The following is a 72,089-nucleotide window of genomic DNA, read 5'->3' on the forward strand; positions in this document are numbered from 1 at the left end:
GTTAGTTGAAAGCATTTATAATTTACAATTCCTTTCTGAAGAAATGTCCACGCTTTCCTTTTGAGAAATGAAAATGTCCCTCCAGCCACTGTGGACAGAAAAGCCAAATCACCTGTTCAAGTTTCCAGTCCTTTTGGAGTATGGAGTCTCTATCTGTAGTTATTGGCAGTTTAAAAAAAAAAACGAAGGAAGACTCCAAAGCTTGAGTTTCCTCAAAGTTCCATTTTATTAGAGATGTCATATTGACACATCTGGAAAAACCCAAATCTGAAAGTTTCCAGGTTTCCAATCCCTGCCCAGAACCCATATGTCCATCACATGATCCAATCAGGCACCATCCAAAACTGGAGATACCTTCCATTTATACAATCACAGCTGCAGGGCAAGACGGCCTTGACTCTCGGAGAAAAGAATGTTATTTTGACTACATATCTCCCATACTCCATATAATCCCCTCTCCCGTTTCCACACAGTAGAAAATAGGGGAGGCCTGAGGCCCAATATAAAATATGGCTTCCAGGTCTGACAGTAGACTCTGGTGAGCTCTGCTAGCCTGCAGGTGCCTGAGACTCCCCTCCTGAGGGGGTTTCTGGCTGACCATGTGTGCTGCATTGTGCTGACAACAGAAGGGGTGCTTTGACATGGAACCTCCATTGCACGAAGTCCCAATTTTTGAGGTGTATTGCTGTTCTCCACCTTTGTCATGTGCTAGGAGACTCCTTCCTCAGAGAAACCTTTTCCAACCATGCCTGAGGCTTACTGAGCCAGATCAAGTAGGGAGGTCCATCTGCCCTCCTCTTTTCCAGCATGTCCTCCCTTCCCTTGACAGGAAGGGACATCCACCTCTTGCATCCTACCTGGCCTTCTGGGCCTTCTACTTTATCAACCTCCCTGCATCCTTCATGAGTATTTGAAATTCATGGTCAAAATTCATGGAGCTTTCCTGCTGCTTCTACACAGACCAACCTGTGTAGGTCTTAACAAGTTGCTGTCCATTTGGGTGGTTTTGCAAAACTGAAGCCAGATTCAGAAAGACCACAGTCTCAGCCAGCTGTGTATGAAAATTATCAGAAAGGCCATAGATAACAAGGTTTTCCAGCATTGGTTTGCTATTGCTTCTTTTCTAGTGCACTCAGAGTTTGGATGGCCCAGGTTCGCCCATCTGGCTTTGTGCCCAAGGCACATATAGGCTTCCATTAGATAGGGCAGGTAGCATCGTGGACAGGAGAAGCCATGTTACACATCCACCTGGCATTCAAACTCAAAGCTGGAACCTGGAGCCACCAAAGATCTGGTAGCCAGACACTAAGAGTGAAAGCTGAAGACCATAGAGGGGGACAACTTTCAAATAATAGACCTGGGATATTGGTCATCCTATGCTCCTCATTGTGAGGATGGACCTGCCCATCCCATCAGCTTCCCCTCTCAGTCAAACTCCCAGTCCTCCCTTCTAGGCCAAGTTGTAGATATTAACATTCCCCCCTCTAATTAAGAAACATAGTCCATTAATGATCAACCAAGATAAGTCAAAATACAGGGACTCTGAAGTAGTCCTTGGAAGCATTTGTAGGTCATCTGGGGTGGAGTTTCAAACAAAGCCTCCAAGATGGGAATGTTACAGGAGTTTTACCACACCAAGTGCATCTGTACATCCAAAGGAACTGCCACCGGTTCACCCACAAAAGGGCGAACGACAAAAGTGCGCCTGACTAAACCGCGGTGACAAAACCGCGAGTTCTAAAGCGCGCCGACAAATGAGCGCTGAAGCATGCCGACAACAGCACGTCGACAGAAGCGTGCTGTAACCCTAAACCTAACCCTAACCCTAACCCTAACCCTAACCCTAAACCTAAACCTAAACCTAAACCTAAACCTAACCCTTACCTTAACTTAAATCGCGCTGTTGTCGGCGCGCTGTTGTCGGGATGCTGTTGTCGGCGTGTTGATGACATCACGGTTTTAGCGCCGCGGTTTTGTCGGCGCGCTTTTGTCATGGGCGCATTTGTCAGGTCACGACTGCCACCAGGTCCCCTAAATCAATTTCTGGTAGTTATGGCGAGAAATCAGACCACACCATCCACCATAGTGTGGGCGCTGCCATCATCCCAGCTGCAGATCTCACATCACACTGTATTTTAAGAAAACAAGAAACTTCAACATTTAAAGGCTCTCAGTGTTTTTATCAGAATGGAAAGATAACAGGAAGCTTCAAGGAAACTAAACCAAAATAGACCGCAACCTACTTCTTGGTAAGCTAGTAAAAATTTGGAATAGACATCATCACCAATGGATGGACTGGACAGCAATTTGTATGAAATGGTATAATCTTATGCTTGAGCAAGGAGTTGGAATAGAAGACCTTAAAGGTCCCTTCCAACTCTGTTATTCTAACCTTTAGGCTGGGTTCAAGGATGATGATTGCTTCCATGGCATTGGAGCAGAGGCATCACTAAAATTAACTGTCACCAACCTTGAGTGGCACCAAACTTCATAGCTTTGGGTGACCTTTCCTAGGAGTCTCTGGAGGCAAGAGGCCCCTTGAACAGAAATTACTTCTCTGGCTGTTGAAGTATATTGCTCCAGCACCACCTTCTGGCGTGTCCTAGCAGGAAGGGCTAAAGGACAGTGCTTTTTCACTAACATGCTTTTATCCGCCTCCCTTCCTTACATGGAAGAAGTTCAGGATCCCAAGAGGAGAGGTCCCGTCTCACTGCAATTATCACCATCCCTGTCTCTGAAACCTCTTCTCCTCCTTCTCCAGTGACTTTCATGTAAACATCAGACTGAAGCAGCATGGAAGGGATCTTGCATCAAAAAAGGATAAATACAATAGGTTATAAACTTTGTGGCTCAAATTAAAGGACAGGGAGGTGCTGTGATCTTGAATGTACTTTCTCTCTCTTCCAAGTTAATCTTGGTTTGTCTCTGTGTGAATCGGGAAAGCCATTGGATATTCCCTCCTGTGTGACTGCTTCTAATTCTTCTTTAGAAACGGGAAGGAGATTGATTCAACCCCATGAATTATGGACCTCCTGCTTCTGCTTCTGATGCTGCTGGTGCCCCAGCCAGTCTCTGGAAAGCTGAGAAAGAAATGCCCACTGAATTTGGACCACCAGGATGGAGAAAAGCCATGGAGCTATTATAAGCCAGGAGATTTTCTCATTGGTATATTTGTCTCTGCATCAACAATTGCACATAAATTATTACCTTTCAGCATAGCTCCTTCTAAGATTCAGTTGTAAGTCATTCTTTGTGATGGAGTTTCAGTCCCTCCATTTGCAGGTCTAAGACTTTTCTTTTTTCTTCTTATTTTACTTACTCCTATATTGCAGGACCTGACTTATTTCTGGAATCCTTTTAATTTCTAGAGCTTCTCTCTTTTGTGTTATTTTCTGGGAGAGGCTCAAATGAAAACATGAGGCAAACAAAACCTGCAAAAAGTCCACATTATTTATGTTTCCCTGTTCAATTCTCAATGCATGATTTGAATAGTGAGTTTTGTTGAAAGTAGTGATTGTTGTAGTTTCCCCCACCTAGCTCATTTCCATATTTTTATAACCACTGATTGATATTCTAGGCCTGATTTTTATAAGAATAGAAGATGACTTATTTTTACAACAGCTTTTCCTGGCTGCTTATCAAAAATCCTCTTCCTTTTAGGATTGTTCTACTTAGTGACTGAATTATTCTGCAGCCTGTTTACTGGGCTGATGAAAATTAGTACCGCTACAAAAAGTGGTGTATTTCTGGTTTTAATCCTTTTGTAGGACTATGTCCATTCTATCTTCTCCACACCCACAAACATTAAAGGGTGATGATGGGTGACTATCATTTGCCTCTGGTTTTGGATCAATAATAGCTTAAGACTTGGCTTGCGAAGAAAAAGTGAATTAAATAGAGAAAAAATATTTTATTGTTGCTGATGATGATGCTAATACTAATATGAGCATGGTTTTACACTAGTTTATCTTATCAGAAAAAATGTATACCACATGTGATTTTCAATATTGAAATGGTTAATAAAAAGCACCAGCCCCTGCACAATCTCACCATGGGCTACAACATCCATGACAACTTTATGAACACCCTTGGGACTTCAGATGCCTTGATGGACGTGCTCTCTACTGGAGAAGCCAATGTTCCCAACTACATCTGTGGAAGGAAGGAAAACCTTTTTGCACTTGTTGATGGAGCTGACATGGAGATCTCTATTCAGATGTCAACCTTGGCCAGCACCTACAACATTGCACAGGTTTGTGTTTGTATTCCCCTATCTGGCAAAGTAAATGAGGTGGTAGTGTTTGATGGTAGACCATATCTTTTTCTATAGAATTCAAGAGCTGCTTTTCACTAGAGCCATTGTAGGTTTCATGGCTGGGAATTGAGGTTTCTGGTGGGGGTTGGGAGCAAGGATTAAAATAAAAACATCTACTCCTGATAAGAGCCGAGGTGGCGCAGTGGTTAAATGCAGCACTGCAGGCTACTGCTAGATCAGCAGTTCAGCGGTTCAAATCTCACCGGCTCAGGGTTGACTCAGCCTTCCATCCTTCCGAGGTGGGTAAAATGAGGACCCGGATTGTTGGGGGCAATATGCTAACTCTCTGTAAACCGCTTAGAGAGGGCTGAAAGCCCTATGAAGCGGTATATAAGTCTAACTACTATTGCTATTGCTAATGTTTTGCTTTGAGGGCTTCTGCTGAAGACCTGTGATGGTAAAGAGAAACTAAGTGTCAAATCATATTAAACCTACAAATACATTATCCAACATTATAACTATTTTATGTCCTAAAATGCTTATGATAAATTCATTACACAATGTGTGCAGAACAATATTAATCCAGATGATGATGATTTTCTTTCAGATGAACAATTTAAGAAATATTCCAGCTGGTGAGACCCTCTATTGGCAGGTTTACTTACAAGCATAAATAATACCTGCTGAACCCATTTGGGTTTAAGATGACAATTGTAGTTTCCAACTACAATTCTATTCCAACAGATTCTATCAATTCCAGATCCATTTGTCTAACAGACATTGTGACTTAAATATATGCCGTTTTTTCTTTGAATAGAGTTGGGAATGGTAGATGAAACAAACATTCCTTGTAGAAGGCCAGCAGTCTCTAGGCAGATGTGATCCATTATTGACAATTGTTTTGTCTTGAACCATCTAACTACAAAAATATCAGTCAGAGGAAATAATGGTTTACTGCCTTTATAGCACTCGAGACAGAAAACAAAAAAAATACAATGGAATAAATTGATTGCCATTAAAATAGAACTCAGAATGTTGATGCTACTCAAAGCCCTTTCTACAAGCACTGACAGTGGGAAAAATTAATGAAGTTGTGGGTGCTCCATTAATGGAGACTTTTAAAAAGAGACTGGACATTCATTTTGTCTGGATTGATATAGGATCTCTTTCTGTGGGCAGGGGGTCGGACTAGCAAACTTCCAAGGGTTTTCCTTCCATCCCAATGATTTTTGTTCATTTGTTTGAGAGTGTGTTTGGAGCTCAATGGAGCCATGAGAAATAGGATTGATATTTGCCAACAGATAAGATAACCGTAAGGACCTGCCGCAGCTACCTTCTCAAGAAAATAAAACTCTTGAAGCAGTTTGCATTTCAAAGGGAACTTTTACTGAGAGACAGTGATTGCAGAAAAGTCAGGCAGAATCTGAAATTGTGCATTTGGGCTAACTTTTCCCCCTCAACCCTATGCCTGGTGTTCATTGGCAGCCAATAAAATGCCACAAAGGTCTCTTGAAAACTCTAAGACATGGTGGTGAGAAGAGGTTGTGTTTGGGGCACCAGGACCTTGAATGCCAGGCTGGAAGCACCTGAGAAAGAACCGGCACAGATGGCTTATGTCATCCCCTCCCCCCACACAGCTCCCAAGAAGTTACATCAAAAGCGAACACATACAAAATATTCCCCCCTGAAGCCTCCTCTTCTCCCCCACCCCTTCACAATTCTGACAGGGACCTGACAATAATGGTGTTGCTGATATCACATTTGGGTTGTTTGTGCTGTTAAGAGGTCTTGGCTCCTCCTCTAATAAGGATTAACTGATTATGGATACGTCAAAGTCAAAAGTTTTGGTCTTTGGAAAATGACAGCATTGCCATATAGGGCTACTTGATGATGAATTAACAGAGCCAGTGCACACCTTTCTTTATCTGGGGTATTTATCTTGGCTCCATGAACATCAAAAGAGCTAAAAGTTTTTGGATTGAACAACTAAAAAATATTTTATAATCTATGGTCTTCCGGTTTTTCTTACAACTGTAGAAAAAGCTAAAAATTGCTGCACAAAGAATCCAATATTTTCAAAACAGAGAAAGCCAATAGCCATCCTCAGTAAAGTTGGCACAGTGAACTGCATTAGCTGCTTCCAAATTGACAAGTATTGAGTTGAATCTTCCAAATCCTTTACAATGAATATACTTGTTTTTGTGGAACTCCAGAGATAGAAGATGTAATATATCTATTATTTTTAATGTAAATTATATAAAAAAGAGGGAGGTTAATATCTTGGACTGCACTTTAGAGAAACAATCTATTGGGATTCTAATATTAAAACAACATATTTCATGTGTCGTCAGAATTCAGAAATTATATATAATATAACTCTTTTTGGTGGAAATTAATTTAGCTGAAATCTTCTTATGTGGTTTGATGGCAATAAATTCTGGGGATGATATGAAATACTATTTTTTATTCTTTAAGCTTATTCTATTCTACTTAATGTTTTAAATTCTATTTTTATATACGAGCTTGTTAATGTTCTGTGTTTTATATTCTGTATCTTGATATGGCCTACTGACTAATCAACAAGGAACTGCTCTAATAGGTGCATGAGAAAAAAGATGAGTTTATTAAAAGCTAATCATTTGGACTTGATAAAACCCAAATATAACCTTGAATTCTTCATTGCTTTTTCAGATCAGTCAGAGAAGTTCTTCAGAGACTCTGAGTGATAAAAATCATTTCCCTTTTTTCCATCCGATGCTCCCCACAAAAGGGTTTCAGTACCCAGCAATTGTCCAACTGCTCCTCCATTTTGAATGGACCCTGATTGGTCTTTTTGCTCCAGACACAGAGAAGGGAGAGCATTTCTTAAGGACTTTTATTCCTATGCTTGTCATGAATAGAATTTGTGTTGTTATATCACAACATTTCTCAGTGACTGGAAACATAGCAACCCTCAGGGATGCACTCTCTAAGTGGAGACAAGTCAATGTCCTTGTTCACTTCGTGGAATTTGAGGACCCCATTGACAGAATTCTTCCCTTCCATTCAACATTTGAAAGTTTGCCAGGACCCATTGAAGGGAAAGTCTGGATCATGACAATGGTTGGAGTATATTCAATGGGAAAGGACTGGCGTCTCAAGTACGTCCATAGTATTTGGACCTTTCCTCTTCAATGGAAAAAGAATTGGCACAAAGATGATGGCTATAAACGATATTTCTTTGTGGAATCTGAATTTCAAGCTGAGTATTTTCACTGTTCTTTTTTAAAACACGTCTTTTCTGTCAAAGGCCGAAGAAGATGCACCCAGAAAGCACCAGTGGGGGCCCAAAAGAAAAAGAATAAGATGCGGATCACAAATACAGGTGGTGTTTACAGTGCCATTAAGATCGTGGCTCATGCCTTAAATGCTGCATCCCAATCCCAGAGGAGAAGGGAGAAGGGAGAAGAGAGGTTGTGGGCTCAGCCATGGAAGGTAAGGTATCCCAACAGGGATCCATCAAACTGTAAATTCTGTTCAGGGTCTTTGGGGCTCTCTGAGCTTAGTTGTTCAAGATCTTAAACTCCTGTATAAAATCTTATTGTACTTATTGTAAGAGAGCCGTGTTTTTCCTTCTACAATCAAGATATATTCTATATTTGAAAAATTGTTCCCAAACTCCTTCTGATTTTAAGCTCCTGTTAACCAGCATGGCTCTTCTCCTTGTTCTTTTTCCTCAAGACTAAAAACTGATCTCTTCCTCCCCTTCTTTGTCCTTGCCTAAAGCTGATGAAAATTTTGTGCATTGTCTTCTCCAAGTTGTTTAGATGTTTAGATGTTTATTAACATTTGTAGGCCGCCCTTTTCCCTGAGGGGACTCAGGGCGGCTCACATAAAATCAGGAAGGGGGAATACAAACAATGACGTAGACACATATAATAAAAGTAATAAGCAACATACATTCATCATTCGGGAGGGGCGGCTATCCTTGTCCCCAGGCCTGACGGGCTAGCCAGTTCTTAAGGGCTGTGCGGAAGGCCTGGACGGTGGAGAGGGTACGAATCTCCACGGGGAGCTCGTTCCAAAGGGTCGGGGCTACTACTGAGAAGGCCCTCCTCCTTGTAGTTGCCAGCCGGCACTGGCTGGCCGATGGAATACGGAGGAGGCCCAATCTATGAGATCTAATTGGTCGCAGGGAGGTAATTGGCAGAAGGCGGTCTCTCAAGTATCCAGATCCACTACCATGCAGGGCTTTATGGGTGACTAATAGCACCTTGAAGCGCATCCGGAGATCGACAGGTAGCCAGCGCAGCTCGCGGAGGATAGGTGTTATGTGGGTGAACCGAGGTGCACCCACAATCGCTCGCGCGGCCGCGTTCTGCACTAGCTGAAGTCGCCGGATGCTCTTCAAGGGCAGCCCCATGTAGAGCACATTGCAGTATTCCAGCCTAGAGGTCACAAGGGCCCGAGTGACTGTTGTGAGAGCCTCCCGATTCAGGTAGGGTCACAACTGGCGCACCAGGCGAACCTGGGCGAATGCCCCCCTGGTCACAGCCGTCAGGTGGTGGTCAAACGATAGCTGTGGATCCAGGAGGACTCCCAAGTTGCGAACCCTCTCTGAGGGGTATAGAATTTGACCCCCCAGCCTGAGTGATGGAATATTGGTCGAATCTTTGGGAGGGAAGCACAACAGCCACTCGGTCTTTTCTGGGTTGAGCACAAGCTTGTTAACCCTCATCCAGTCCATAACGGCCTCAAGGCCTCGGTTCATCACGTCTGCCGCTTCATTGAGTTGGCACGGGGCGGACAGATACAGCTGGGTATCATCCGCATATTGATGGTATCCGTGCCTGCGGATGATCTCTCCCAGCAGTTTCATGTAGATGTTGAATAGTAGGGGGGATAAGACCGAGCCCTGAGGCACCCCATATGTTAGGGGCCTAGGGGACGATCTCTGCCCCCCCACTAACACCGATTGCGACCTGTCCGAGAGGTAGGAGGAGAACCACCGCAACACGGTGCCTCCCACTCCCACCTCCCGCAGTCGTCGCAGAAGGATACCATGGTCGATGGTATCGAAAGCCGCTGAGAGGTCAAGGAGGACCAGGATGGAGGAATGTCCTCCATCTCTGGCTCTCCAGAGATCATCGGTCAATGCGACCAAAGCGGTTTCTGTGCTGTATGGTGTGGTGCCTGTTTGGGGACCTGGTATGAATCCACTGTGTGATTTATGACATTATCAAATTAGTAATATGATTATTATCAAATCATTAAAACATTACTATTACTTTATTATAATCAGCAATCACTCTACATATAGAATAATATTAGAAAAACTACTAATGAAATCTTAAAGAAAGATATAGATTTTGGCTGCCATTCATTTGTATTAAACAAAATGCAATGATATATCAAGTCCTGGGTGCTCAAAATTAGTTTCGAACTGGATTTTTCATATGCACCTCTATCTGAAAATCATATTTTTATTTTCTAGAAGCTGGGAATTTTTAAAGGAGATCAAAATAACTTTGTCACAGCATTATTATAATTTCTGCATCATAAAATCATGATTTGTCTACTTCCCTTTTTAATGAAAATATCAAAGAAGTAATGCCCAATGTCTAATTGTTTTTCATAACTCCCAAATTTTATCACTAAGATTAAAATGCATTTGAGTACAAGTTTAAAGACAGTTGTATCCACTTAATTAACATGCCATCGAGTGTACAATTAAGAAGATCCCCACTCAGCAAATCAGGAAGGATTTTGTTGATTGCTAAAATCAAGTTATACCACCAGCATTCACACAGTATAATAAGAAAGTGTGATGATATGTGGGAATGAATGTGGAGGACAAGAGAAAGAGATGCTGCATAGGGAAGGATTGAATATGGTGTGGGGGAGGAAACCATCAGCTGTATAACAGGCAGGGAAAGAAACTCAGATAAGATCTGTCAAAAGAGTTCATTAAAAGATTTGGACCATCCCATTGTTAATAAAGTCTTACAATGAAGTAGAATTTGTTCATCTGGTTATCCCCCCGCCCCCTGCACTACTTGAATAAGGATTAGCCTTTCAACTATCTGCTTAACAAATCCTTGCTTTCTGCTAATCACCCTGTTGTTTTGAATGAGTTTATGAATACTCTACTTATTTGTGTTTTTTCTTCAATTGATTTATGACCTTTCCTCAACTGTACCCTATAATTGACCATTTTTGTCAATTATATTGTCAGTGTTACCAGTAATGCACCCATTGAATGTAGAACTCCGAGCAGGTAGATTTCTCAAAGAACCATTTATTGGATACATCATATTGACACAATAGCGAAAGCTGACTCTGAAAGGTCCCATGATTTTCACCTAATTAAAAAATGAAAGTCCCCCTTCTCCTCCAAGTCATCAGTCACATTGTCTAATAAAGGTGCTGGCAGGTTACTTGGTTACTCCACTCCTCCTCTCTAAACCACCTGTTGGAATGACCTTCGTTCCCATAGGAAAACTTTTTCTTTTGATAGCAAAATCCCAGCTATCTAATTTCCCCCCTCCCTGTCCCCTCCTCTGCCTTGGGGCGACCATGAATCCAGAAAGATGGCCTCATCCAGGTTTGCTTCAAGGTTGACATGTGTCTTCTTACTATACTTTTGGTCAATAATACTAAGTGTTTGAGAATTATTACTGAAACTTTGTTCCTGAGTTTTGAAAATAGTGGCAACACTTGTTCTCCCAACTGACATTGTTTAGAAGTTAAACAACCACAGAAGAAAGATTCAAATGTAAAAAGATAATATGAGATTTTAAAAAACCCAAGGTTTCTACTTTTAAAATTCCTGAATGTTTCCATTCTAGTTTCATACATTTCTAAAGAAGAAGGAATTGCACAATCTTTCCCTGTTTAAAGTGTACTTGGATCAAAATGGAGAATTAGCAGCAGATCTGTGGATTGTTAGTAGGGTGATTCTTCCCAAGAAGGATCCCACTGACAAGTATTTGGGAAGTTTTGAAAGACACAGACTTATAATCAACCAAGATGCTTTGTCACAGCTAAAATTGCTCAACAAGGTGGGGAAAATATCGATGTCTTTTCTTCATTTTCTTCTTTTTTCCAAAGAATCAGGACCCTTTTCAAGGGGGATAAACCTAGTCAAAAAATGGATATCCTGCATTGAGAATTGAATGTGCAGAGTAAAACATCTATACTTATATTAGATAGATAGAGGGGCTTCAATTCTTTTTATTATTTTTTTTCCCTTCTACAATACATTTCAGTCAGTATATCAACATTATTATGTCATCATACCTGTACATGTAAATATTACAATCTTCACAAAGGAGGGGATGAATTGCCTGTAGAAGTTTGTGAACCTTAGGAAGCTTTGTAGCTGTCTGCAGGTACAAGGGAGTTGCCAGCCTAGGACAGCTTGTACTTTGGCTGGGTCCATCTCTATTCCTTCATTTGATTCTTGGTAACCCAGGTAGTCTAACCATGCACAGTGGAACTCGCATTTTGATACCTTGATGTACAGGTTGGCTGCCAGAAGTTTTTCCAGTACTTGGTGGATCAACCTGTATTGAGAATTGAATGTGGGGAGTAAAACATCTATTATATAAAATAGATAGAGGGGCCTTCAGTTCTATTCACTGAAGCTGTTATAAGCTGATTCAGCCATATCTAAAATGAGATTTGGGGTGATTATTATTTAGGACACAAATCATTGCCAATTAATGTCTCTTTTGCAATTTATCTCCCTAAAACTGGTGAGTGAGGGCCTCATATGCTGAGGGACTTCACTTTAATAGCTTCAGGTTTACTTGTTCCTTGTCTTCAAATATTAGAGATGAAGGTAATTCTGTTAACCAGAGCCTGACTTCAGTTTGGATTGAATCCAATGAAATGGAATCAAGATTGGATGGAAGTTCTGTTGGTCCAATTGGGAAATAACAGAATAAAAGAGTTGGAAGAGACCTTGTAGGTCATCTAGTCCAACCCCCCTCTAAAGCAGGAGACCCTCCACCATTTCTGACAGATGGCAGTCCAGTCTCTTCTTGAAAGCTTCCAGTGATGAAGCTCCCACAACTTCTGAAGGAAAATTCTGTTCCATTGGTTGATTGTTCTCACTGTCAGAAAATTTCTCCTTATTTCCAGGATGAATCTCTCCTTGTTCAGTTTCCATCCATTGTTCCTTGTCTGGCCTTCAGGTATTTTGGAAAATAGCTTGACCCTCTCCTCTCTGTGCAGCCACTCAAATATGGTCCTTTTCTTCACTAGACTAGTCATGCCCAGTTCCTGCAACCATTCATCCTATGTTTTAGTCTCCATTCCCATAATCATCTTGGTTGCTCTTCTCTGCCCTCTTTCTAGAGTCTCAACAACATTTTTACAGTGCGGTGAGCAAAACTGGATGCAGTATTCTAGGTGTGGTCTTACTAAGGCTTTATAGAGTGGTATTAGTACTTCACAGGCTCTTGATTGAATCCTTCATTGCCTGGTTGGTGTCAGGGACTCCTAAAATTACAGACCCATAATCTGTGATATTTTTTAATCAGCTGAGACTATAGTTATGCAAGTCTCTCTTTAACACCACTGGGATAGTGAAATTTAGGAACGAGGTCCAAGGCTTTCAGTTCACATTAAATAATAAAGACTGGTCTGATGTGAGCTTATTTATCCATTGATTGATTAAATTTATTAGCTGCCATGATAATGGTTTGGAAACTGAAGTACTCAAGCCTGACTTGGGTGAAAAAGAATCCTGATATCAGAAGTAATAAGGGACTGTTACAAGGGAAACATTATTTAATTTGAGCTTTGCCTTTGAAGAGTGCACTAAAGTTTTAGAAACTAGTCAGTAAGTTTTAGTTTTAGTTCACCAGCATGGTAGCCGCATGAATTGAACAAATAAATATACAAATAAATAGGATATCCTTTAAGGTTGTCAGCCCTTGTTTCTAAGGAATTTTCCTCTTTATCTTAAGTGGGGGGTAGTTTTGGATTGCTTTCAAAGGGAAGCAACTTTGCAATGTTTTATGTACTCCAGAAAAGAACCTTTTCAGATCCTACTGGTCAGATGTTTCTTCATTACAGTTTTATTTTAATAAATCTAATGGAATAAATGTTCAATAAACATTTTACAGTAAAGTTTACTTTAAAATGAGATATCTTATTTCAAAATCATTCTTATATGAAGAATAGAGGAATGCATGTTAATTCCACTGTTAGGCGGAACCCCCTGGTTGTAACTTGATGTTTAAATCTTTTCTCATCCCTCCAGACTTTGCTAAGTAGAAAGGTACATTTTTTGCTATCTGATATGTCCCAAGAAAAAAAAGGAGGAACTAAATGAGGCATCTGCCTACAATTGTATCTCCTGCAACCATTTGGGAGTATCCAAAGATTTCATATTGGCCTAAGTGAAGGCCAAAGACTACTTGGGTAATGTTCATGTCTAATGCTCCAACTTACATGAATGATGAATCTCAACATAGTTTCTTTGGCATTTCTTCTTTCTCTTCTCAGACTCTGCCTCAATCCAAATGTGTAGATAAATGTCAGCCTGGATTTATCAGGAAGGCTCGAGAAGGAGAGCCAGTTTGCTGCTATGACTGCGTTCCTTGTCCAGAAGGGACCATCTCCACTCAGGAAGGTGGGTGACACCATTGCAGGGGTAGGTTCCTGCCAGTTCTAATCTCTTCTAATGAAGAGGTTTCACAAATCTACAGTGCCATTTAGAACCGGTTCCAGCTCCCTCCCCGCGCCTGTCCGCACATCATCAAGATGAAGCGTGAGAGGAGGAATTCTGGTAGTTGAAGTTCACAAGTGTTAAAGCTGTCAAGTTTGGACAAGGGTCTTGTAACTTGACAGCTTTAAGACTTGCACACTTCAATGTCAGAGTTCCTGAGCCAACATGACTGGAGGAGGAATTCTGGGAATTGAAGTCCACGAGTCTTAAAGCTGTCAAGTTTGGACACCCCTGGGTTTTTTTTTCTAAAGGGTTAGGGGTGCAAGGCTCTTATAACTTGACAGCTTTAAGACTTGTGTGTTTCAAATGCCAGACTTTCTGAGCCAACATTTTGGTTGCTAAGCAAGAGCATTGTTAAGTGAGTTTCACTACATTTTACAAGTTGGCCATGCCCACTCAGTCACATGGCCAGCAATCCACTCCCAGAAAGCAGGCCACACCTAAAGAAGAGGTTGTAAAAAAATTTGAAACCCACCACTGCACCATAAGGAAACCTACTGGATTCAGCAAGAGCGTTTTTCATGTGGAGTAATTAAAATGCTACACAAGCAATCATTGTGCAGAAGCCATATGGTTAAAGAATGTAAAATACAATAGGAAATGCATCACAGGAAAAATAAAGATGAATCCTAGAGTACCAATGTGATATAGGAAACAATTACACTAGGGAGGAAGATAAAGCTGCATATAAGGTAGACATAACACCTTTGATCAGGGCGCTTTCATCAATACACATTTTAAAGGGAAATGTAAGTTGGATGGTTTTGTTCTTAATTTTCATGGTGTCCAATTGCTTCCATAATGGGAGAGATAAGAAAAAGATCTTGAAGGATGAGGTAGGAAGGAGGATTGGGTAAGAAATCTTTCATTTATTTGCCAATTTGGTGTGTCCTTCCATATTTATCTTTTTTAGGAACATCTGAATTCTTTGTAACTTGAGGAATGGTTTTAGTTCAAAGGGCTTTGCTCACCCAAACCAACTTTACATTACAGGCCAAAAGATTCATCGATCATACATTTAATCAGTTAATCTTTATTAAAATCATAAATCCTAATAAGCTGAAATATATAATTGGGAGGAACAATTGAGGGAGAGGGTTGGGTTGAAGGAACAATGAAAACCAAACAGATGTCTCATCATAAAACCATCAAGTGGATATTTTCTTTCCACCTATTCTTATCTTTCCAATTTTCCTTGTTGTTCAATATTGAGATATAAACAATTATAACACCAACAAAATAGGAATATAGTCCTGGTTTTGATTGGGGAAAAAACCCTAAAAGCTGGGTGAGGATTAAAAGGAACAGAAAGTGTGTGTGGGGGAGAGAACTAATAAAAGATCAATCTACTTAATATCCATTGATATCAATATTTAATCCATTCTCTATTTAAAATTGTTGCCAAATCTAGAGAGAATAAAATATATTGCTTGAATGCTCAAACAGGAAGTGGGGTAGGAGGTTGGAATAGAAGACCTTCAAGATCCCTTCCAACTCTGTTATTCTATTCTATTCTATTCTATTCTATTCTATTCTATTCTATTCTATTCTATTCTATTCTATTCTATTCTATTCTATTCTATTCTATTCTATTCTATTCCATTCCATTCCATTCCATTCCTTTCCTTTCCTTTCCTTTCCTTTCCTTTCTTTCCTTTCCATTCCATTCCATTCAAAGTGACTCTTGTTGGCATACAATTAAAGCAATAATTAAAAATTAAAACTATGAGAAATAAACACTAAGAAAGCAAGAAAGGAATGCATGAAGATGCTACCAACTATGCAACCAGCAGGCAGGACTCTGTTACCAGGTGATTCCCAGGGCTCTTGACAGAATCACATTTTCAGGGATTTCTAGAAGGCTTTACTCCCTAATCCAGGGTAGTTAATGTTTTTTAACTGGAAGGGGCTGTACAATCTCCCCTGAAATTGGCAATGTTGCAACCCTTCTCAAGAGGGTCTCCATGGTTCCAACCATGTGAGAAAATGTTTACCTCTTGTCCAGGATTTTTAGAGCAATTGATTGAGAGCACAGTTGGTTTGTCAATCATCAATAACCAAGTTTAAATATTCTTGGGAGAAACATATATGTAGTTCTGTCAAAATTTAAAATTAAAACAAACAAGTAAAGTCAGTGAAAGATAAGAATCTGGTGGACTACCTCAGAGAAGGGAGTTTATGGCACCAGATATTTTTTCTTTTAATTTTATTTTGTTGTCGTTCTTATTTTTGTACACTTGTATATATTGGAGATTTTTTGCTGGAATGTAGGTATATACCATTTACTGAAGCTTTCTTGTCCCTCAGTATCAAATCTCATCTAAAGGATTTTTTGAAATTTGAAAGACTATGAAAGAAATATTACTTTGGTAATATTACTTTGTTTCCTCAGATACTGAAAAATGCACCAAATGCCCAGATGAACACTATCCAAACAAGAATCAAGTCAAATGTATCCCCAAAAGAATCATCTTCCTGTCCTATGAAGAACATCTGGGGATCATCCTCATCTCCTTTGCCCTACTCTTGTTCCTAACCACAGTGTTCATTTTAATCCTATTCCTTCAATCCTTAGAAACTCCAATTGTCAAATCCAACAACCGGGACCTCTCCTTCATCCTCCTGATCTCCCTCCTGCTTTGCTCTTTGTCCCCCTTTTTCTTCATTGGGCAACCAAGGAAAGCCACCTGTCTTCTCCGACAAACAATGTTCAGCATTGTCTTCTCAGTAGCTGTGTCTTCTGTGTTGGCCAAAACTGTCTTGGTGGTGCTGGCCTTCCTGGCCTCAAAACCAGGAAACAGGATGAGAAGATGGTTAGGAAAGAGCTTGGCCAACTCCATCATCCTTTCTTGTTCTGGTGTCCAAATTTTCATTTGTGCCATGTGGCTGGGATTTTCTCCCCCATTCCCTGACTCTGACCTGCACTCCCAGCCTGAAGAGATCATCCTTCAATGCAATGAAGGTTCTGTCACCATGTTTTATATTGTCCTTGGCTACATGGGTTTCTTAGCTTCTGTTTCCTTCATGATGGCTTTCTTGGCTAGGAACCTGCCTGGGGCCTTCAATGAAGCTAAGCTGATCACCTTTAGCATGCTGGTCTTTTGTAGCGTATGGATCTCTTTCCTGCCCACCTACCTGAGCACCAAAGGAAAGTCCATGGTGGCCGTGCAGGTCTTCTCCATCTTGGTCTCCAGTGCTGGACTGCTGGGCTGCATCTTTTTCCCCAAGTGCTACATTATCCTCCTGAGACCAGATCTAAACACAAAGGAACATCTAATGATAAAACTAGGGAACTGATAATGAAATTGTTTCTAAGGCTCATGACAGTTATTGTTTGAAATGTGTTGTTGGTTTATATGTTTCATTTGCCTCTGTTTGACATGGAACATTTAACAATGGAGTTGGAAGGAACCTTGGAGGTCTTCTAGTCCAACCCCCTGCTGAAGCAAGAGATCCTATACCATTTCAAACAAATGATTGTCCAGTAACCTTTTAAAAGCCTCTAGTGCTGGATCACCCACAACCTCTGGAGGCAAACTATTCCATTGGTTTTGTGAGGTCCTCCATCATTGGCTTGGCACCTCACATGCATCCTGCCATCAAAGGATCAGGAGAAGGAGAGGGGAAGTTGGGTGTTAAACCTATATACTTCTATGGTGGGAATATGCGAGGTGGGAGGATGACAGTTGAACGGGTGCAAAGCCATTTGGAACCAGTTTGTCCCAGGTATCTTCATGGTTATTCAGCCTGAGTGTGGATTTTCACCAGACCAAACACCTCGGCAATTCCCAAAATATCTCAGTGATGGCGGATTGGCTAAAGATGGACTGGATATCGGGGAGGGATGGGGAACTGAGGGTTTGTTTTTTGTATTGCTACATGGGAATTTCAGAATCCCCCTGACTTTACTGCAGCTAGCATGTTTAAATAAAAGTTCTTTTCACTTCAGACAAAGGGAGTTGAGAGTTTTACTTTCTGAAGGGATGAGACTGGGCCAGGTCTGACATTAGGTGGAATCTGATATTGTGGTCAACCCAAAGAGGACATCATCTCTACCATGGGGACCATGCACATGATATCGACACAAAGGAGAAATCAGGGGAGATTTAATGTTGGGGGAGGCTCTGAATGGAGAGGAGAGGTGGAAAGTTGTGGCTATCTGCTGAGGTCCAGGTAGTCTCTGGGCATTGGGCAAAAGGAGGAATGGGAGGGGAAGCCTATGGGGATGACTTTGACTCATAGAAACTATGGCAGTTGCTGGTAGAAACAGTGAATGGAGCTGGAGGAGGAAGAAGAGGGTGAAGAATTCAACAAAGCTGACTCTATAATGGAGCAAACCATAAAGTTCATGTGGGGGGGGGGAGGCTTTCAAGAACCGAAAGGTGTGTAAATACCATGCCTAGGCCATGAAACCTGATGACCTCCAGCCACAACAGGAGCCTAAGCAACAACATCCACCACCACAGCCAGCACCTCAGCCAGCCCAATGAGAGCAGCAGCCACTGCTGGTCCAGCATCAGGAGCTGCCACCTGCATCACCCCCTCTGCAGGGATAGCCCCAAGAAGGAGGACCACCTGCAAGGCACAGCAGCTGGGTGTGAATTTTAATAGGGACCCCAAGCAATTGGAGTTCCTCCTGGACCAGTTTGGATCTACATGCAGGAGTATGGTCTGGAGAGAACCACTGAAGGTGCCAAGGTCAGATGGATCACAATGGACCTAGAAGGGATTGCAGTGCAGTGGATGATCACCCTCCACAATCACGACACTTGAGCCGAGAAATTTCATCTGCTTCCTGGCAGCACTCCATAAATGTTTGGAGGACTCCCTGGCCAATTGCAAATCTAGAGATTGCATCAAAACCATGAGCCAGGGTTGGAGGGGAGTGGCTAAGTACACAGAAGAACGTCAATGCCTAGTGTCATGAGTCTGACTAATGCCCTAATTAAATCATGAGCCTCGAGCCAAGCTTCCAAAGAAATCCAGTTATTTATTAGGGGCTTCATTTCAGCACATTCCAAGTGAAGCCAACCCTGACTTCACTTATTAAATATTTTGTGCAATGTCTTCAACAAGTGGGTTTGATTCCTGGTTTGATTCCCCTGGATTATCAATGGCCTTATCATCAAATTAATAATATGGTTATCGTATCACTAAAATATTACTACTGCTTTATTTTAATCAGTAATTATTTTGCATATGGAATAATGTGAGAACAACTACAAATGAAATATTAAAGAAAGATATAGGTTGTTTCTGCCATTCCTTTGGTGTTATACAAGATACAATCACGTATCAAGTCTAAGATGCTAAAAATTGATTGTTTCCAACTGGATTTTACTTATGCACCTCTCTCTATCACAAAATCATATTTTTATCTTCTGCAAACTCAGAATTTTGTTAGAGGAGATCAAAATGATTTTGTCCAACAGTTATAATTTTTGCATCACAAAACCAAGATTTATCTACTTCCTTTATTAATGAAAATATAGGAGAATCAATGAACAAGATCTAACTGTTTTTCATAATTCCCAAATTGTATCAGTAAGATTAAAATTTATTTAAGTAAAATTTTAAGAAAATTGGATCCACTTAATTATCATGCCATTGAGTGCTCAATTAACTAGACCCCCATTCATCACACCATGAAGCATTTTGTGAATTCTTTGCAAAAGCCAGTTATACCACTAGCATTCACACAATCTATTAAGGAAGTGTAATGTTATATGGGAATGAGTTTGGAGACCAAAGAAAGATATTCGATTCGATATTCGTATCCGATAATACATAAAAAGGAACAAACAGTTAGATATATAGAATTACTGAATACAGAGGGTGAGCTCAAATCTAGTCAAGAGTTGAAGCAAGAAGGGATGGAAATGAACTGGTATTCATATGTACAGATACAATCTAGATATAATGAAGATAGAAAAACTAAAGGTCTCTATAATAAAATGACTGAGCTAGACAAAATTCTAACAGGTACCGATGAAAAAGTAATTAAAAAACTATATGGATATTTATTGGAGTTTAAATTGCATGAAGAACAAGTTAAAGAAACTATGATTGCTTGGGGGAAAAATTTTAAATATGGGATTGATTTAGAGAATTGGCAGAAATTGTGGTCTCAAAATTACAAAATGACAATGTCTACTGCATATAGAGAAAACTTGTATAAGATGTTTTACAGGTGGCACCTACCCCTGACCAGAATCGCAAGAATGTTCAAGAATAAATCAGAAAAGTGTTGGAAATGTCACCAGATACCTGGCTCATACTACCACATGTGGTGGACTTGCACTGAAGCCAAAAGATACTGGACTAAAATCCACATGTGGTTGGAGAAAATGATACACAAACAAATAGACTTTAAACCAGAGGTCTTTTTATTGGGAATCTTACCAGAAATCTACAACAAAGACTTAAAATATTTGATTGTAAATGTGTTAACAGCAGCCAGAATTGTATTTGCAAAAAACTGGAAAAATGAAACAATACCAAAAGAGGAAGAAATCATTCGAAAAATAATGGACTGTGCCAAAATGAGTAAATTGACATTTGAAATTAGAGAGCAAGAGGATGAACAATTTTATAAGATATGGGACTTGTTTTATCAATGGCTAAGGGAAAAAAAACAAAATTTTGGAAATGAAAAATGATACACTTATGTCTTAATTGGAAAAAGTAAATGATGATATAATTATGCTGTGAAATAATTCAACAATGATATAAGGAAGTACTAATATAAGGTCTGGTGATATAATGTATAAGGCTAAGAACTTACTATAATGATATTTCGCTGCTGATAAGGCAATTCTAATAGGGGAACAAATGAAAACTGGTATATATAGGCAGTGATGCCTTGTTGAATAATGAAGGAATAAGATCTCTGTTTGAAGGTATGAAATGCAAGACTAACAATGAATAGAAGTATATTCTCTGGGGGAAAATAATGCTAATGTTAACTGAATATATATTGTAGAAGGAAAATGAGACCTTTAGTTACATTAGAGGAAATATCTGAGATGGTAAACATTATTTGAAGATGTAGATGTTAAAACAACCGTAATCAAACGACATGTTGCATGTGATGATGTTTTTTTTTTCCTCTTTTCTTTTCCATTCCTTTTTGGACCTTTTTTTGCCCTTTTTGGCCTCCCCCTCCTCCCCCTACCCCTTTTTTCCTTTTTTTTTCTTCTCTCTCTCCCTTGTTTTATTTTGTTGTTTTTTGTTTCTTAAACCCTAGCTTATTGTGGTGCTTATCAAATATACAATAGAGAGATACGGGAAGTATAAACTTAGTAGGGATGCACCTGTGATTAAACGACATATTATATGTGAAGATGGGTTTCCCCTCCCCCCCCTTTTTTCTTTTTTTTTCTTTTCCATCCTCTCCCTTTCCCATTGTTGTCTGTGTAATAAAAAATAAAAATAATTAAAAAAAAAAAGAAAGATATTCAAGGAAGGATCAGATAAGATGGGGAGTGGAGGAAGGAACCCGTAGCTGCATAATAGGCAGGACTTAATCAGCTTATCTTTGATTGTCAGTGGTGTTATCCATGATATTGCTAATAAAATTTCTCTCTTTAAGTCCATAAATTCTTTTGTTTTTTCCTCTTCTGTATCTTGCCATCTGGGATAAATTTCCCCTCCATTTAGTTCCTCTTTCAGTATTCCACTCTTTCCATTTTCAGAGACAAACCAGTCACCATAAATATCAGCAAATTTAATTTCTTTATATTCATTTTCCACTTCAATTTTTTGGGTTTTAACCACCACGTTTTCCATTTGATAAACATCCTCAATTTCATCATATTTTGCTGTTAGATGCTCTAACTCTTCCAGCTTCTTCTCTATCCTCTCATATGTATTTCTGAGAATATCTTTTGCAGACTTAAGATTCCTTTCTGCTGTTGAAATTGTGCCATTATCTCCCACTAACAATCACAGCTGCTCTGGCTTGGAAGGTTAATAAAACTAAGCATAGATTCACAATAATGTTTTGTTTTCACTTTTTTTCTGTTAAAGATATACTTCAAAGGGACATCTGTATGCTTTCCTTCTTATCACTGTCTATAACCAAGCAGTGAGACCTTGTAGTGCCAAGCCAAAATAATCAGTGAGAGAAAAAAGTATGTTTTGTTTCCAATACACAACCTTCCAGCCTCTGAGTAGCAGTATTATGTTGTAATTTTTCTTGTTACTTTTTGTATCTTTTTTGTATTTCAAGTTTTTTAAAAAGTCCAATTCTTAAATGAGTTAGGAGAACACCCATAGTAATTAAAGAGGAAAATTTTAGTCCATGGGTTACAGAGAAGAATAAAACAAAAAAAGTAGTAGAAGAAAACTTAATTCATTTGTTTTAAAAGGCTTGCATAAATCCCATCCATGAAGATAGCATTTAAAAATTAAGATAATCTCCTGTCCAAAACCATTCCAAATTTAATTCCGCTGCTTATTTCTTCTGTTCTTCAATGTAAATTAATTTTAAGTTTTTTAATAGGCAGTCTCTTTTTAAAACAGTAAAAGTTCCTCACCAGCTGGAAACACTTTCCCTTTCTATATCCTTCCATTTTGGAGCCGCCCCGACTTCGTCAGCCTTGGCTGGATTTTTTGTCACTGGCTTGAAGAACTTCTCTTGCATTGATCAGGGACTTTGTGATGTCCCTGAATTCAGCAAGACATATTCTTCCTGTTCACCATCTCTTTGAGATGGTTTCTGCTATGTTCTGAAGTCTCGAGAAAGACTTGTCAATCAATGGGGTAAAAAGGAAGCCGTTGAAGCTGGTGCGTGTGCAGGCTCGAGCAAGGTGGGGAAGCTTCCTATTGGTTAACAGTTTGACAGCCGCATATAAAAGGCTGTCAGTTAAGTTTGTTACTTTGTTCGTTGTCAGCTACATTAATAAATGGTTATTGGGATTAGATTGGTTTGAGGCATTGGGGTTCTCTATTGCAGAAATTCACAGTAGTCTACTTTGTCGAATGCCTTGCTGAAGTCTAAGTATATTATGTCGACAGTATTTCGCTGGTTTCTACTTTAGTCTAATTTAATCTAATTTAGATCTCAGGAACTGTATATGTCTAGTCTAACAGAGATAGACCAGGGATGGCATGATAACAATCTTCCAATATTTGAGGGACTGTCACAGAGAAAAGGGGGACAACCTATTCTGAAAAGCAGCTGAAGGCAGGACAAGAAGTAAAGGTGGAATTTTATCAACGGGTGATTCAACTAGAATTAAGGAGAAATTTCTTAACAATGAGGACAATTAATCAGTGGAGGGGGTTGCCTCCAGAAGTTGTGAGTGCTCCAACACTGGAATCTTTTAAGAAGGGACTGCTCTTTAGAAGGCCAGATCCTGAAGATGAATCTCAAATACTTTGGCCACCTAATGAGAAGGAAGGACTCGCTGGAGAAGAGCCTAACACTGGGAACGATTGAGGGCAAAAGAAGAAGGGGATGACAGAGAATGAGGTGGCTGGATGGAGTCACTGAAGCAGTAGATGGGAGCTTAAATGGACTCCAGAGGATGGTAGAGGACAGGAAGGCCTGGAGGAATGTTGTCCATGGGATCGCAATGGATCAGACATGACTTCACAACTAACAACAACAATAGAAATTTCTCTTTATTTTTGAGTATCATGGTTTCTTCAACTTCAGTTTTATTAAAATAAAATATATACAGAAATGTTAGTGACACATTCCATCCCGGTTGGACATTGTTTTGGAAAAATACGAAACCCTTATTCATAGTTGGGAAGGGAAAGCCCAGGAACTTTAGTAGTGGCTTTTCACCAGTTCGTGCCAAGATGGTGTATCTAAATATGTTTGATCTTTGAGGAAAGGAAATGCCTTGGAGTTTGATTTGTGAGAGATGCATTACTTGGAAACTGACAGAAGCTTCTCGAATGAGAAGCAAAATGTCTTCAAAAAAAGAAAACAAGAAAGTCCAGTTGCATCCTGAAAAAGCACCTTTGGGACAACTATGACCTGGATGACTGAGAATCTCCATAGAGTTTAAATTAGGCTTATATCTTGAGTCCACACTCACTATTTGTAAGGGGTATAAGAGAAATGAGCTTTTATACCATCCCTAACCATGTAAGAATAAATAAAATATTTCTTCTAGAAACACCTGCATTATTGGTCACTTTTGCAAGGCTACAACTCATCACCATGCTTAGCCCTATCTGAAAAAAAAAGGCTGGTACAAGCCAGACTCCATCTTGGATGCAGGTGCTGAGGGGTTTCAGGTAGGCCAAATCACACCTGGACCCTGAGCCTCAATTCCATCTGCTCTTTGGATGAAGAACAAGAGACACAAACATATTTTCCCCCTTCTGGTGCATGAAGGAAATTGCTAAGTGGGTAGGATGTTACACTTCCTTGCAATTATCAGAAGTATAGTAATTCTTAATGAATACCACATAGATTTTTACACACAGAAGTCTTCCAAGATAAAACTTGCTTAAAAGAAATAATGTCTGAACTCTCCCAAGGGGATCTGGAAATGTCACCTTAGGTTGTTTTGCAAACAAGTCATTTCTTTCGATCCATGAAACTGAACTGGGCTCAGTTTTGTCTTCAGTGACAACTCAGAGTAGGTAAGAGAAAGCAAACTTGCTATTAATTTGCCTCAAGTCCACCATGTGGCACAGTCTGCTTCTTCTCTGCTAAAACCTTAGTGGGATTTTGTGGGAGCCATTTGCTCCCACTTGCTTCAGCTTATCAAAAATTTGATATGTGATTTAGGAAGGAAGGTGAGAATTATGAATGGGCTGCCTCTCCTGCTGCTTCTCCTTTGGCTCCTGCCTTCAGCAACTCATAAAATAACGCAAACCGTATGTGTAGCCAAGAACCCTCTGCAAATTGTAAAGGACTACTACAAGTCTGGGGATCTCATTATTGGGGGGAATTTGCTCCTGGAAAAGTTTGCTCTCTTTGAAATGATAGAGTTTGACCGTGAGCCATTAAAGACAAGAATTACAAGTAGGTAAGTTTCACTTGGAAGGTAATGAATTAGAAAAAATTCTGCTTTGTTTGGGATTCAGGAAACTCCTTTCATAAATTAATATTCTAATTATCCTTTCAGGTTCAGAAGCCTGGTACTTTCCTGAATAAAGAAGCATTATTCTAAAATAGTATAGAATGTACCAGTTTCATCAGGAAAATGATAAACAGAATAATTGAGGAAGGGTATACATGTCAGAAACTGCACTGGGTTAGTGAGAAAAGTCATTTATTATTTATTAGGTCAAAAAAGTCATGTTGGAAAACTCCAAAAAAAAAGGCAAATCCAGTTACAATGGATAGCTGATCTATCTTGTGTCCTTCAGTGGAGTATTGTGAACAGAGTGATTCCAGAGCTGAAACACCCTTCAAAGGGTTAATCAAACTACCAAATGTATTAAAGATATTTCCCATGTGGAGCAGTCATGGCTGTTTAGGGTTGTAAAGGTGTAAACTTCTCAGCCGCTCTCTAATGGACCATGGTTTCAAGTGGATGGTCCATCCACTAAATCTTCTTAATCCCATTTTCTTATCCAAAGAATCACAACAAATATATTCACCACCTCAAAGACTGGGAGACACACACGCAAACACACTTAAGGAAAGACAACCTCCCTTAGCTCAGAAAGGCTTCTCTCTAATATTTCCCAATGCTTTCTCATTATAGCGTTGAATTTAAGAATTATCAGCTATTTCTAGCGGTGGTACATGCAGTCACAAAAATCAACAAGGATTTGATTCTGCTTCCCAACATCACCCTCGGCTTCCATATTTATGACAATAAAGAGACCATTAGGAGGATTTCCTGGAACAGCCTTTCTCTTCTGTCTACACGAGGTCAAATGGTTCCAGGTTACAAATGTGACAAGCAGGATGCATTGCTCTCTGTTGTTGGAGATGTCAACTCCCAATATTCAAGGCAGATGGCCTCCATCTTCAGCATCTTCAAGGTTCCACAGGTAAAGAGGTTAAGTGAGGTACCAGTATAGAGCAGGCAGAAAACATAAGCACACACAGAAATAAAAAAAAATGAAGCCAAAGTTACTTGAGGAAAATCCGGACTCCGAGATTTGAGGAATTACAAGATGCCACAGTTGAATTCATGTTGGATATTTTGTGTGTCAGGATAAATTTCTTTATACCCACATTGCAAGCAGATAAGAAAATATTTCTGAAATGCTTTCCTGGATGAATTTTTTCCTAATGCAATGTAAATGTAACCATGCTTCAGTCTGGTTTATTGTGTGAATCACATTGATGGTTTATTTCCTTGGCTTCTCATATATCAGAGCCAGGCAAACTATGTCAGTTATACTCTTTACAAGGTTTATCCTTGTCTTAGGAAAGACCCACGTCTGCTCTTGTGAGTTTTCCTTCCTTATGGATTGGGTTTCTTGACATTTTAAGAGAGCAAAGGACCATACCTGTATTGCAGGGAGGAAAGCAAAAGGAATGGGTGGAAGAGAGAAAGGCGGCTGAGGTGGAAAACTGAACAAACCAGATGTGATTCAAGCACAGTTTGATGGAAGGAGCAAGGGGACTCTGTAGCTCTCCAAGTTGAGGGTGTAGCAGAGACTTACAGAGCCACAAGTTTTCCAATGTCAGACCTGCCCCAAGTAGCTCCCTTAGGAAAGTAAGACCCTCAACTCCATTTAGTTGAAGTGTTAGTTTCTCCTACTGAAGGTTATTGGCTTCCATAAAGTGATCCTAGAACAATGTTTCTGGCATGAAAAAGATACAAAATGTTTTCCCTCATCCCTGCATTCCCCATGACCAGTTTGTCTTCAGCCAATGAAGATTTCCCTAGGTGATTTGAGAGCGCCAAGTTGTTTGGGGAAATCCAAATTCTTCCTCGTGGTGCCTGGCCTTGAGGGCTGGCACAAACTGGTTCTGAGCTTCTCTGTCCGTCAAACTGTCATTCCCCCTTCCACAGTTCTCATCAATTACTCACATGAGTTTATTGCCCATTTGTTTCCCCATGCACACCAGTCTACCCCACAGCCATTGATGGCAGGATGCCTGTGAGGCGCCAGGCTGAAGATGGCAGACCTGAAATCCAAAGATGCACACCATCTACAACCATCTGGTCACAGGGAGTTCAGCTCAGTTAAAGGAAGTGATAGATAGAAAGAAAAAATATATTTACTAAATTATATTCATCTATCACTATTACTAGTCCTTAAGTGAAGTACACTTGGAGAATAAACCAAATTTGTTGATACATAGCAAAGAAAAAGCATTCGGCTGCATGATCTTCACACACCTGTTGAAATCTGAATTTGTCATTGTAACTGGAAGCCTTTCACTCTATTCAAAATGAATCAATCAAACTGGCAGGGCAAAAAGCTTCTGATACTGACCCTTAACATCAGTATAAAATATTGTCCTAAAAATTATGACAAGCATATCCTTTTCTGCAGTTCGGTTTTCACTTCCTCAAGTTCACTCAAGGAGACAAAACTGTTTTTCCTTCCTTTTTCCGGATCAGCCCCAATGAATTTGCACAGTATGTGGGTTTAGTCCGGCTGCTCCTGTATTTCCAGTGGAACTGGATTGGGCTGGTGGCCCCTGAAAATGACAATGGAGAACTTTTCCTCTCTACTCTGATGCCAATGCTAAAGGAGAAGGAGATCTGCCTGGCCTTCACTCACCTGTTGGAATCTGTATCTGCTTATTTAGCAGCAGAAAAATGTATTTCTTTAATCCCAACCTGGGATAAAGCTGAGGTGATTATTGTATTTGGAGAATCCAAATGTATTAAAACTATATATATCTCTCTCTATTATTTGGAAACTGAGAGTAATTTTACACTTAGAGTTGTCTGGATCCTGACTTCCCATTGGGAAATAAGCTCATCTCACACAATGCTGAAATATCTAAAGCCTTTCCATGGTACTTTCCATTTCAGGGAACAAAGCCCTGATATCCCAGAATTCAGGCATTTCCTTCTTTCTTTAGACCCCTTGAATCCCCAAGGAGATGTCTTTCTCCCTCTATGGTGGGAAAGGATTTTTGGCTGCAAGATCCATAAACCAGGATTGATTCTTAAAAAGGGGGAAAAACACTGTACAGGAAAGGAGAATTTTCAGAATGTGCCATCTTACATGTTTGAAACAAGCATGACAGGTGAAAGTTACAACATCTACAATGCCATTCATGCTGTGGCACATGCACTGCATACAATGCATGGATCAGGAGCACAACCAGCCATAATGAAGCTTGGAAAAAGAATCACAAATGTTCAGTCATGGCAGGTAATTTCTCTGAATTTTATTCAGTTCACAGATCCTTAGAAATTGACATTGACATTGGTTAATTTATTAAATAGGTCAATATCACACTTTTACTTACATCTGAAAACAAAGTAAATTATTAAATAGCAAACAGCAAGCAAAAAGCAATTATTAAAACCTGGGGGTAGAACAAGAAGCAATGGGTTGAAGCTAATAAAGGGGAGAAGCAACTTAGAACTGAGGAGAAATTTCCTGACAGTGAGAACAATAATTAAGCAGTGGATCAACTTGCCTCCAGAATTTGTGAATGTTCCATCACTGGAAGTTTTTTAGGAAAATGTTGGATAACCATTTTTTTAAGTAGTGTAGGGTTTCCTGCCTAGGCAAGGGGTTGGGGAAAAAACCCTAGAAAAGCTCCAAGGTCCCTTCCAACACTGTTATTCTATTCTATTCTAAAATATGATAAAATAAGTTAATGATTTGATTAAAAATGAAAGCATATGAATTTCAGCAGCTATAGAATTGCATCTGGAGCAGGGCATTAAAATATTTATAGGTAATCATTATTCTATTAAAAGTGAAGTTGAAGAATCCAGAAAACACACCCGATAATGGAGTATTTTTGAAGTGTTGGGGTCAATCTCGAATTCTCCAATACAAGATTCCTATGGGTTCATGCTGCACCCCCAAGCTAACATTAAAGATCTATAATTATATCCTAAAATGATGGTCAGCAGAGAGTGATAGAATCCATGATGTCTCATTTTTTGTTACTCCACTTTCCAAGGGTCTCTTTTCTTTCAGCTTCTTGCCTATTTGAAGAATATCAGGTTCAATAAAAGTGATGGAAATGAAGTCTCCTTTTTAGCAAATGGACCAATGTCTGTTCCTTACGATCTTCTCAACTGGATTTTCCTCCCCAATCAATCTTTTGTCTACATGAAAGTTGGGCAAATGGATCCCAGGGTTTCCCAAGGCCAGGATTTCACCATCAACTCCAATGCAATCATCTGGGCCAAAAAGGTGGGCTGGAAGGAAATTCAGAAAAAGGTTCATTTGTTCCAGGACATGCATAAAGCTTTCTTCCCAAGGTCACTCATGGTGATTTACTTCTGGGGAAATAGCCTCATGTGGACAAGAGCTTCCTCTCAAATAGCCTGGCATAGCTCACTTCATCATGATCAATATCAGGATCGCATGAAGTGTTAATACCACTTTATAAGGCCTTAGTAAGGCCACACTTGGAATACGGCATCCAGTTTTGGTCACCATGATGTAGAAAAGATGTGGAGACTCTGGAAAGAGTGCAGAGAAGAGCAACAAAGAGGATTGGGGGACGGGAGACTAAAACAAATAAAGAACGGTTGCAGGAACTGGATATGTCTAGTTTAATATAAAGTAGGACTAGGGGAGACATGATAGCAGTGTTCCAATATCTCAGGGGCTGCCCAAAGAAGAGGGAGTCAAACTATTCTCCAAGGCACCTGAGGGTTGAACAAGAAACAATGGGTGCAAACTCATCAAGGAGAGAAGCAACTTAGAACTGAGGAGGAATTTCCTGACAGTTAGAACAATTAATCAGTGGAAAAGCTTGCCTCCAGAAGTTGTGAATACCCCAACACTGGAAATCTTTAAGAAGATTTTGGATAGCCATTTGTCTGAAATGGTACAGGGTTTCCTGCCTAGGCAGGGGGTTGGACTAGAATTCTTCCAAGATTCCTTCCAACTCTGCTATTGTATTATATGATCAAAAATATGGTGAAGGTCAGCTGAGGGAGCAGAGAATTGCAGGAATGTAGACTGCAGGGTGATGGTGGTGGCTGCAGTTGGGTCTTTGCACTATGACTTTGGCCAGAATGACTGGGGCAGAGGTGGGTTCCTACCAGTTTGCACCTATTCGGTAGAACCTGTTCGTCAAATCTACCGAACCGGTTAGAAGAGGTTCCACCAGTGGACCCAGAAAGCAGGCCACACCTACAGAAGAGGTCCCAAAAAAAAATTGAAACCCACCACTGCTACACACAAACACACAGATACACACACACACAGACACACTGACAGAGAGAGAGAGAGAGAAAGAAAGAGAAAGAAAGGAAGAAATAAATAAATAAATAAATAAAAAGAAAAAAGAAAGAAAAAGAGAGAGATGAAAGAAAAAACCCACACCCATAGAAGGGGGAGTCATCAAATTTGCAAATGACACTATGCTGGCAGGAATAACCAACATCCCAGAAGACAAGCTCGGGATTCAAAAAGATCTTGAGAGACTTGAACAATGGGCCCTATCCAACAACACGAAATGTAATGTAGAAAAAAGCAAGATTTTACACATAGGAAGGAAAAAACAAAGGTACAAGTACAGATGATGTGAAACCTGGCTCAAAAAAACAGTAACTGTGAGAAAGACCTTGCAGCCCTACTGGGCGATCACTTAACCCTGAGCCAACAGTGAGAGGCAGCAGACAAAAAGAAGCTAATACAATCCTTGTTTGTATAAACAGAAGTATAGAATCAAAATCACATGAAATATTAGTACCACTTTATAAAGCCTTTGTAAGATCACAGCTGGAATACGGTGTCAGGGTTCCAAGTAACACCCCTAACAAAAGAAGACCCCAAGGCTGGCAATTCCTTAAAGTTCCGTTTTATTAGAGATGTCATGTTGGCACATCTGGGAAAACCTGAATCGGAGAGTTCCAGGTTTTCCCCACCCAAAAGAAAGTCAATGTCACCCACATGTCCATCACATGGCCCAATCACTTCTTCACTCTAACCAGAGACAATCCCCAGTCACTCCCATCCAGGCGCAGGGCAGCTGTCCTTGACTCCCAGGGAGAGGAATATTGTTGTGGCTAATCTTCCACTTCTCCTTGTAATCCCTCCTCTTGCTTTCCAAGGTTGTAAATGTGGCAGCCCTGAAGCTCCAAAGAAAAACATGGCTCCCGGGGCTGGTAGCTACATCCAGTTTTGGTCACCACATTACAAAAAATATGTTTAGACTTTGGAAAAAGTGCAGAGAAAAGCTGAGCCCTGGATACTAAAACATATCAAAAATGGTTGCAGGAATTGGATATGGCTAGTCTAGGGAAAAAAAGGTTTAGAGGTGACATGTTAGCTGTATTCCAGTTTCAGAGCCAAGGTGGCGCAGTGGTTAAATGCAGCACTGCAGGCTACTGCTAGATCAGCAGGTCAGCGGTTCAAATCTCACCGGCTCAGGGTTGACTCAGCCTTCCATCCTTCCGAGGTGGGTAAAATGAGGACCCAGATTGTTGGGGGCAATATGCTGACTCTCTGTAAACCGCTTAGAGAGGCCTGAAAGGCCTATGAAGCGGTATATAAGTCTACTGCTATTGCTATTGCTATTGCTATTCAAGGTCCAGTATCAAGGTTGACTCAGCCTTCCATTCTTCTGAGGTGGGTAAAATGAGGACCCAGATTGTTGGGGACAAAAGGCTGACTCTGCCACTTAGAGAGAGCTGTAAAGCACTATGAAGTGGTATATACAGTAAGTCTAAGTTCTATTGCTAAGTGCTATTGCTATCTGAAGGGCTGCCATAAAGAATGGGGTCAACTTATTTTCCAAAGCACAAGAAGGCAAGACAAGAAACAATGGATGGAAACTAATCAAAGGGAGAAGCAAACTGCAATTAAGGGGAAACCTCCTAACAGTGAGAAAAATTAACTTAACTTCAGAAGATGTAGGTGCTTCATCACTGGAGATTTTTAAGGAAAGATTGGAGAGCCACCTATCTGAAATGGTATAGGGTTTCCTACTTGAGCAGGGGGTTGGACTAGAAGACCTCCAAGGTCCCTTCCAGTCCTATTTGGGTTCTTGATGTAGTTGGCAATGATATAGTCTCAATTCCCCAGGAGCTCTTTCTAGTTGATGTGGATGGTAAAGCACTTTGGAAGATGGAGATCTTAATGTGTAAATTAAATTATGCATGATCATTCAATAGACCATCTCAAACATTTCTCTTTTAGAAGGTGCCCTTTGCCAGGTGTGGCAGGAAGAGATGCCAGGCAGGTGAGAAGAGAACCGTTCCAGAGGGTGAGCAGGTTTGCTGCTACAAATGTGACCCTTGTCCAGAAGGCACCATTTCTAATCAGACAGGTAGAGCAACCTTCAAATGGAGATCTTCCAGGATCAAGGAAGCCATTCAATATATTAAAATATTAAGAGACTTTTTTATGATTTGTGATAGAATTGACATGCTTTACAATACAGAAACAAGTTGTTGTGACTCCCATCTCCCCACCGGTCTAATTTCCCATGTCTGAGAAACTAGAATTGGCAAGATTGCTCTCCTCACCAAATTTACCACAAGGTGCATTCAAGACAAACATTTGCAGATTTCTTGCTGTCTTCTCCATTCCTCTTATCTCATCCCAATGGGAAAACCAACTATTGATCATTTTCCTAAATGAATAATACACCCTGGTTTGGTATTCATACTTTCTATTACTCTTAGTGTGCTGCTTCTGTCAAGATTATCAGTCTCCATTGAAATTTATAGGCATGTCAGAGAAATCAACCAATCTATCATGGATTGAAGCTAGGCTCTCTCTACAACAAAAACCCTGATTGAATGATGGGAGATGCTGGTTTCAAACCCAGAAATTCACTCCCCCACATCCCATTACACATGAATGTTTCTATGTGTGAGTTGGTGTGCATTTGTGTGTCACCTTATTGTTTTATAAAACTCCAAATTATGACAAAACTAAGCAGTAAAAAGCAGATTTCTTGATTGAGAGAGCGGTCAATCTTCTTAGATTTCCAATACAAAGTAAAAAAATGCAAGTGCCAACCCTTCTCCCCCTCTTGGAAAAATATGCAAAATTTGGTGCAGGTGCCTGGTGGTTACAGAGGCAGAGATCTCAATCTCTCAGCTACTGATCCTCCAGGCTCAGTTTGAACAAAAACCACCTTGAATTTTACACGACACAAAAAGTTTACCATCCCTTTCTTATGGAATTGACTGATGTGAAAATGAGTCACAACTGAGATATGAGGCAGGAGGTATAATTCTTACTATGATTGCTACTGAAATATTTAGACAAAGATTCTTCATTTCAGATGCAGCTCGCTGTGACCCCTGCCCAGAAGACCAATATCCCAACAAGTACAAGGATCACTGCATTGCCAAGAAGATCCACTTCCTTTCCTATAAAGATACCCTAGGATACACTTTAGCCTCTCTTACTATCTCTCTCTCTTTTATCACATTGTCAGTCCTAGCAATTTTCCATAAGCATCGTGACACACCGATCGTTAAGGCCAACAACCGAGATCTCACCTACATCCTCCTGGTCTCTCTCCTGCTCTGCTTCCTTTGCTCCTTCCTCTTCATTGGACGACCTGGGAACTTCACTTGTCTCTTACGACAAACTTCCTTTGCCATTCTCTTTTCCCTTGCAGTTTCTTCTGTGTTGGCAAAAACTGTCATGGTGGTTCTGGCCTTCATGGCCACCAAGCCAGGGAACAAGTCAAGGAAACTCTTAGGAAAACCACTCACCAACTCCATTGTCATAGCCTGTCCCCTGATCCAAACCCTTCTTTGTGCCACCTGGTTGGCAACCTTTCCCCCATTTGTCAACATGGACTTCCACTCCTTGGTTGGAGAGACCATCTTGGAATGTAATGAAGGTTCAGATTCAATGTTTTATGCTGTCCTTGCCTATCTAGCTTTTTTGGCCCTCATCAGTTTTACAGTTGCATTTCTAGCTAGGAAATTGCCTGACAGCTTTAATGAAGCCAAGTTCATTACTTTTAGCATGCTAATATTTTGCAGTGTTTGGATCACCTTCCTCCCTACCTACTTGAGTACCAAAGGGAAGTCCATGGTGGCCGTGGAGATCTTCTCCATTTTGGCCTCTGGAGCTGCTGTCTTGGCTTGTATTTTTTTCCCAAAATGTTACATTATCCTACTGAGGCCCGATCTGAATTGTAGAGAAAATATGATAAGAAACAAAAATCTTTAATTCATGCAGTAATGGGGAACATTCATATGTATCTTGGTGACATGTTTACTACCTGGTGACATGTTGAATACATGATAACAGAGGAGGAATATTCTCAATAAATAATATTTATCAAATGCGATAACTGGTTACAGTAAGCCTCTTTGTTGAGTTTTGCAGATAATGGATGGATGTTCCTACTCTGTTTAATTACTAAATTGGAAATTGATCTTTTCCCATAGAATAGTGGAAGACATACCTCTGCAAATAAGGAGACAATGAGATGCATTCATATTTTATACATTTCAAAAATTAAGAGAAAATGATATAAGGAAGGAGAGAAAACTGACTACGATAAATAAAATGGTCTTTGGTTTTTCTAGGATTCAACCTGATACTGTTCCTTCACTTCCAAGAGTTTTCAGGCACTATCAGACACAAAACTTTGAGCACATTGAGCACTTTGACTGCTTGTACACGTGAATATCATTAGCATAGAGATGATATCTGTGTGGAAAACACATTCTTGGTTGAGTAACTGCATGTTAGTAAGTCACATACAAAGAATCATAGGACTGGAAGGGACCTTAGAGGTCTTCTAGTCCAACGCCCTGCCCATCCAAGAGATATTATACCATTCCAGAAAATTGTCCCTTCCCATCTCTTCTTGGAAACCTCCAGTGATTGGACACTCCCAACTTCTGGAGGAAAGCCATTTCAATGATTAGAATCACAGGTCTGGAGGGAACTTTGGAGATCACCTACTCCAACTCCCTGCCCAAGACAGGAATCCTTATACAATCCTGGATAAATTGTTGCCCAGCCTTTTTTTATAGTTACCAGCCATTGAGCACCCACATGTCCAGGAGGAAAGATGTTCCATTCATTAATCATTCTTATTGATCTTACCATATTATGTTAATTTATTTGATTCTTTTTATTAGTTTTATTGTTTTAAATGAGGTTTTATATGCTGTAAGGTACCTTGAGTCACCATGTGCGAATAGGTGGCAATATAAATTCAATAAATAAATAAACAATAAATACTGTCAGGAAATTCTTACTCATTTCCAGGTTGAATCTCCCTCTGATATGACCCTACACATTACTTCTTGTCCTTCCCTCAGCTACTATGGAGATTAAATTGATGCTTTCTTCCCTGTGACAGTCCTTCAAGTACCGGAGGACTGCTATCATATCACCGCTAATCCTTCTCTTCATTATGCTAGGCATACCCAATTCCTTCAATTGTTCGTCATATGGTTCAGACCCTTTATCTGAAAAAAAAAAAATCCATCTTGTGAATGGGGATCAGGTAGTCACTGTGAAAATAGAAAGATAGAAGGAATATGTACGAATTGGGCAACTTTGAAATGCCTGGTCCTCAATATTCTATGACAACATCACTGATATGCTTGTTTCTATTAAAATAATCATTCTTTCTTGAAGAAAGTAACATAACATGGGTCCAGATTATCCGAGGGACCATTTGACCCCACTGGGATTGGCCTGTCTCTCCTGTGCTGGCAAAGAGGTATACTGTGGGTCCTGTCAGCTCAATTATTCCAGCTGGCATAGTCCAGGAGAAGGGCCTTCTCTGCTGTGGCTCCCACCCTCTGGAACATCTTGCCCCCCATGTGAGTTTGGCCCCAACCCTCTTATCCTTTCATAAGGGCCTAAAGACCTGGCTCTGCCAGTTGGCCTGTGGCCCCAGTGGGATAACCGCACTCTGGAGGAGGTTGATTGAGTAACATCAGATCCACTCATTCCAACCCTCCATCGCCAAACGTCCTTGATTTTTTTAAATCTTTGGCTTTATATTTATTCAGATTTTAATGTATATGTTTTTTATGTCTGTAAGCTGCCCAAGGTTAGCTTAGTCGAGGTGGCACAGTGATTAAACTGCAGTATTTCAGGCTAATTTTGCTGACTGTCAGTTGTTTGATCCTGACTGGCTCAAGGTTGCCTTAGCTTTCCATCCTTTTGGGGTTGATAAAATGAGGACTTAGATTGCTGGGGGAAACATGCTGACTCTGTAAACTGCTTAGAGAAGTCTGTAAAACACTGTAAAGTGTTATATAAGTGTTGTGCTAAGATAATAGTGGGTGGCATTAAGCCTCTAAATCTCTATTTGTTTTAATTTATTGCACTTGACTGAGAAGTGATATTTGGCACATAAGAGATGGACAATTTCCGTGGCCATCCTTTGGCCCATTTCCTAGAAGACTTTCAATCAGATGAGACCCTCTTGGGCTTCATCAAAGTGGAAAAGGTCTATCTGTTCTGTGTGACACAGGAAGAGGATTGTAATTGAAGTGAAGTGTAATTGAAGTGAATTGAATCCAATAATTCAATTTCTGTAGGGTTAAGTTGCAAACATTCAGTTAAGTTTCCAAATAGTTCTACTACTTTCCTCCAAGTTGATCTTTGTATCCCATCTTTATTCCTTCCTTCCTTCCTTCCTTCCTTCCTTCCTTCCTTCCTTCCTTCCTTCCTTCCTTCCTTCATATATTCATTCATTTCAGCATCTTATTCAGAACATCCTTAGGGAACATGCTTATCAATGTGGATAATGAACCCAATTAGAAAAAAAATTGAAGACTCTTTGAATTAAAAGAAATGAAACAAGGAACTGTCCTGTTGGGAAGTAATATCCACATATTTAATACAAAAGTTTACTTTTATTGTTATTACTGGGGCCATACTGGGTACAGCAAGAAAGAATGAAGAATAAAAGGATGGCTTATTGTTACTGATTAATAAATATTTTGTGATTAGTCACATCATGATATCTTCAATTATTTAATGGACAACATTGTCTTGCACAAGAGGCAGGGAGATTTCTCAAGATGTCAGGCTCACTTAAACTCTCCAGGAGAGTTACCCCAAAACTAGTCAGAGCCAGCAATGTTTGTCTACTGCATTTTGTTATGAAGTGGGTTTTCTTCATTGTTGACTGTTGTAGGAAAGATATCATCACTCATCATAAACCACTTGACCTGGCAAAGAACTTATGGTTTTATAGAAATGAATCTATTTTACAATTATATATGCAGCAAATTAGACAGCCAGGTAAACAGAAGCATCATGAGGTAAATCAGGGCACACAGAAGAAAAAAGCGGAAAAAAAGGGAAACTCCCCCTCCACATCCACATCAACCAATCACAGCACAGATTGCCTCATGTAGGAGCTGGCACTCTGGTGCCAATCAACCATCACTGTGTTCTGGCTCACTGCAGAACCCCTCACTGCTCCAGCTACTAAATTTAAACATCTTAACAGTATCTCCTGTATATGAGAAAATAAAAGACACATATGATTGACCTCTTGATTTACTCCGGATGAAATGGGGAACATCTAAATGATTTTATGGCTAACTTTGAGTTCCGTTTCCCAAGTGGTTCTACCCTTTTCTTCCCCTCCAATTGGATCTTCTTATCCCGCCTTTAGTCTTTCATTCTTCCACTTCTGTGACATCTGCAATTCTTCTTTTCTCCTGGAGCAGCTTTATAGGAATAGATTAAGATGGATGTTTGTGAAGATTTCATTCCCTTTTAGAAGGAATTTCTGTCCAGCACTGTTGTAAAGTTGGGGGAGAGAGTGTTGCAGGATTGTTTTTACCTTTCTCACATCAAGCCTGGTACCTGGGATCCTTTAAAACTCCTCACCATTTCTCCCCCCCCCCTTTGCATCTGACCCACCTACAGCCAACAACCAGAATCAGAAACTCTGGGGGGAAAAATTTGGCTACAAAAATTGGTGATGTGAGATCATGTCACTTTCCCAACTTTCAACGAGATTTTCAGAACAGGCAAATGTTTTTCCCTGTTTTTTCTTTATCACTTCTTTTTTCTTTTTTTTTTTCTTAACTTACTTGGTTTTAATACATTCTAGACTGTGTTTGATAAAAAGCTATACTGGGTACGGGCTCTGGGAAGTCGGAAGGGGGGAAGGGAGGTGGGGTCATAGGGGGGAGGGGGGAGGGGGGAAATATAGTTTGTGCCAGTTTTTAAAACAACATGAATGCACTTGTATACTGTTGCCTTTTTAAAAAATTTTTAGTATAAAATAAGAAGCTGAATATATCGATGAATAGTAGAAATACACCGAAGTGAGGAGCAGAGGGAAAGAAGAGGGAGGGGTAGAGAGGGTGGGAGAGAGGATCGGAAGGAGGGGGAGATGGAAGGGAGGGGGAGAAAGGAGCGTTAGAGGGGGAGGGGAAGTAGGAGAGGGGAATGTTGGAGGGGAGAAAGGAAAGTTGGAGGGGGGAGAAAGAAAGGGTGTATGGAGGGTTGAAGCGCTATATTGGTTTTGTATTTTGGGGAATACAAGGAGGGTTGTGTTTATTGCTCAATGTTATATGGCCTCAATCATGCACAGTATATATGTGAATGTATGAAATGAAAATGAAAAATGAAATAAAACATTTGAACACCAAAAAAAAAAAAATGGCCAATCCTTCTTCATTATTAACGACCTCAGGATAGGTTTCCAAGAGACCTTATAGGTCATCCAGTCTGACCCCTCGCTCAAGCAGGAGACCCTACACCATTTCTGACAAATCATGTGACTGAGAGGTAGTGGCCATGCCCACTCAGTCATAGGAAACCCCCCCCCCCCACCAAACCAGGCCCACAGAACAGTTAGGGGAAAAATGTGAATGTCACCTCTGGTTCTATACTTTTCCTCAAATCCAACTTTCCTGCCTAAATTAAATATTTTCTTACATTGTAGGTATGTGAGTTTGTGAGAAACACATTCTTCTTATTCCAATTCTCTTTTTGACTTGGGTTTAGGTTAAGTTTGGCTAAAATATATTGTCTGACTGTAGGTTTATTAGTTTGGTCTCACCATTATTTGTTTTCTCACTGCTCCAGCTACTAAATGTAAACATCTTAACAGTATCTCCTCTATATGAGAAAATAAAATACACATATTATTGACCTCTTGATTTTCTCCGGGTGAAATGGGGAACATCTAAATGATTTTATGGCTAAAATTGAGTTCAGTTTCCCAAATGGTTCTACCCTTTTCTTCCCCTCCAATTTGATCTTCTTATCCCGCCTTCAGTCTTTCATTCTTCCACTTCTGTGACATCTGTAATTCTTCTTTTCTCCTGGAGCAGCTTTATATGAATATGTTAAGATGGATGTTTGTAAAGATTTCATTCCCTTTTAGAAGGAATTTCTGTCCAGCACTGTTGTAAAGTTGGGGGAGAGTGTGCTGAAGGAATGTTTTTACCTTTCTCACATCAAGCCTGGTACCTGGTAGCCTTTAAAACTCCTCACCAACTCCTCCCCCCCTTTGCATCTGACCCACCTACAGCCAACAACCAGAATCAGAAACTCTGGGGGGAAAAATTTGGCTACAAAAATTGGTGATGTGAGATCATGTCACTTTCCCAACTTTCAACGAGATTTTCAGAACAGGCAAATGTGCTTTGTTCTAGGGCCAGTCCTCATGGTGGATCAAAAATGGCCAATTCTTCTTCATTATTAATGACCTCAGGATAGGTTTCCAAGAGACGTGGATCTCTTCATCTCCAGTTGGCCTGGTCAGTTTGCTGTGGGAAAAAGGCCCTGTCTATTCACTTGCATGACTACTGTGACTTTCAATGTCAGAGTGACAGTTTTCCACCACTTTATACTGGAACTATAGAAAGACTGACATGTCTATCAGCCAGAAATCTCGCTCTTTTGTATGTGTACATTATCTTTTCATGTGTGCTGAGAATGTCAACAATGTAGCAGAGGGAAAAAAAACGTGCACTGAACATCATGAGAGAAAATGGTCACCTTTCCTGATGCAAATTAATTTACAAAGAAATTGGTTACAAAGAGAAGGACTTAGAATCATGCACCAAATGTTCTGAATTGGGAAAGTTTCCTGATTTACAGGGGGAAAGGAAAGAAAGAACCAAAAGGCACTGAGAGCTTTTTGATGAGATACCAAAATTTGGTTACATTTTCATCAACAGAGAAACCCCTGAGCCAAAACCAGCATCTTCAGGAAGCTGAGCACTGGGGAAAAACTGCACTCCAAAATTATGTTTTACTCTGTAACCTGCCCTTATTTTTTTGATAAAGATATCCTGCTATATCGGATGAGCTGATAGCGTAATAGGAGGCAGCTTTGATAAGAGTCCTGGGATACCACATAAAGCTCTGAGATTGACATTTTTGGCATGTGGGGAAGCTGCAGATGAGTTTTACAACACTATCAGGAAAATAAATTCTCATAGAAAGGGGAATGTAGCAAGAGAATTGAAACATGGAATGCTATATATATATACTGTGTGTGTGTGTGTGTATGTAGCACAAAAGTCAGTCACCATAGATAATTTATTATATAAACTACATTACATAATTTATAAGGGGTATTTGGCTTTTGGTATATGTCAGGGAATTGCACAGCCGGTGTCCCAATGGAGTCAGAAATGTTGACACAAACTTTTAGCTTTATAGAAATGAATATTTTTTAGGTAAAAGTTCCCTACACAAATATGTGCTAGTCGTTCCCGACTCTAGGGGGCGGTGTTGGAGGAAAAAAAACAAGGGTCAATGAAAGAAGCCAATAAAGCCCAAAATAGAAGTAAGGAGGATTACCATGTATAGATGCACTCAAAAGAGTTTAAGCTTATTAGAGGTAATCACCCAACATATCAGATAGAAGAATAAAATAAGAGAGTTAAAAATGGTGAAACTCAAATGAAATATATTAAAAGGGGAATTAACAGAAGGAGAAGGGTATCAATTTGAAACTGTGATAAGAAGGAACATGAAGTTCCAATGTATTGTGTAAAGGTAGTTTATGCCTACGTTTTGTTTTTGTGTATTTTGTATGTTTGAAAATTATGTATATAATTATGTATATAATCAGAAAACAAATACATATACATAAACACACACACACATTTATATCTAAAAAATGAATATATTTTATAACTATATATACAGAAAACTAGACATTTAGGCAAATGGGAGCACCTGAGGTAAATCAGGGCCCACAGAAGAAAAAGGCGGGAAAAAGGGAAACTCCCCCTCCACACCCAGAGCAACCAATCACAGTGCAGATTGCCTCATGCAGGAACCAGCCCTCTGGTGCCAATCAACCATCAGTGTGTGTTCTTGCTCACAGCAGAACCCCATTGCTCCAGCTACTAAATTTAACAGATTAACTGAGTTGGAAGGGACCTTATAGGTCATCCAGTCTGACCCCCCCCCCCTGCTCAACCAGGAGACCCTACACCATTTCTGGCAAATCATGTGACTGGGGGGCAGTGGCCATGCCCACTCAGTCACAGGACCCCCACACCAAATCAAGCCCAGAGAACCATTAGGGAAAAATGTGAATATCACCTCTGGGTATTTGACCTTTTACTTTACCTTAAAATGTGATGTCTTCATCAAAATTTGAAGAGCAACAAATATGATGAGGGGACTGGAGGCTAAAAGACGTAAATAAGGTTTGCAGGAACTGGGAATGTCTAGTTTAATGAAAAGAAGGACTAGGGGAGACGTGATAGCAGTCTTCCAATATCTCAGGGGCTGCCACAAAGAAGAGAGAGTCAAACTATTCTCCAAGGCACCTGAGGGCAGAACAAGAAGCAGTGGATGGAAACTAATCACGGAAAGAAGCAACTTAGAACTAAGGAGAAATTCCTGACAGAACAATTAATCAGTGGAAAAACTTGCCACCAGAAGTTGTGAATGCTCCAACACTGGATGTTTTAAAGTAGATGCTGGATATCTCTTTGTCTGAAGTGGTGTAGTGTTTCCTGCCTAGGTGGGGGGTTGGACTAGAAGACCTCCAAGGTCCCTTCCAACTCTGATATTGTAATCTATACTATTCTTTAGGTTCAAAAGTTTTATTTCTTTTAAAACAAACATTTCATCATTCCTCAATCAGTAAGACATCGAAGTACAATTTTTTGTATGTCAAAATCTATACTATTCTATTCTACTATTCTATTCTATTTTATTCCGTCCTATCCTATCCTATTATTATCTTATTCTATTTTTATTCTAATTCTATGCTATGCTATTTTATCCTATCCTATCCTACCCTATCCTATCTATTCTAAAATTTCATAATCCTTAGTCCTGTTTTAAACCAGCATTTTTCTCTCTGTTTATTTTAAAACTGGCTATGTCCCAATATTGGAAGGACCAAGCCTCCACAGATCTCTTGTTTGGGTTTTTGCTAGGATTAAATATGAGAGTTTCTTCATAGCCAACAACCTAGGACAAAAGCTTCACAAAATTGCTTGGACTTCAAAACATAGCAGAACACTTTTTTCTGACTCCAAATAGTTTAAATCAGTTTAAACTAATTTTAAATTAGTCCAAGTAGTTTAAATTCTTTCCAAAGTCTCAACATCTTTTTTGGGTCACCCAATTTCTTAAAATATTCAGAAAAGAGCAACAAAGATGATCAGGGGAGTGGAGTTATAGCTGGTCTACTGAGAGAAGAACCAGGGATGCCATCATAGTAGTCCTCCAATACTTGAAAGGCTGTGACAAGGAAGAGGGGGACAAATTATTTACCAAAGCAGCAAAAGTCAGGACCAGAAGCAATGGATGGAAACTAACCAAGGAAAGAAGCAAGCTAGAACTAAGGACAAATCACTTAACCAGTGGAACAAATTGTTAAAGGCTTTTAACAATAGCAATCAACAATCAATCAACAAAAGAGAAGTTGCTTTTAGAGGTTGTGGGAGGTTCATCACTGGAGGCCTTCAAGAAGAGACTGGACTTCTATCTTTCAGAAATGGTGTAAGGTCTCCTGCTTGGGCAGGGGATTGAAGTCGATGGCCTACAAGGTCACTTCCAAATCTTAATATGCTAAGAGTCTGGAGCTCAATCCATCAGAAATAGTATAGGTCTACTATAAGAGTACAGGGTTGGACTAGATGACCTCCAAGTTTCCTTACTTTCTATTGCTCTTACTCCGTTAAATTAGCATGACATCTTGAGAGATCTTCCAATCTACTATTTCGTTTTAGTTTTAGTTCTACTATTTCTATGGGAGAAATTAATTTCTAATTTTCCCTCCTAACAAGTATAAGTAAACCAGTTATTTGGAATACATTTTGGAATGATTATTCAAATTTTCTGGAATACCACTGATTGTTCTGTGTCACTATGACCCTTTAGCACTCAATACTATCCAAAAAGCTATGGCTCAGACCAAACTCCATCTTGTTTCCAGGGAACCATTTCATGTAGATCAAATACCCAGCTTCACTTCACTTCTATCTGCACTAGGGATTAACAACAAAAGACACAAACATGTTTTTTCCATTCTGGTGTGTAAATAAAATTTATTGCTATGTGAATGGGAGAAGTCCTTTCCTTTGCAATTATCATAAGAGTAATTCTTAATGTATCCCTCTGGAATTCCATCCTCAAATTATTCCAGGATAAAACCTACTTTGAAAACATGTTCCAAAATCTTCCACTAGGGGCAGGATCTGTCAAATTAGCTTGCCTTGTCTTGAAGAGAATCATTTTTGGGTTTGTTGAGACTCAGCTGTCCTCACTTATCTCTTTGCTCATGCCTGCAATTCAGCTTCTGCATGAATCTTGGTTTCTGATTAAGAGGGACAAGGATGACTGGGCTGCTTCTCCTGCTGCTGCTCTTCTGCCTCTTGCCTCCAACTACTGCTAAGAGGAAGCAATGTGTGTTGACGAATGTGTTCAAGCCTAAAGGAGAAGATCACTATTACAGGCCTGGTGATCTCATTATTGGTGGGAATTTACCTTTGGAAACTCTTATGTCTTCCACTGTCCCAAATTTTCACAAGAACCCATTAAGGCTTGGTTTTTATACTTTGTAAGTGTCTCCTGGTAGGGAAAGATGCATGAATTATTTGTTGTGTTCTGGATTCAGGGCCTCCATTCAGAAATCCTTGTTCCACTGTTCTAATGTCCTAGCCTAGTTCTTGCAGAGAAGAGCTGAAAAGATGATTAGAGGATTGGAAGCTAATACCTACAAAGAACAATTACAGGAATTGGATATGTCTAGTTTAATGAAAAGGACTAGAAGAGACATGATAGCAGTCTTCCAGTATCTCAGAGGCTGCCACAAGGAAGATGGAGGTAAGCTGTTCTCCAAAGCTCCTGAGGGCAGGAGAAGCAGCAATGAGTGGAAGCTAATCAAGGAGAGAAGCAACCTAGAACTGAGGAGAAATTCCCTGACGGTTAGAACAATTAATCAGTGGAACAACCTGCCTCCAGAAATTTTAAATGTTCCAACACTAGAAGTTTTAAAGAAGGGATTAGAAAACCATTTCTCTGAAGTGGTGTAGGGTATCCTGCCTAAGCAGAGGTTTGGATTAGAAGACCTCCTCAATCCCATCCAACTCTGTAATTCTAGTCTAATGAAAAGGAGGAGGAGGAAGGGGGACATGGTGGTACTGTTCCAATATTTGAAGGGCTTCTACAAAGACTAGGGAGATCAAACTATTTTCCAAAGCATCAAAATAAGAAACAATGTTGGAAACTAAGAAGGAGAGAAGCAACTTAAAACTAAGGAGAAATTTTCTAATGGTGAGAACAATTCACCAATAGAACAGCTTGCCTTTCTCCTTTGTCACTAAGCCATACAATTTTAATTGAATATCTTTTTTAAACACCCAATGAAATCTGGGATTTGTTATTCCTAACAGCATCAAAATATGGCTAGGCAAATTTAAACCACACTCATATACATTTTTCCCTGTAATGTTCCCAATGTCTTCTCTACTATAGACCCATATTCATGAAGTACCAGCAGTTCCTGGCCTTGGTGTTTGCAGTCACACAAATCAACAAAGATTTGGTTCTCCTCCCCAACATCACACTTGGCTTCCACATTTGTAACAATAATCAGTTTGAGAGGATGATTTCTTTTATCGGCCTCTCCTTTCTCTCCACTTGGGGCCAAATGGTTCCAGGTTATAAATGTGACAGGCAGGACCCTCTGCTCTCTGTCATTGGAGGTGACAACCCCAAATCCTCAAGGCAGATGGCCTCCCTCTTCAGCATCTACAAGATCCCACAGGTAAGGGGGATCCACAGGATACTGTATGAAGTAGACAAAGAACAGAAGCACACACAAAAATCAAGGATGAAAATAATGTTGTTAAAGGGGATATCCTACAGATGAATTCATTTTTATATTTCAGGATATATAACCCTAACAGACAGATAATGAAATAATTCTGAAATGCTGTAGTTGCTGAGAAGAATTAATTTCTAACTTTCATAAAAAGTTCAGCCACCATTTCACTGCAATTTACAGTATTACCTGTCAGGTTAACAATTTCTTGGCTTCTGATGTGTCACAGCCAGGAAAAAAAAATGTCACTAGCAGCTCTTTCAGGAAGAGAAGAAGCTTAAGCTTACTTTAATCAAAGTAAATCTGCCTGACTGGTAGATTTGGTAGGTTAAAAAACCTACCTATCCAAACATTCAAAAAATTTTTTTTTGTAAATTCTTCGTGACAATGCAATGCCACCAGTACATTTACAATACTCTGGGAGTCTCAAAATAGAATAATCACTTCAGCGCTAGAAAATCTTTTGAAAAGATGAAGCATTTTAAAATCTGTTAAAGCATCAATATCAAATTTGTACTTGTAGGTTGTAGGTTAAAAAAAAGCATGCAATGTTATCTCCTAAAGTCAGCATAAAACCTTACTTTGTCTTTGAAAGAGGAATCTCTCTTTCTCCAGCTCGGTGTTGGCTTTGAGCTTCCTCGGGAATACAGATCAGTTTATCCTTCCTTCTTCCGAATTAATCCCAGTGACTTTTCAGAGTATGGGGGTTTAGTCCAGCTGCTCCTATACTTCCAGTGGAACTGGGTTGGGCTTGTAGCCCCTGAAGATGACAATGGAGAACATTTCATGTCGACTCTGATGCCAATGCTGAAGGAGAAGGAGATCTGCCTGGCCTTCGCTGACAAGTACAAATTTGATATTGATGCTTTAACAGATTTTAAAATGCTTCATCTTTTCAAAAGATTTTCTAGCGCTGAAGTGATTATTCTATTTGGAGACTCCCAGAGTATTGTAAATGTACTGGTGGCATTGCATTGTCACGAAGAATTTACCCAAAAATTTTTTTTGAATGTTTGGATCTTAACTTCTCATTGGAAAGGTAATGTAATAGGATTGCAGGAGATAATGAAAGATATAAAGGGCTTCCATGGGTCTCTGCATTTTAGGGACCGCATGGCTGATGTCCCAGAATTCAGTCATTTTCTCCTGTCTTTAAACCCGTTGAACCCAGAAGGGGACACCTTTCTCCCACTATGGTGGCAATGGGTGTTTGACTGCAGTTTCCACCAGATACCTAGGAATGGGAATGTACAGAGAAAACAATGCACAGGAAAGGAGAATTTACAGAATCTGCCACCTTACCTGTTTGAAACAAGAATGACAGGTGAAAGTTGCAACATCTACAATGCCGCTTATGCTGTGGCACATGCGTTACATGCAAAGTTTGGATCAGGAGGGCGACCAACTAAGTTGAGGCTTGAAAAGAGGATCTCTAATGTCCAATCATGGCAGGTAATCCCATCCACAAATCTTTATAGAGGGAACTTCCCATATGTATTTCCTGAATTACTGATTTGTAATTGTAATATGTTATTGAATTTGTATTTGCAATTGTGATGTGTGTGCTTCCATATGCATGCTTTTAAAAGAGTAGTTGTTAAAAAATAATATAAATAAATTGTAAGGTTTTGTTGAAAAGGGGTAGAGGAGGGAAGGAGAAAAATAAACAAAACTAGTTGTCCATAAGCTCTCTAGAGGAAAGATCTTCCTATAAGGTCCTGAATGTCCTTCAGTGGTTACCTGTGTTTGAGAGGGGGACAAATCGGTGCTGGAGATGTCAGCTCTGAGCAAGATGAAAATCTAGGTGCTTAAACAGGTCAATTGAAGTCCTAGTAAGACATTTGCAGAATCACCTCAATTTCCCTCAGTATGTACCCTGAATCCAACCTGTAAAATCAGTCATTATCAACCCAATTCATTTTAATCTTGGTTCACATTTCTATGACTAAGCATTTCATATGACTTCACACCACATTTAATTTTCCATTTGTTCAATGGCTCTGCTTGTTCAATGGCTCTGCTTGTATTCCAATGTCTTTTAGATTCTTCCCTACATGAGAAAAGTCCAATTCAACAATAGTGCTGGGGATGAAATCTCCTTCTCAGAAAATGGACTGGGATCTGGTGGTTATGATCTTCTCAACTGGGTTCTCCTGCCCAATGGATCCTTTGTCCCCATAAAAGTTGGGCAAATAGACCCTGGGGCTCTCTCAGGCCAGGATTTCACCATTAACTCGGATGCAATCATCTGGGTCACAAAGGTCAGCTGGAAGGAAATGTTGTAAATTTATGCAAAGATTCATTCTCTCCCAGACATGCAGAACATCTTTGTAAATGGAAATTAGATGTCAAGATTGAATCGTTTTGCTTCTTTCAAACCCTAATGCTTCTCAACTTGCCAATGAACTCAGGGGGATGGATGGAAGGGGGAATGCCAAGAATGTATGCGGAGATTGAGAGGTCACAATTGCAGGTGCTTGAGAAAGAGATGGACTGTTCCCATAATAGAAGAACGTCTCATAATTGGACAATGTGATCACCCGGGGATGGGGAGAAGATAATGGTATTGTTTAACTAGACAAGCATTTGTGTAGTAAAACCAGCACTGGTTTTGTTTCTTCAGTCCAAATACGGTGTATCCAATAAAGTTTCACTTTGAGGAATTGAAATCTCCCGAATGTGTTTCCTTGTATTGGACAGTTGACAATAAGTCTATTGAATTAGAAAACATGGTAACCACTTGATGAAATGGTTTGTATATGAAACATTTGAGGTCTGATTTGTGTCAATTCTCAAAGAGTTGGGTTTGGGGAAAAACATCTGCTAAAAAACCAGAATGCAATTAGAGAAGATAACAGTAATTTCCATGGATCGTTCATGTGCAGTTTGATTGTCATGATTCTTTGCTTTAGAAAATGGGGAGCCCAGTTTCACTAACCTTCCTTTGCATGCCACGATCCCAATTACACTCTCAACATCCATCAATGGGTTGGCTGCCACTTAGAATTCCCCAGGAGCTGTTCCTGGTAGACCTTGGTGAACCACTACAGAAGATGGAGTTAGAATGTGGAAATGAATAAATGAAGCATATTCATTGCTGAGGCCATCTCAAGCATTTCTTTTTTCCATTTTAGAAAGTGCCTTTTGCCAGGTGTGGCAAGAAGAGATGCCAGGCAGGAGAGAGGAGAAGAGTTCCAGAGGGCGAGCCAGTTTGCTGCTATCAATGTCATGCTTGTCCAGAAGGGACCATTTCTAATCAGACAGGTAGAGCTCATGTCAAATTTATATCTTGTAGGATCAAGGAAGCCATTAAGTAGGAACAAATATTTTGTCATTCCGATAGATTGACATTTTTTCAAAATATTCATGATTTCCAGCAGAACCTTTGAGTTGATGGATCTAAACTGTGTTGCCACCCTCCCCCGGCTACCTTTCCTGTTCTTCAGAAATTTTATACGGGGTAGTTTCAGGTCAGAATTCATGGGTTCCTCACTAGACTTTCTACTTCTTCTCTTTCTAATCACCGGAAAATCCAGCTACCAATCTTTTCATGCAGGAGAAGAGTGTGAGCTTCCAGCTGTAATTTCCATTATTTTTGGGGATTCTTGATTTCAGATGCAGCGTACTGTGACCCCTGCCCAGAAGACCAATATCCTAACCAGGAAAAAGACCATTGCATTGCAAAGAAAATCCATTTCCTTGCCTATCAAGACAACCTGGGATACACTTTAACATCTCTCACTCTTTCTCTAGCTATGACCACACTGGCTATTTTGGTGATTTTTCTTAAATTTAATTACACACCAATTGTCAAGGCCAACAACCGAGATCTCACCTACATCCTGCTGGTCTCCCTCCTGCTCTGCTTCCTCTGCTCCTTCCTCTTCATTGGTCGACCCAGGAAGTTCCCCTGCCTCTTTCGACAAACTGCCTTTGCCATTCTCTTTTCCCTTGCAGTTTCCTCTGTCTTAGCAAAAACTATCATGGTGGTTCTGGCCTTTGTGGCAACAAAACCAGGGAACAGGGCAAGGAAATTATTAGGAAAACCACTGACCAACTCTATTGTTGTGGGCTGTCCCCTGGTCCAAGCAATTCTTTGTGCCAACTGGCTGGTAATCTCTCCTCCATCTCTCAACTTGGACTTCCATTCCTTGGTAGGAGAGGCCATCTTGGAATGTAATGAAGGTTCAGCTTTGATGTTTTATGCTGTCCTTGCCTACCTGGGTTTTCTGGCCCTTGTGAGTTTCATTGTGGCCTTTCTGGCCAGGAAATTGCCCAACAGCTTTAATGAGGCCAAGTTCATTACTTTCAGCATGCTGGTCTTTTGCAGTGTTTGGATCACCTTCCTCCCCACTTACCTGAGCACCAAAGGGAAGTCCATGGTAGCCGTGGAAGTCTTCTCCATCTTGGCTTCTGGGGCTGGTCTCTTGACTTGCATCTTTTTCCCCAAATGCTACATTATCCTACTAAAGCCCCACCTTAACTCGAGGGAAAATATGATAAGGAACAAAAATATCTAACTGAGTCATGTTTATGTGTTATGACATTTGTAAAACATGTTGAGAGACAAAGAAGAACATATCCATTAAATGACACCTTATCAAGTGCTGCAACTGGTTACAATAAGAGTCACTTGTTTGAGGTGGGCAGATGTAGAAATTGAATGAATGAGTCAATGAATAACTAAATAAATAAACCTGCTATCCGCAACAATCGTGCAGCCATTTTCATCTTGTGTCTTCCAGTTGTCCATATTGAGCCCCAGTGCAATAGATAGAAAGCTATCTTCTTGTTAAAGATATGTTTATTATTTGAAGGAGGATATTTTCTCATTTTCCCATGGTGAAACAGTGGTTAGAGTGTAGTTCTGCAGACTATTTCTGTTGCCGGCCGGCTGTCTGCAATTAGCAGTTCAAATCTCACCAGACTCAAGGTTGACTCAGCCTTCCATCCTTCCAAGGTTGGTAAAATGAGGACCCAAATTGGTGGTGACAGTAGGTTGACTCTATAAACCACATAGAGAGGGCTATAAAGTGGTATATAAGTCTATTGCTATTGCCCTATGTAGAAAGAAAGCTTTCTGTTAAACATCTTTGATCTTTGGCTGTTCAGACTCTCCACACCTCAATCTCATCCTGTTGAACAAACTGAAGCTTCACAAGCACCTACCATAACTAGCATCTGCTTTTTGAAGAGGAGATAAATATCCAAAGAGACATTTGGAGTCCTAAACAAGTGCAATGACTTTGCAGGTAGGCAAGGACAGTGCAATGTTATGCAGGACCAATGAAAGAAAGTTCCAAGTACTGGGAGGACCAATCATCCACAGCTACTTGATTTTGCTAGCATTAAAACTGAGTTTCTTCCTCCATCCAACAGACCTCAGGCACTAGGACAAAAGCTTGACAGCACTGCTTGCTCAATCAATGGTTGTATAATTGAATATTATCAAGGTGGTATTTGACCTTGAAGTGAGGAGGGTTCACCAAGATATCTTTCAAATGAGGGGTTTGGGCTCAATGTCTCCCCTCCAGTCAACACTGAATGGAAAGATAATGGAGAGAACCACAGAACATCCATGTAGACATCCCTATTAACCCAGTCAGTCCAGAGGTTTTCTATGGGTGATGGTTTCCTTCCCACACCAGATAAGAATATTGAAGACATACTTCACAACAGGAAGATAAAATTTGTCGGGTTCGGCTAGTTGTTAGACAACCTTTAGATTAGTCTGATACCTTCAGAGATCCTCCTGCCAATTTTTAATTTTCATAGGAGAAATTAGTATCTAATTTCATCACCCGCCATATTGGTATGTATACATTACTTATTCCATCTGAGCATTTGTATGATTACCCAGGCTAACTAGGGTACAACTGATTGTCAAGTGCCATCATGCCCCATGAACACTATCTGAACAAACATAGCTCCACCTTATTCAACATTGTGTGCACATGCTCAGTTTCACACAACTCAAATATCCAACTTCACCTTAACTCTCAACTGCATCTGATTTGTGGATTAACAACAGGAGACCCCAAATCATTTTTCTCCATCTGCTATATGAAAAGTAGCTATTGCTCAGTAAATAAGACAAATGCTTTTCCTCCAACAAAGACCTATCCCCAAGAACTACCAACATGTCCTGGCCTTGGCATTTGCCATTCAGGAGGTCAACACAGATCCACGGCTTCTCCCTAACATCACCCTGGGCTTCCGCATCTACCAAGAGAACCAGTATGCAAGCATGACTGAAGACGTCAGCCTGTCTCTCCTCTCCAGCTGGGGAAAATTGTTTCCTAACTATAAGTGTGACACACAGGACAGCCTTCTCTCTGTCCTTGGGGGTCTCAACTCTAGAACCTCATACCAGATGGCAACCGTGTTTGGCTGTTTCAAGATTTCTCAGGTACTTGGACACGTAACATGATGAAAGAGGGAATGCAAATGTAATGCTGTATATTCTGCCTTGTGTGGTTACTTCCAACAACCTGCAGAGCCAATTCTGTCACCTGTAGAAAACATCTCATGAAAGAGCAAGGTTGTGGGGACGAGGTCTAGAATAGGATAACCTGCTTGTCTAGATAGTTAGTAACAAAAATATAGATATTATTTTCCTTGCTTAACTTCTTCCTTTTTCTCCATCTCCAACCTCCCTTCAGCTAGGGTATCGCTTCTCTGACCCTGTTCTGAGGGATAGGACTCAGTTCCCCACCTTCTACCAGATCGATCCCCAGTATCACCTGCAGAATACAGCTATTGTCCAACTCCTTCTGTATTTCCAGTGGAACTGGATTGGGATTATTGTTCAAGGATCAGAGAGCAGTGACCATTTCATCAAGATTTTTTCTATTTTTTTTTCTATTTCTTTTTTTTTCTTTCTTTTTTTTTCATTACATAGACAACAATGGGAAAAGGGGAAGGAATGGGAAAAGGGGGGGGAGACCCCATCATCACATACAATATGTCATTTAATCACAGGTGCATCCCTACTAAATTTATACATCCCATATCTCTCTGTTGTATATTTAATAAACACCACAGTAAGCTAGGGTTTAAAAAAGAAAAAAAAGGGGGGGAGGGGGGGAAAGCCAAAAAGGACAAAGAGGACAAAAAGGACAAAAAAGTCCAAAAAAGAAAAAAGAAAAAAAAGAAAAAGAGTAAAAAAAGAAAAAGAAAAAAAAAGAACCATCATCTCATGCAGCATGTCGTTTGGTTATAGTTGTTTTAACATCTGCATCTTCAAATAATATTTACCGTCTCAGATATTCCATCTAATATAACTAAAGGCCTCATTTTCATTCTACAATATATATTCAGTTAACATTAGCATTATTTTTCCCCAGAAAGTATACTTCTATTCATTGTTAACCTTGCATTTCATACCTTCAAACAGAGATCTTATTCCTTCGTTTTTCAACAAGGCGTCGCTGCCTATATATACCAGTTTTCATTTGTTCCCCTATTAGAATTGCTTTATCAGCAGCGAGATATCATTATAGTAAATTCTTAACCTTATACAATATATCACCAGACCTTATATTAATACTTCATTGTATCATTGTTGGGTTATTTCACAGCATAATTATATCATCATTTACTTTTTTCAATTAAGACATAAGTATATCATTTTTCATTTCCAAAGTTTTTTTTTTCTCTTATTTTCTCTTATTTTTTTCTCATTTCATCAAGATTTTTGATGCCACCCTGTCCCAGTATGATATTTGCATACAATTTGTGGAACAGATCTTGCCCGTAATCTCAATATTGAATATATTGTACAGGACTCAAATATATATGCTTCAGACCATTTTGAACAGTGATGCTCAGGTTGTGATTATTTCTGGGGACTCCAATGCTCTGCAAAGACTTATAGTATCCCTCTACACTTATGAAGAAGAGAACCAGGCTTCTTCTGGGAAGGTCTGGATCCTGACCACTCAATGGGAATTTTCAGCTATTGGCTATCACTACGATTGGGTGAAATTAAAGTCCCTCCATGGTGCTTTGTCTTTCACGGTCCACACAAATCCAGTGTCAGGATTCAAAGATTATCTCTGGGCTCTGAATCCACACGAACCTCATGGAAACATCTTTCTCCCTGAATGGTGGGAAGTTGTATTTGACTGTGAGGTTTTGAAGGCAGGTGTGTCCTCACCTGGTGTCCGAAGGGTTTGCACAGGGCAGGAGAACTTGGACACTCTTCCAGCTTCTGTCTTTGATGGAAAGATGACTGGTTTCAGCTACAGCATCTACAATGCTGCCTATTCTGTGGCACACGCATTACAGGCTGCGTATACATGGGAATCACGACAGGTATTGAAGAGGGGCAGAAAGAAGCCACAACTGCTCTCTATGAAGCCCTGGCAGGTAACTCTCATCTTCAGGTCTTCCCTTTTGGCCAAGGAATCTTTCCTTCTCTTGGTCACCTTCACTTTGCACTAAGTGTTTCTTTGTCTGGTCTACCCAATTACGGGGCAGAACATACTGCTTCCATTTCTGTCTTTCAGTCCCAATCCAGGAGCCTTCATAGACAGTGACTTTCATGACAAACTATTTTTGTGTCGAATTTATGTTTTATTCCTTTATTTCTTTGTCTGTGAAACATAAATTCTTCACTTTGCACTCTTTTAGGATTTATGAACTTTTGCCTTTAATCTCCACTGTCTTGTCTAAGTACTTCCCCCACCCTCTTTTTACAAAAATCTCATATCTTGAAATTTACAGAAATTTCCCCTGTTGTCTCCAGACAATTCGTAAGGGAAACAATAAAGTAAATAAGAATGAGAAAACTTAGAGAAACTTCCAAGCAGGAACATGCAATATTGGTGGATCTCATTCATTACTTGGATTAACTGCTTAACCAATGAGATTTTACAGAGGAGTCACCTGGCTCTGCAGTTTTCCTATTAATTTACTTTTTCAAGCACTTTTCTTTCCCCTTCACAGTAGAGTTTAGGTCCAATCCTTGAAGCTGAAGATGTAGCCGCTCCAGAAATGGAACTTTCATTGTCTCAACTTCCATTTCAGTTGGGATTCTGGTGTAACAACAAGTCATAGTTTAAATGGAATTAAGTCTCAAATTTAATAGGAATATTTTGCTCCCTCCATGCTTTCATTTGACATGAAAATTGTTTTTCTTAACCTTAAAGTGAAATATATTTTCCTTATTTGTCAAACGTTATTTTCTCTATCAACTAAGAAAACACTTGCCACTCTAGTTCTGCAGCTGGATATAATAAAGTAAAAGAAATAACAGATTGTCGCTTTTTTAAACAATTTTTATTTGTTTTTAAACAAAGACAAACAAAGATAAAAATAAAAATAAAAAACCCATCTTCCATTACAAATTGTAGAAAATATGTCAGTTGGTTACAGTATTTCCATGCATCTCTTCCATAGTCACCACCTGCTTTTCATATGAAATTGCATATTTTAAATTCACCTATATTCATGTATATCACAATTATTATATCTCAACCTGAATTTGACTATAATTGTTTTTATGTCCTTTTATATATAATATTCAAAATCTAGAATAGGATTACATAATAACATTCCATTAAATCATCCTAAAATCATCTAATCACAATACATCTTTATAATATATTCTAGATAAAGCTTTTAAACCTCCTCTCATAATCTCCATATATTGTTTATATAAAATTTCATATTATCAAACTGATATATCTATATGTGTTATTATCACTATTAATCATTATTTACCTATAGCTAGTAAACTAAATTTAGATTAATTTTTATTATACATTTTCATTGCATCAACCTGTATCCCTCCAGTGATAGTACAATCTTATATCTCTTGCCATTTGCAGCAGTAATGTTCTAGTTACTTTCTTAATAAATCTTATATAAACCTCCCTTGGCAACATGCTGTTCCTTTCGTATCTCACAAAAGCTTGAAACCCAATATCTGCTCTGGGTTATCACTAGTTCTTCTATCAAGATTTCCCTCCTTATCTCTGTCAATTTTCTCTCTTTTCTTCTTCTGTGCTTTGAAGTCTGGGGTAGAGTTCCAATCTATCCATCTCTCCTTTCCATATTCTGCTCTTGCCATTACCAACCACGCTCACTTTGTTGTCAGTATCCACAGTTTTCTTATCTCTTTGCTTCTTTTTTCCTTCCATCTTTTGAACTCTGTCCTCCACTTTCTTCATTTGGTAAACATCCTCAATTTCTCCATCCAATTTTTCTGTTTTGTATTCCATATTCTCCATATTCTTTTCAATTCTCTCTGTTACAGCTAATAGATTTTGAATTTCAAACATAATCATTTGCAATGTTACAGTTTCTTATTCCTGCTGGGCCATTCTTTAAATTTTGCAGATAATGCCACTATAGGGTTCAAGGCTATTTAATACACTTCAAAAAGGTTATTATCTTTCAATTCAAAATGTTGTCTTCTCTCCAAAAGCTAGTGATAGAACTTCCAAAAGGCACCTGTATAAGCAACTTGTGCACTTCCTACTATCACTGTCAGTAAACAAGCTGAAAGAATCTTGAATCTCAAGTGATCAAAGAGAAAGAAGGAAAAACAATGTATCCAGCCTCCAGCCTCTAAGTGGCAGTGTAATTGTTTTTCCTCCTATAGTTACAACCCTCTTTAATCCTTCTTATTTTCTTCTTTATATTCCAAGATTAAGAAAAAAAACCCTTAAATTGAGATAAAAAACAATCCAATCAATCCAGTCAGGCATTATAAAAAAGAAGGGGAATTTTAACCCATAGATATAAGCAAAAGTGAAAAAAGAAAAAAATAATCCATTCAGTTTAAAAAACAGGGAGCCTCTGAAAAAGTTCCATCCGTGAAAAAAAAAAGAAATTAGAAACTGGATAACACACTAAGTTCAGTGCAGACCAATCTTGCCGCCTACAGTCTTTTGTCTTCAATTTTAACTTAACTTAAAAAAATTTCTTGGGTAGTCTCTTCCTCTAATAATAAAATTTCCTCACCAATTCGACACACTTTCTCTTTCTGATTTTTTCCCATTCCGGAGCTGTCCCAAATTCAGCAGCTTCATTACTGCATTTCTGTCGCCCGAAAAAAAGGGCTATTCCTGGATCTTTCAGGGACTTTGTGATGTCTTAATCACTGTCTCTGCAGGACAGTTTAGATTCGAATGGACCATCCAGCAGCAGGAATTTGACTGCAATCTCGGAGCACCAAGATTGCACATCATGCCGTTGCGACATCAGCTCTCTTCCCCAGCAGATTGTCTCTTAAAGGCCTATCCAGGAAATGCTGGCTAATCCCATCTCTGTTTCATGTCCTGCATTCAGAATAATATTCCTTCAACATATTCCAATTTTAAAAGAAATCTGTCAGTTGGCCTGCTGTTTGCTGCCATAGAAAAGCAGGGAGGGATCAGTGGATAATTTTTCATTGCAGCTTTGCAACTATGGCCTGGACTTTGCATATCACTTCAAGGTCATTTCTTCTAGCTTTGGTATGCAGCATCACTCTGGTTGACTAGCTACAAGGGGGCTGGACTGTACAGTTTGTTTCAAGTTGCTGTTTTCGTGCGCTTTGCCTCAGAGCCTGCCTGGAATTTTTTGCTTTTGGATTGTTCCTAATAAAAGTACTTTTCTCTAAATTTATGGAGCTGAGGATTTTTCTTTCCTAGGAAACAGCCCTGATAATCTCTTTATACCAACTCTCTTCCCTTTTATGAGCTTGTTCTTTGTTTGCTTGTTTTGCAATTTCAGATCAACGCTTTCTTGAGAAACATGGTTTTTAACAACACTGCTGGGGAAGAAGTCTCCTTTTCAGAAACTGGGATGAAATATGAAGGATTTGATATCCTCAACTGGGTCGTCTTTGCAAATATGACGATCCTTCGAGAGAAAGTCGGATGGGTCAATTCCGAGGCTCCTTCAGCTGAAGGTTTCAGCATCGATCCTGATGCCATTGTGTGGGCCAACCAGGTGGGGACCAGACGCTGCTTCCAGGGCTAAGGAAAACTGAGAGAAGAGAAGGGGCTGTTGAGGTGGAAACTGTGATCAGAATGGAGCAAGAAGGAAGCATTTTTATGCAGATCATGTAGCCGAGCTGAATGTTTCTCACCTCTCAACACTAAAATATCTTCTTCCAGACAAAGCCTTTCTCCCGATGTGTGAAGCACTGCCTTCCAGGACAGGTCAGGAAAGTGGCACAGGGGAGGCCCATTTGCTGCTATGAATGTATTTCTTGCCCAGATGGGACCATCTCTAATCAAACAGGCAAGTTGCTCAAGAAGTCCCACAAAGCCGAATGAGGAGGTCTGGCAAAGCTGGATGGAGAGGGTTGAAGGAGAACCCAAGAGAGCAAATCAGTTCAGCCAAATCAAGATGATGCAATGTAAAGATTGGCCCATTGAACTCAGCCTTATTTAAGGGTCTTCTGCTTGAGTGGGGTTTGGACTAGAAGACCTCCGAGGTCCCTTCCAACTATGTTATTTTTTATTCTGTACATTATTAGCAGCAGCTTTTCAAGATTATGGGGGTAAATTTTCCATGTCTTTTAGGGGAATAGCCAGTCTTAGCCCTAAATGAAGGACTGAGTGAATGAATGAACCAACAATGACATATTATCCCAAGATGAAAGGAAGAAATCTACAAATCAGAAGAATTGCATTGCTGTTCTGAGTTTTCTGCCTTACAAGCTTTCTTTGCTAAGAAAAAAGAAACAATTATAACCATCTTGAAAAAGGAGAAGTGATAGGAAAGTTTTAAACAGCTTTTGATAGTTTCTAGGGTTTCCACAGGCGGCTTTGGAAAGAACCCACAATAACTTTGGTCAAACTTAATCAACCTAGTTAATCTACTTAATCAACCTAATCAAACTTTATCAGCCTTAATCAACCTGTTCATAGGTCTCAGCAGAACTTTTAGTTGATGGTTCTGACCTTTCTTAACCCCATGGACCATCTTCCCCACCTCTCAGCTATTAATGCAGGGTAGTTTCATGCCAAAATTTAAAGTTTCCCTACCAGAATTCCCATTCCTGCTGTCACATCACATTGAAAAAAATCCAACTACCCATTTTTCCTGGAGGGGTGTGGTATGGGGTTTAAGCTTTATTATTTGGTGGGGTGGGAGTTGCTTGTTCTTTCAGTATTATGAACCTGCCAGGAAATTGTTAGAACTTTTGGAGAAAACCGAAGGCCCCACTATCTATGTTTGCTAAACTTTCCTGCAAAAATCTCTGAAGGTGAAGCAGATGAGACACATATAAACAAATGAGCAGGATTGCTGGCTGACAGGACGATCGGTCTTCTGTGGGTTCCAGTAGAAACTGGGGTAAACAGCAGTTGGCAATCTGTCTCGCAGTAAAAGCCACAGGAATCATGGAAGTGTCTAAAGACTGGAGGGAGCTTTTATTTTCCTCCACCAAATTGACCGGCTGGAGCTGAATAGATCTCAGGGTCATCATGAATGAAGTGTAGTTTGCCCTTTATAATGCACTACAGTTAGCACAGTGGGTCATTCCATCTTTATCTTTGTGGGTTGGTCATTGCAGAGAAGGGGAAATCTTGTTCAGACAAAGACTTTTGATTTCAGATGCAGTCCAGTGTGACCCTTGCCCAGAAGACCAATATCCCCATGAGAGCAAGAACCATTGCATTGCCAAGAAGCTCCATTTCCTTGCCTATCAAGATAACTTGGGATACGCTTTAGTTTCTCTCACTCTTTTTCTCTTTGTGACCACATCTACAGTCTTTGTGGTTTTCCTTAAACATCGTGACACACCAATTGTCAAGGCCAACAACCGAGACCTCACCTACATCCTCCTCGTGTCTCTGCTGCTCTGCTTCCTCTGCTCTTTCCTCTTCATTGGTCGACCCGGGAAGCTCACCTGTCTCTTCCGACAAACTTCCTTTGCCATTCTGTTTTCCCTTGCAGTTTCCTCTGTGTTGGCAAAAACTGTCATGGTAGTTTTGGCCTTCATGGCAACCAAACCAGGGAATAGGACAAATAAATTCTTAGGAAAGCCTCTGACCAACTCTATTGTCTCAGTCTGTCCCCTGGTCCAAGCAATTATTTGTGCAATCTGGTTGGTAACCTATCCCCCATTTCCCAACTTGGACTTCCACTCCTTGGTTGGAGAGGCCATCTTGGAATGTAATGAAGGCTTAGCATCAATGTTTTATGCTGTCCTTGCCTTCCTGGGTTTCCTGGCTATTATCAGTTTCATGGTGGCCTTTCTGGCTAGGAAGTTGCCCAACAGTTTTAACGAAGCCAAGTTCATTACTTTTAGTATGTTGGTCTTTTGCAGTGTTTGGATCACCTTCCTCCCCACCTACCTGAGCACCAAAGGGAAGTCCATGGTAGCTGTGGAAATCTTCTCCATCTTGGCCTCTGGGGCTGGTCTCTTGGCTTGCATCTTTTTCCCCAAATGTTATATTATCCTACTGAGACCCCATCTTAATTGTAGAGAAAATATCATGAGACACAAAAATCTCTGATTTATGCAGAGATTTGAAAATTTAAATTTGACTTTAGGGTATTTTTGTACTTGATCTGATTTCTAAAAAAAAGTTGTGACATGAGAGGATAGATAGTTCTTTAAATAATTGGAAATGAAGTGATGTAAATAATCACAGACAATTTGTTAATCAACCACATGTTTATTTTTCATGGATGTCCGTTCACCCCAGTGAGGCCCCATGAACAACTTGGAAATATGATTTTATGTTAAAGGTCTATTATCATCAAAAGTAGCTTTAAAAATATGGTGGGTTTCTTTCACTATGTTGGATTGTTTTGAAGCATGTTTGTTTGCAACTTGGCTTTGCCAAGTTCCCTGCCATCTTTTTCATTCAAATATTTTATAGAGTTCTTTTATTTCTGCAGTTTAAATGAGCTACATTTTTTGCTCTCTATATACTTAATAGAGAACATACTTTATTAATAAACACGATCATGTAAAATATTTATTAATGGATATTTTCCTGTTTCTACTGTTGGTAGTATTTTTTATCCTTTTCAAATATTGTGAAGAAGGAAGATGCTTGGTTGGAAGAAAGGGAGGAAGGATGGGGTGGGGAGAATAAATGGAATATATTGTGACTTTTTCATGTTCAAGGAGGAAGACACCGTTGTGTGATATCCTGTTTCTTGTTTAATGAACTGATAGATAAGAATAGAGGAAATGCCTAGAAATTGGTTATTGGGGAAGGCAAAATTCTGCATACTCTTATATATAGACAGTGGTATGTTGTCTAAAATCTCAAATGATTTGCAACAAATGTTCCATAGATTTGATATATATACTTGTGAGTACGTATTTGAAAAGTTCTGCATCTTTAACTGTCATGTTTAGACACAAGGAGAGTTTTTCCCAAACACCATCACTCTGCTAAACGAATATTTCCCTCACCACTGTCAAACCATTCACTAAGACTGCATTACTATTAGTCTTCTCACCATTCCTATCACCCATCTCCTCCCACTTATGACTGCAGGACTGTATCTTTGTTGCTTATATCCTTATTGTTTATATTCATATTGATTGTTTTCTGATTGCTTATTTGTACCCTATGACTGTCATGAACTGCCGCACCTTATGATTCTTGATGAATGTATCTTTTCATGTCTTTTGATGTACACTGAGAGCATGTGCACCAAAGACAAATTCCTTGTGTGTCCAATCACACTTGGCCAATAAAGAATTCTATTCTATTCTGTTCTGTTCTGTTCTGTTCTGCCCTGCCCTGCCCTGCCCTGCCCTGCCCTGCCCTGCCCTGCCCTGCCCTGCCCTGCCCTGCCCTGCCCTATCCTATCCTATCCTATCCTATTCTGTCATCCAACTGTCTGACCATATGTGATATAATCACATATCAAACTTCAAGACAGCTGTGTTTGAAAGAGAAATCTAATGAACAATTGTCAGAGAACTGCAGAACTTTTGTTCCCTGTGACCATCTGGAGCAATTCAGGCCTTAAAAGATGGACAAATGTAGAACATACAGTAAGTCAGGGAATGGGGTGGAACAACCAAGAGGCATTTAAATGGATTTAGAGACATAGTGGACAATCTGCTCTGAGGAATAAACATTGATGAACAATCAAACATGGTTCAGAAGATACTGAGAAAGTCCTGGTTGGAGGAAGTTTATGAGAGTCCCTCAAAAGAATCTGAAAATGGGAAAGGGAACTATTTTTTGGCACATGGGTTTGGTGGAAGAAACAACTGTCTACAAGGAGAAAAAATATGGAGAGTTTTAATAGCACTTCCTTTCTTCATTTGTAACAAAAATCAGTCTTCAGTTACTGTATAAATAATCAGATGACTAATAAAATTGAGAGGAAGAGTTCACCAAATGTGTTCCAGAATATTTATTTATAAATACCCTGGGGAACATGGAGCAGATCCAATTTCTGAAGGGAAGCTCCTTTAGGCAAAACAGGGCCAGCAAGAAAAGAGCAGGGCCTGAGCACCTTCATAGGCTTCAGTTTTGGCCAAAAGTGTTTGGACAAGATGGAATTGTTGGTTCCTCTGTGACACATCATTCAGGCCTTTCAAGGATGAAACTAATGCTTTGAAAGATAACCAGATGTTGTATTTCTAAGAAGATTCGAGATCTTGATCATTTCTGGGGTCTACAAATCCCATCCTTTAAAAAATATATATTTATGTGTTTGTTTTTCTACTTTCCAATATGATTATTTTTCTAAATTCCAACGTTGTTATTCTACAGGGCACTTACATATTATTGTGAACTGTTACAGGGCAAGTCTCCCCATACATTCTGAACTTGCGTTACTTTTTGAAAAGACATTCAACTCACTTCATTTTGGTTTAGTTTCTATGGCTTAGCAGACTGCCTGACCCGCACCATGCATTTACTTTGCAATGTGTTACACTGAACACCCTGTTGTGAGGGGAGCAATTTCTATTAACTTTAGCAGAGAAGAGTTTTTTTGTAGGGGAAGTAGTTAGAAATTTGGTGTTACTCCAGAATATTAAATCTCTTAAAGTTGGAATTGATCCAGATTTTTCTTTTAGTCCCACAAACTTTTTTCTTTTTCTTTTTCTGCACACAATAATAAAAATCTGTGCTTTAGCCAAGGCACCCAAACTTCTGGCAGTGGTGGGGGCAGCTTCTGGGCAGCATGATCCCCCTCCCTAGTCAGACAGCTCCACATGACCTCCTCTCTGAATCTCGCCATTCTCCTGCCCCCCCCCCTCAAGTGGCAGGAGGCCCTGTGGGACAACAGAACAGCCCATTTTTCCCATGGTGTGGCATACGCTTGCTACCTCTGCTTGTCTGCTTGCAAGCAGCGATCTTCTCTCCCACCATCGTGCCACTCGCCCTCACTTCCCTGAATGCAGAGTTGAGGCTGTGCGCTTCCTTGCCAGGCTGGACCCCGGCAAAGAGCCGTGCGGCTGACAGCCACTCAATGCCCCACGTAGCATCACTCAGATGCCAGTGGGTACACAGCTACCAGCTGGGCTTTGTCTTAGGCTGGCTGGTTGGAGCAGCTCTGCAGCCACGGCCCCCATGCTGCAGCCGAAAGAGAAGGTGCCATGCAAAAAGATCCTTATGTTGGAATCTATGAATTGGCAGGTCAAGGCAGTGGAGTACATGGTTCAGGGGGCTGCTATCCTGAAAGTGGGCAAGATCAAAAAGGAGCTGTGGAAGGGCCTCAGAAAGCCTTCCACAGAAGTTGCCAGAGCCAACATTGGTGATTCACAGCGAGCACAACTTTAGTCGGGACATTCAAGTTGCCACTGCAGGGTCAGCCGCCTAGCACAAAACCTCACAGTTTTTCTCCTCTTCAGCATCATCCTCTCTGTGTCAGGTTTCCGAAAGATGTCCTAATTAACTTACGAGACTTGAGCCAAGTTTCGAATGAAATCCAGTCATTTATTAGGAACACCATCTCGGTAATACCCACGTGGAGTCAGATCTGACATCAGTTAAATTATGATAGAACTTTACCCCTGTTTCTCCCCGGCCCTCAGTCTGTGTCATAAATCACATTTGCCAATGATGTGCTGCAGCAGGTTGTAAAATTTTGTGCCTCACAAGCTGCTGTAGTAATCTGGGATCCGACTCTAGCCGAAGGTATGTGTGGAATTCTCTCCCCCCTTTCCTCCAATGTCAACTTGATAACAGAGATGGAAATGCTTTATAAGTTGACACCCTGTCCATGGGAATCATTCCTGCCCCAGCACAGTGAACTCTGGAAGGCTGGATGAAGTTCTCAAACTGAGCAAGGAAGTACTGTGAAGCCAGGCCCTTCATACCCGCATCCAGCCCACTGGAATTTGCTGCACCTGGGTAGGAATGATTCCTGCAGACCCCACCACTGCTTTCAGTGGAAGCTTTCAAAAAGAGATTGAACTGCCATCTGTCAGAAATGGTGTAGGGCCTCCTGCTTGGGTGGGAGGTTGGACTAGATAACCTACAAGGTCCCTTCTGACTCTGTTAATCTGTGATGAAGCTCCCAGAACCTCTGAAGGCAATTTCTGTTCCTTTGGTTGATTGCTCTTAATACCAGAAAATTTCTCCTTATTTCCAATTTGAATGTATCCTTGATCAGTTTCCATCTATTATTCCTTTTCTGGCTTTTGGGTGCTTTGTAAAATAGCTTAACTCCCTCCTCTCTGTGGCAGCCCCTGATATATTGGAAGGCTGCTATCATGTCTCGCCTGGTCCTTCTCTTCACTAGAGAACTAGCCATGCCCAGTTCTTTCCACCGTTCATTGACCATTTTTTGTGATGAGCCACAAAGGTCAGTGCTGTCCCCTTTCCTATTCAACATCTCCATAAGACCCCAGAGTAAGCTCATCCATCTCCATGTGGTGAGTTATCCTCAATATAGTGATGAAATCTAATTGCACATCTTTGCTTCTGATAAATTAAGTGCATATTCTGTCCTGCTATTGGGAAGCTTTGAGTGTTTGAATGCTTAAAAACAGGCTTCTGATGAACCTCAGCAAGATTTGGGTTTTGTGGGACTCTGGTTCTAGGATTACTCCATCTATGGTGCTAGTTGCAGTTTGCAATGCCCCAAACAGATCCTGTGCACAATCTGGAGATGCTCCTAGATTCATAACTCCTGCTTGAGAATCAAGGAGAAGTTCTTTTTAGGAGTCACAACTTTGCTTATGTGCTAGTTGCACCCGTTCCTGGGTGAAGGATTCTCTGGCCCCTTCTTGGTTGGATTATTGCAAGGTGTTCTGTATAGGCAGTGGTGGGATTCAAATAATTTAACAACCATTTCTCTGTCCCAATGACTGGCTGGGTGGGTTTAGCCATGGTGGGCCACAGGGGGTGGGCATGGCCAGAGTGTGTGACAGGCAGTACTTGGCCTCCTGGATACCCCCCAATGAGCAAAAAAAAAAAGGCCATGGGGGGGGGGGCCCTCCCTGCAACCCCTCCTGCATCCTGTTTTGGGCCTAGCAGGCCTCCCTGCACTTATCTGGAAGTCAAAACGGGGAGTTTGGGAACTGCAGGAAGGGGCAGGGCCAGCCAGGGATTTAATAATTGGTTCGCCCAAACTGGTCCAAACTTTCTGAATCCCACCACTGTGTATAGGTCTGCCCTTGAAGAGTATTGATATACTTCACCCGGTATATAATGCAGTAGCAAGATCAGTTATGATGTTTCTGGTAGACCATATTATGCTTCTGCTTTCTCAGCTGCATTGGTTGGCTTTGTCACTCCTGACCTTCCGAAGTTCCCTCAGACCTGGTTATGCTAGCTGGCTTGAGGACCCCAATAGGCAGTTGAAGTCATGAGTTGGTTCTATTATTATTAACATACCTCCATCTGTTAATCTCTTTTCTGTTTTAGTTCTGCTCTTATAATTCCCAGTTCTTTTATTGTGTAAAGGTTTTCAGCAAAGATGGTTTTCTCTACTTACAGGTTTCACTAGATTATTGTACGCTGCCCAGAGTGACTTTGCCTAAGATGGGTGATCATATAAATTGGATCACTCAACCAATATCGTATCCTGTCTTGTGGGTATAACCCAGTGGTAGGATTCAACTTTTTTAACTACTGGTTTTGTAGCCGTGGCTTGGTGGGCATGGCTTGTGGGTATGGCAGGGGAAGGATACTGTAAAATCTCCATTCCCACCCCACTCCAGGAGAAGGATACTGCAAAATCCTCATTTGCTCCTGATCAGCTGTGACGGGAGGCAGAGAATAGATGGGGGAGGGGCCAATCAGAGGTGGTATTTACCAGTTCTCTGAACTTCTCAAAATTTCCACTACCAGTTCTCCAGAACGGGTCAGAACCTGCTGAATATCACTTCTGGTATTACCAAGTCAATCATTGTATCTAAACATTGGTATGATTTCTCACAGTCCCTAGGGCACAGCTGATGCCACCATAGCTCATTAGCACCCATTCTCTCTGAACATACTATGACTCAGGCCAAACTCCATCTCGTGTAGAGGTATTCACCATTGACTTTCTATAAGTCAAAAATTCAAAATATCTCATGTTCACACTGGTGTAATGGGACTGGGTGTTTGTTAATATGATTTATTGGGTCAGGGATATTTTTTCTTTGTCTTCACTGTGAATTCTATTGTCTTGGGGGGGTTGCATTGTGGAAGCTTAACCAATCTCATTATACATATGTTGTGCACTGACAATAAAGAATTATTATTATTATTATTATTATTATCCCAAGTCCATCTGCTCTGTGGATTAGCAACAAGAGACAGAGATATGTTTTTTTCCCCCTGTCTGGTGTGTAGACAACATCTATTGCTCATTGGGTAGAACAATTTCTCTTCCTTGCCATTATCAAAAGAACAGTAATTCTTATTTATTCCCTGTGGATTTTCACCCAGCAAAATTTTCCAAGGTAAAAACCTGCTTTTAAAAATATGCTCTGAATTCTGTCAGCGGTGGCCTTGCAAAGAACTAATCCTAGGGCTTGGTGAGACTTGGTTGGCCTTCGTGTCAAAGCTCAGAGACAGGTAAGAGAAAGTATGATGGATGTCATGGTAGTTTATTGATTGATAGGTTTTGCAACCTTACCATTAAAATAATATTAAAAAATAATGTAATAATATAAAATAGGCTAACAGAGTTGAAAGGGACCTTGGAGGTCTTCTATCCTAATCCTGTGCTCAAGCAGGAGATCCTAGACCATTCCAAATAAGTGACTGTCCAGTCTCTTCTTAAAAGCCTCCTGTGATGGAGCACCCACCACTTCTGGAGGCAAATTGTTCCACTGGTTAATTGTCCTCACTGTCCGAAAATTTCTCCTTAGTTCTAGATTGGGACTCTCTTTGATCATCTAGAAAATGAAATACAGTACATGGTTTAATTTCAGAATAAGATAGATTGGAGGAACTAAAGTGATAAAATACAAATGTGTTAATGGAAAGAGACAGATACATTTGCCTTGAGGCCATCCAGCTGGCAAGGCAGTCTCTATTCCACTACAACTCTGCTGAGATTTCACGTGCTTCCTGCAATTCAGCTTCTGCCCACACCTTGATTTCTGATCTAGGAAGGAAAGTGAGAAGAATGACTGGGCTGCCTCTCCTGCTGCTGCTCTTCTGGCTCCTGCCTCCAGCTACTACTAAGAGGATGCAAAGTGTATGTGTGTCGCAAAAACATTTAAAGTTTCAGAATGGATGGGAATATTATAGGCCCAGTGATCTGATTATTGGGGGGAATTTACCCCTAATAGCTTCTGTGCCCTTCAATCTCCCAGATTTCCAAGGGGACCCATTCCTGGATTTGAATGATAGAACGTAAGTTTCACCTGGAGGGGAAGATTGTTTTCTCTCTGTCTCTCGGTTTCTGTCTCTGTTCCTGCCTCTCTCCCCCCTCTCTCTCCCAGTCTCTCTGTCTGTCTCTCTTTGTTTCTGTCTCTGCCTCTCTATGTCTCTGTCTCTCTCTCTCAGTCTCTCCCTGTCTCTCTCTCTGTCTGTCTCTCTCTTTCTCTCTGTCTGTCTCTCTCTTTCTCTCTCCAGAGGCTACTTTCAGAAATATTTCTTCTAGTGGTCTTTACATTTTTGTCCCATTTTCAATAAAGTGGCAAAGTCAAGAAATAGGTTAGAATTTCCAGTTTTTTCCCAGAACTGTTTTCCTGAGGAAGATGGCATAAAACTCAAGAAGGACAACATCTAAGAGACTCTGCTAGTCTAGTGAAGAAGTTGGCATAATATTAATTTGGACACAAAGTCATAGCTAAAAAAACCAACCCTCCATTTAGGAATCAGCAAAGCTCATGAAAAATGGCCCTTAGGAAGTCTGAGTTGTGGAGTCTTCTCTTCAAACCTGTAGAGGCTGCTCCGAGAGAGGAACAAACTGATGAGGGAGGAAGAGGAGCAATTGGGGAGGATTTCAGCCACTGGAGGAAAGTGAAGAAGGGATTGAAAATAGAGGGGTGTTAAATGATCTGGGATATAGACACACAGACTTGTCTCCTTCCTCAGAAATCCACCCAAGTGCAATCAAGGAACATCCTTACAAAAGCCAAGACAACCCAATTGAATTTTGTGACTTACTGCTGCAAGGACAGACACAAAAGTCAAAGCCAACTCTACCAGCTGACAAGATCTTTCCTATAATGTTCCCCAATCTTTTTCTCACTATAGACCCCTACCCAAAAACTACCAGCTCTTCCTGGCCTTGATGTTTGCTGTCATGGAGGTGAATAAGGATCCAGTTCTCCTCCCCAACATCACACTTGGATTCGACTTGCATGACAATCTGAAGATGGAGAGGAACATATTTGCATTCAGCCTCTCCCTGCTCTCCACCCAAGGCCAAATGGTCCCAGGTTATAAATGTAACAGGCAGGACACTCTGCTCTCTGTCATTGGAGGTGACAATCCCAAATCTTCAAGGCAGATGGCCTCCATCTTCAGCATCTACAAGGTCCCACAAGTAAGGAGGCTGACCTGGCTACAGTATGGAGTAATTAAATAGCAGAAGCACAGAGAGAGTCTAAGAATGAAAACAAGGGTGTTGTGGGGTATAGGACTTAGATAATCCATGTTCTAGGTGAATTGATTTTTATATTTTATATGTCAAGATATCCATAGCCATAGCAAAACCACTGAGAGAGATATAACGTTTCACAGTGCCTTACAGCCCTTTCTAAGTGGTTTACAGAGTCAGCATATTTGTTTCCTCAACAATTTGGGAGGACACCCAGAAGCCAAAGATGAAAACATGAATTGAGGGGAAGCGACACATCAGGGATATTTGACTTATATCATCCATGTTATGGAGGAATTGAATTTTATATTTTATATACTAAGAAAAGTATTTATATAACATCAAAGAGATATTGATATAAATCCCAAATGCTGCACTTGCCAAGAGGAATCACATCCTAACTTTTGTGAAAATCTATCATCTTCTTGCACCTTTCAGTGCAATTTATTCTCTATATCAGATTTAGGATTTGTTCCCTTGACTTCTGATCTATCACAACCAGGCAAAACAGATAACTCGTGGCTCTTCCTAAGAAGGGAGGAAGATGAAGCCTGCCACTCATAATAGAATAGAATAACAGAGTTGGAAGGCTCTTTGGAGGTCTTCTAGTCCAACCCCTTGCCTAGGCAGGAAACACTACACCAAATCAGGTTAGCTAACATATTCTTAAAGACTTCCAGTGTTGGAGCATTCACAACTTCTGGAGGCAAGTTGTTCCACTGATTAATTGTTCTAACTGTTAGAAAATTTCTCCTTAGTTCTAAGTTGCTTCTCCCTTTGATTAGTCCTTCTTTTCATTAAACTGGACATGCTCAGTTCATAATGAGATAGGCTGAGTAGTCCAAGCTAAACTAGACATAATGAGACAGGCTGACTAGTGGGGCAATCAAGCACACAATGGCGACCCCTAAAGTTACCATTAAACGGGACTTTCTCTCTTAAAGAAGATTCTCCCTTTCTCCAGCTCGGTGTTGGCTTTGAGTTATCACAGGGAGAGAGAAGAGTTTATCCTTCCTTTTTCCGGATTAATCCCAGTGAATCTGCTCAGTATGTGGGTTTAGTCCAGCTGCTCCTGTACTTCCAGTGGAACTGGGTTGGGCTGGTGGCACCTGAAGATGACAATGGAGAACATTTCATCTCATCTCTGACACCAAGGCTGAAGGAAAGGGAGATCTGCCTAGTTTTCACTGAAATGATTAAATTGGATTTTCGTGGTTTTCGAGGGTTCTCTTATATTTTCAACCTTTTCTCTAAAGCTGAAATAATTATCTTGTTTGATGATTCCAATATCTTTAAAGACATACAGGTGATATTAATGGCACATCAAGAGAGGAGAAATGCACCACTTCTCAAAGTCTGGATCTTTACATCCAATTGGAAAATTATTTCAATAAGCTCTGAATATATATTGCAAGTTATAAAGCCCTTCCATGGGGCTTTGCATTTTAGGGACCACACTGGGGATGTCTCAGAATTCAGCCGTCATCTCATGTCTTTAGACCCTTTGAAATCACAAGGAGATATGTTTCTCACAGTATGGTGGGAACTGATATTTGACTGCAAGATCAACAAACCAGGAGCGAGATCTCAAACAGGGAGCAAACAATGTACAGGAAAGGAGAATTTACAGAATGTCCCACCTTATGTGTTTGAAACAAGCATGACAGGAGAAAGTTACAATATCTACAATGCCATTTATGCTGTGGCACACACATTGCATGCAATGCATGGATTAGGAGTGCGACCAACAATGATGAGGCTGGGAAAGAGGATCTCAAATGTCCAGTCCTGGCAGGTAAACCCTGTATATTTTTTTAATCCATTTTGCAGATCTTTAGAGAGGAAGTTTCCAATGTGTATTTCTTCAATTAAATATCTGTATCATATCATATCCCTGCATCAAATCTGCATCAAACCAGATTGGAATAGTAACTTCAAAACCAAAACCAAAGTGAATTAAGTATAATATTATTTTGAAAAGACGGGGGAGGAAGGAGTGAAGAGAAATAAACCAAGCCAGTTGTCTATGGGATTCCTGTAGGTGTTCTGACCCAGGCTTCCTTTGAAAGCAAGAAGCAAAGACTTGGTCCTGACAAAACCTCTTTTATTTAGATGGCCGTTTGGAGAGCTGCCAGATAACTAGTTTCCAAATTCAGGGCAAGACAAACTTGGCACAGAGTCTCTTATAGTCACAAACAGAAGTTTCCACTCTTGAAACGACAGAACGAATTGTTTCCTGCAAAAGCTCACTCCCCCTTCGCTCCTCTTGTATTTCCTATGGGAGGGGCCAATGACCTCCAAGGTGTGGCTTTACTCTTTATACTTTATAAACTTTATTGTCATTGTACGTATATAGACAGTATACAGATACTCATCTTTCTATACCTTTCAGTGCAGTTTATTCTCTGTATGAGGTTGATGATTTCTTCCTTTGACTTCTGATCTATCACAAGGCAAAATAGGTAGCTGGTGGCTCTTCCTAAGAAGGGAGGACGATGAAGCCTGCTACTCATAGTATAATAGAATAACAGAGTTGGAAGAGACTTTGGAGGTCTTTTGGTCCAACCCACTGCCTAGGCAGGAAATCCTACACCATTTCAGGTTATCTAACTTCTTCTTAAAAACTTCCAGTGTTGGAGCTTTTCCAAGTTCTAAGTTGCTTCTCTCCTTGATGAGTTTCCACCCCTTGCTTCTTGTTCTACCATTAGGTTCTTTGGAGAACAGCTTGACTCCCTCTTCTTTGTGGCAGCCCCGAGATATCAGAACACTGCTATCATGTCTCCCCTAGTCCTTCTTTTCAGTAAACTAGACATACCGAGTTCCTCCAACCGTTCTTCATATATTTGAGCCTATAATCATCTTTGTGGCTCTTCTCTGCACTCTTTATAGAGTCTTCACATCTTTTTTACATCGTGGTGACCAAAACTGGATGCAGTATTCCAAGTGTGGCCTTACTAAGGCCTTAGAAACTGGTATTAACACTTCACATGATCTTGATTCTTTTCCTCTGTTTATGCAGCCTAGAACTGTGTTGGCTTTTTTGGCAGCTGCGGCACATGGCTGGCTCATATTTAAATGGTTGTCCACTAGGACTCCAAGATTCCTCTCACAGTTACTACTATTGAACAATGTACCATATATACTGTACCTGTGCATTGGGACTGGAAACAATTTCTTGGGAGGAAACAATTCTTTGTGACCACATGGCTGTAACTGGTCTACATCTCAGGAAAGCTTGTAAGGTTGAAAGGCTCAACTACATCTTACACAGCTGTGGTAGCTTCAGGGTCCCATTGTTAACTTGACCAAACACCTCATCCTTCTTTTAATTCTCTACTTCCTTCTTCCTCCCATCTCCTGTGCTCTTCAGTGTTTCTTCACTATGGAGTTTTGGGGTTTTGCTTGCCATTTGTTGTATTGCCATTCTTCTTGTGTGAAAAGCAGATTTTGTAACCTCAGAACATGGAGCAACATTTAAAGAAATTAAACCGACTGTTCTGCATCAAAGGCTAAAATTTGGACCTCTTTGGATAGTGAAATAACAAACCAGGGCAGGGAATTCCTTCCAAATGGCCCTACTTGTTGGATATTGTTTCTGCATTCTTTTCTCGACTTTTGGCTAGGGAAAATCATTGGTATTGTATGTTGTGGTGATAGAAATTACTTAATTAACATCTTAGGAAGATATTTACATGAATGAGCTTCAAACAGCTTGACACAATGGTCAGCTATGGAAGATTCCATTCTATACCCTACAATGAGTGTCTGCATTTGTGGAGCAGCAGAAGTAGAAGTCCTGGCTGACATCCTATTTAATTGTTGCTTGTATAAGGAGGTGAGAGACACGTACCTTGGTCCATATACCAAATGAATGAACCATTGGG

The sequence above is a fragment of the Thamnophis sirtalis genome, unplaced genomic scaffold (assembly GCF_051295495.1).
Source record: "Thamnophis sirtalis isolate CommonGarterSnake01/CBP01778 unplaced genomic scaffold, rThaSir2_p1.2 scaffold_1, whole genome shotgun sequence".
In the NCBI taxonomy this organism is placed as follows: domain Eukaryota; kingdom Metazoa; phylum Chordata; class Lepidosauria; order Squamata; family Natricidae; genus Thamnophis; species Thamnophis sirtalis.